Here is a 71,377-nt window from a genome sequence, read left to right on the forward strand (position 1 = left end):
TGTTGTTTCAAATTCATGCATTCTTTATTAATTAGTCACAGAAATAGGGGGATAACTGCCAAGGTAGCCCGGGAGGGGTGGTGGAGGAGGGAAGCACCGGGTGGGATGGTGGAGGAGGGAAGGACACGGCCACACTGCACTTCAAAACTTATTGAATGCCAGCCTTCTGTTGCTTGGGCAGTCCTCTGGGGTGGAGTGGTTGGGTGCCCGGAGCCCTCCCCCCACTTGCGTTCTTGGGCGTCTGGGTGAGGAGGCTATGGAACTTGGGGAGGAGGGCAGTTGGTTACACAGGGGCTGCAGCGGCAGTCTGTGCTCCTGCTGCCTTTCCTGCACCTCAACCATATGCCGGAGCATATCAGTTTGATCCTCCAGTAGCCTCAGCATTGCATCCTGCTTCCTCTCATCATGCTGCCGCCACCACTCCTCTTGCTCTCGCCACCTCTCCTCTTGCTCCTGACACCTCTCCTCTCACGCATCCCTCCTGTCCTCATGTTCATTTTATGCTTTCCTGGACTCTGACATTGTTTGCCTTCACGCATTCTGCTGAGCTCTTTCAGTGCGGGAGGACTGCATGAGCTCAGAGAACATTTCATCATGAGTGCATTTTTTTCGCCTTCTTATCTGCGTTAGCCTTTGGGACAGAGATGATAGGGGTAGCGTTGAAACATTTGCAGCTGTGGGAGGAAAAAAAGGGAGAGTTAGGTTGGCCATTTAAAATGGATTGGCCATTTAAAAGGAGGGGCTGCGGTTTTCAGGTTAACGTGCAGCACAAACCAACTAACCCCCCCCCACACACCCAATTCTCTGGGATGATCGCTTCACCCCTCCCCCCACTGCGTGGCTAACAGCAGGGATGATTTCTTTTCAGCCACAGGCAAACAGCCCAGCAGGAAGAGCCACCTCTGAATGTCTCCTTAATAAAATTCCCCTATTTCAACCAGGTGATCATGAATGATATCACTCTCCTGACGATAACACGGAAAGATAAAGAATGGATCTTGCTTGACTGCATTCCAGTAGCTTTACTGGCCGCGAATACATCCCAAGTCTTCAGGGAAAATTAATTATTAAACACGCTTGCCATGTATTATATTTACAATGTATTAAACCATGTATTATATTTACAAAGGTACACTCACCAGAGGTGCCTTCTCCTCCTTCAAGGTCCGGGAACCCGGGTTGGAAGGGTAATGTCTCCAGAGTGATAAACAGTTCCTGGCTGTTGGGGAGAACGGTTTCTCCGCTTGCCTGCTGTGCGCTATCTTCAACCTCCTCCTCATCATCATCTTCCTCGTCCCCAAAATCCTCATCCCTGTTGCGTGAAACTCCCTTGCAGGAGTCCACATACAGGGGTGGGGTAGTTGTAAGGCCATGAGAATCCAAGTCCCCAGTGGGGCAGGTCTAGCTGCACGGTGCCTTTGGGTCCCGTGGCAGGACAGGAAGTATCAGTGTCGGGGGGCTCTTGAAGCCTCTCTCAGGAGTAACAGGAGCTGGGCGACTTGCTGCAAGATCCGATAATCCTGCCACTAGAACACGCCCTGGTCACCCTAATGTCACCCCTTTCCCACAGCCTCCTGGCCCTGACCCCTTTTACTGTGCAGGCCTGAGGATGTCCCAGGGGAGGAGTTGCTGAGCCTCAGATCCCCCTACCTCAGCCCTGCAGGGGGCAGCATACATGGGGGACAGGGAGGGAAATAATTGTGATTCAAACATTTTTACCAGAGAGAGAACACTTTTTTACCAAGAGGAGGATCCCCAGGCTGCACACAAAGAGCCGCCAACGCGTCGCCATGGGGACACCCCGGGCAGGGACCTGTAAGGAGACAGCAGGGATGGTTAACAACTCCCCACACTGTGCGAGGGGGCCAGCAGTGCAGGGAACATGCCCCATCCATTGTCTGACCTGACCCACTCTGCTCCTAGACAGAGCAGCTCCCCAGGGACAGGAGAGGATTTCACCTCTCCCAGACTGCCCTGCTGCCTGCCCAAGCCTGGTACTAGGAATTTCCACGCCCGGGACATGCCGTGTATCCACCCCCATTTCCTCCCCTCATCGGTTCTCTGACCATCCATTGGTGTAGGTGCCCCCCAATTCCAGTTCAGGGGAAGCCTGCAGCAGAGCAGGGCCACTTCCAACGTAACCCCACTGGTACCCACATAGCTGTATCCCCTGCAGAAGGGGTCTGCTCAGTGCCTACCACCACCTTGGACAGCACAGCAGAGGCCTGACCCGGGGCTCTCCACAGTTCAAGGCATGAGGCTCTACAGTGTGAACTAAAGAGCCAGGCTGTGCAGCTGAGAGTGTGACAGACTCACGTGCTGTGTGGATCAGGCCCAGAGGGGACCCATCTCACACCCTGGTGATTGGGTGATATTTGGGCATCTTTCTACAGGGTCAGCTTGGCCAGAAGCCTCCAACTTCTGTAAGTGACACTGCCAAATGACAGAGCTGGGGCTGGCAGTGGCTATCACAGACACCGGGGGCACTGCTAGATACCCGCTCCTTCTCCCCTGACATCAATGGAAGATGATCACATCGGTAGACGTTATAGCAAGATACACGGGGGGGGGGGGAGGGTCAGCAGGGGCCGTCTCGGCACTCCTCAGAGCCTCAGGCATCCTGTCCTCAATTCTCTGGCCTGTGTACACAGGGTCAGCCTGGATGGACACAATGGGCTCTTCTGGCCTTCACATCTTTGGAGCTGTTTCTGTTTCGCTTCCAGCTCCCTCTAAGCCCGTCCATCATGTGCATGGTACATTGAAAACTGTATTGGAATTGTAAGCTGTCACTGTAAACAACAGGCAGGGGGTTCTGTAGGGAAGTGTGTGATCTGGGTCTAGCAGCAGGCAGATACGGAAAGCAGCCTAGAACAAGGTGGAGTCACCTGAGCCTCTCTGCCTTAGGGAGCAGCCTGCTTTGTCTCTTTCTGTTTTGGGTGCTTGTGTGTTATCGTTCTGAATTCTAAGCAATAAAGCCATGTTACACTGCAACTTTCCAGCCAGAGGATTTATGTTTATATCCAACTCCTCTTAGTGTGATGGGAGCATAACAATGGGGACCCACCAATGTCACTTAGGAATTAAATGAATTGCCAGAGGGCAGGATTAAGGCCTAGACCATATAAGACCGTGTCCGGGGCAGAGTTAAGGCCTAGGCACTATAGGCCCATGCCCAGGGCCCAGTTAAAGCCTAGGTGCTATAGGCCTGTGCCCAGTGCCCCAGCAGACTCTTATCTTGCATTTAGAAGAAAACAAGTTTCCAGGTTTCATGTTTGAGTAGAAAAGCTCAGAATCGTGCCATGGGTTTAACGATCCCAGCAACACCTGCCTGAGTATGCAGAGAGCCGGGAGACAGAGCTCTGAGAGGGGAACTGCCCCATGCAGCACAGTGGGAGGTTTACTGCCAACCCTACTTACTCTGGGGGCCTTGCCAACCGCACCCACCAGAGACTGAGTGTGTGAGAGGGGGAAAGAACCCTGGCCACTCAACCCCCCCATCCTCACCAAGCACTGATATAATGATCTTGGGCTTCATTAAACAACAAACCAGTGAATGGGAAAGGAATATCACTTTTATTAATAAAACAAACTAGAGTACATCTGTGGTGATCTGCTGTGCACAGTTCTGCACCCTGCTTCCAGAGACGGCTCAAAATTCCTATATTCATAATACCGACCCTATAGTGTGTTGGCGGTCGTCCCACACCCTCCAGCTCAGAGGGAGGCCACTCCGCCTCACTGGGCTACTGTGGGGACAGCCCAGTTGCAGAGAGGAGTTAGCAAATCAAGGGCTGCAGTCCAGGAGGCCCTGGCCCTCAAGCAGGGCAAGGCAGCAAACAGTCTAGGGGCTCTGACCCTCAGGCATTGCGGAGAAACAAACAGTCTTTCACGTGGCCTCCTGGCTCCAGCAGATGGCAGAGAAATGCAGGCCTCTTGGCCTAAGGTGGGTAGGCGGCCACCCCAGGGGTGGGTTGGCTGCAGGGATAGGGGGAACCGGTACTCACCCTACTCCTATCTGGCCAGGATCCAGGGTGGGTGTTCTGTTACCTGCGGAGACATGGTGAGCAGTGAGGAGTTTGTACACCTAGGGGGCTCCTGTTTATCCTCCCATCACTCGGGAGGCCCATTGCAGGTCAGCACTGAGTACTGATACTCCCCTGCCCCTGAATCTGCTCCCCACTCCCATCTCATCCTCTCACTTCCAATCTGCCCCTCCTGTCCCTGGCTGTGCCACACACAAAAAAACAGCAGCCCATGGGGTCAAAGGCACAAGGGGCTTGAACATGAGACAGGAGGATGGAAGATTCTACCTATCACCAGTGAGGACTTAAACATGGTGCACTCTAGGGCAGGTGGAAGATTTTTTTACCTGTGTAAAGCTTAGATGAATTTCCATTGAAGCTTTCAACAAGAAAATTTTAACTTTTCAACACACACACACACACACACACACAGAATCATTTAATCAAATATCTAGTCTTTTATTTAAAAAGTCTTAATGTAAAATTTTTGTCCGACCCTGATCAGGAGCTGGAAAGTTCTGGAAGTGGATTAGTTAACCCACATTAGACCCTTGTGTGGATGCTGTTAATCAGAATTAAACTTAATTTGATTTAGCTCCATCCAGGCGCTCCCATCACCCTCAGCCCCTGGAAATGGTTCAGGAACAAAAATTGGACATTTTGGTCTTCCCACTCCTGGGGGTCCCTGCTGCATGTCTCCCTCTTCCCTGCTGTCATCTGCCATTTTCCTTCCCTGCTAGCAGCTGATCCCACCGTTGTCCCCAGTGCTGCCCCCAGTGCTGTCCCCAGCGCTGTCCCCAGTGTTGCAGGACTGTGGGTTTCCTTCTTGGTGAGGCAGACCGAGCAGGCAGAGTGCCTGGAATGATGATGCAAAATATGAGCTCAGTTAGGGTTACCATATTTTGTGCCTCCCAAAGGAGGACACTCCACGGGGCCTCGGCACCGCCCCCAGCCCCGTCCCTGCCCCAACTCCGCCCCCTCCCCAAAGTCTCCGCCCCCTCCCCTGCTTCCCGCGAACATTTGAGTCGCGGGAAGCCTGAAGCAGGTAAGGGGGAGTGTGGGGGGAGGAGGCGCGGCCCAGGCTGGCCCCGGCCCTGGGGTGCCGGCCCCGGGCCCGGCCCCCAGCCGAGCACCCCCGGCCCCCGGCACCGCACCGCCGGTCCCCAGCCCGGCCCCCTGCACTGCCGGCCCGTCCCTCGAGCCCCCGGCCCGGCCTGGCACCGCCGGCCCGGCCCCCGAGTCCCCGGCCCGGCCCCGCCGTCGCCCCCGAGCCCCCGGCCCCGCCGGCCCGGCCCCGGCCAAGCCCCCGGCCGAGCCCCCGAGCCCCCGGCCCGGCCCCGGCGGAGCCCCCGAGTCCCCGGCCCGGCCCCGCCGGAGCCCCCGAGCCTCCGGCCCGGCCCTGGAGCCCCCGGCCAGGCACCGCACCGCCGGCCCGGCCCCGGAGCCCCCGTCCCAGCCCGGCCCCGCTCCGCCGGCCCGGCCCGGCCCCCAAGCCCCCGGCCCGACCCCTGAGCCCCGGCCCCCGGCCCAGCCCCCGAGCACCCGCACGGCCGGCCCGGCATGTCCCGATTTTCCCAGACATGTCCGGCTTTTTGGGCTTTCCCCCCGGACGGGGATTTGGAGCCCAAAAAGCCGGACATGTCCAGGAAAATCCGGACGTATGGTAACCCTAAGCTCAGTAACACCAGCACAGGTGTTCCTTGCTGGGGACATAGGCAGCTCCCCTCCTGCTGCTGACTCCAAAAACACTTTCACTTTCCCCAGGCAGGAAACGAAGCACCCTCTCCCCTGCCTGTCCAGTGTTACTTCCTGGATGGAGGGCCCTTCCCCTCTGGGAGAAGCAACACCCTTTAGGAACTATCACTGGATGTGCCCTCCCTCCTCCAATTCCTGCCAACACAGTAACTCGGTTACAGTATTTTGGTGATTCACACCATAATTTACAGATTATCATCATTTTTAAGTACAAAACCTGTTTTAAAATGGGCTCTTCACTGTGTGATTCCCATAAAGCCAGACAGCTCTTATTATTTGCATTGTAGTAGCACCTAGAACCCCAGTCATGGACCAGGACCCCATTCTGCTAGGCTCTGTACAAACCCAGAACATGAAGACACTCGACTCCCCCCCCCCCAATGGGGATCAGCAGCAGGGTTTGATCCCTTAAGTGTCAGATCTCCAGTTTAGGCTGGTGTTATCTGAACCACATGAGTAATTACCAGCCTTCTTTTAGACCAGCCAATGGAGAAGGACATGACAAACGCTCTTACACAAGCATTCACTTGTCAACAGTAGGATATTGGTGATTAGCAATTGTGGCTTCTACCTCTAGCTCTGGGAGAGGAGTGGGGCTTGTAGTGGTTAGAAATAGGTTAATGCAGTGGTTCTCAAACTGTGGGTCAGGACCCCAAAGTGGGTCGCAACTCCTTTTTAATGGGGTCACCAGGGCTAGCATTAGGCTTGCTAGGACCCAGGGCTGAAGCCTGAACTCCACCCGCTCCCAGGGCGGTGGAGCTTGAGCTGTGGCCCCCTCTTCCCATACCCAAGGCGGTGGGCTCGGTCTCCGCTAGGGTTGCCAACCCCCCCACTTTCACCAGAAGTCTCCTGGAATCATGCCCTATCTCCCAGAAGCTACTGGAGCCAATCCAGGAGGTTTTGGGTGCTAATAGTCCGGTAGCGCAGCGGGGCTAAGGCAGACTGCCTTGGCTCTGCGCCGCTCCTGGAAGCAGCTGGCACTGTCCCTGGGGCCCCGTTGGGGGGGCTGTCACCGCGCTCTGCCCCCACCCCGAGTGTTGATTCCACAGCTCCCATTGGCTGGGAGTGGTGCCTGCAGGCATCGGTGCATGGAGACCCCCTTGCGCTCCTGCCTAGGAGCCACTGCCAGAAGGCTGTGCTTTCGGGAGCTGCCCGAGGTAAGTGCCGACTCCCTTACGCCCTCCTGCACCCCAACCCCTTGCCCCAGCCCAGAGGCCAAACCCATTTTTCAATAGCATACCATAAACTTTCCAGAACTACAAATTGTACAATCAGTACACCAAACAGTCCATCACTGGCTAAAGATTTTAACTCAAGTTTTGTTTAATTAAAAGTCACTCAAAACACACAATATTCACCATTCTTTCCACTGTCAAAGCACAAATGTCTTTAACACAACCCTAGCTATGGTGTAACTTCCGCTGCACCCTAATCCAGACAGATTCCAGCCCCCATTTATGTTTTGTTTCTGTGCCCAGTAGTGTCAGTTCTGTGCACTGACATGACATGAGATTCCCCATTGAGGAGGGTGGGAAGAAGGCTCTTGAGGCTAACGCCCGGGGCTTGGGAGATTCCTCGATTCTGTTCCCAGCTGTGCCACTGACTCACAGTGTGAGCTTTGGTAGGTCTTCGCCTGTCTGGGTGTCTTCTAAAGCCAGGGCAAATAACATTTGTGTGCTTCATACAGGTGTTAACAACCAGCACAAATCTGAAAGCAGACATGGAAATGACAACAAAGCAGTCTGTGAGCAGAGCCAGTGTCTGACTCTACAACAACAAAGCAGCATGTGCAGCCTCAGCATCCACAAGACAACCCCAAAATAAACAAGCCTGTGTGCAGAATAAACAGCATTATTGCAAAAAAGCATTGTAAACCAACACTGACATTGCCAGACACACACAGGGTAAAAATCAATAGAAAAATTATTTTAAAATCCAGTGCACTCACCTCCCTGCTTCTGCTCCTGCTCGCTGCATCCTCCAGGGTCTGGGCCACTGCTCTCTGGCATTCTCTGACATCTCGGGTTCAAGGGCCTCTGCTCCAGGGCACAGACACAGGGATGGGGCGCTGCCCCCTTTCCTCCAGCAGCAGGTATGTCTGCTGCTGCGACTGTCCCCACTCCCCTCATCACATGATACAATGTAGTCCTGACATGAAGGGGCACCCAGTGAGATTGCCCCCGACCTGGCTATGGATGGGTTCAGTAGCTTAGTCTCTTTGGCCTAGGGGAAAGAGGGGGTCTTTGGGAAGCAGAGACCAAACCAACAGACCTGCCCTTATCCCAGCAGCGGGGTTTATAAAATAAACCAATCCCCCGAGGGATGAATTTGGGGGAGACAAGGAGTTTCTGCTCTGGGGCACATGCAGGGCCGGCTCCAGCATTTCGGCAGCAGTTCAGCGGCAGGTCCTTCGCTCCTAGAGGGAGTGAGGGACCTGCCGCCCCCGAATTGCCGCAGGTGCCGCCCCTCTCCATTGGCCGCCCCAAGCACCTGCTTGTTAAGCTGGTGCCTGGAGCCAGCCCTGGGCACCTGAGAGATCTCCTGCCACGACCACCTCTCCCCATCAGCAGATCCCTGCCCCACAATGAGGGGAGTTGGGAAAGATGAGGGCATTAATTATGCTCTAAGGAGCAGGGTTATGTGCATGTATGGGAGACTCCCGGGCGCCCAGAGACAAAAAGGGCGACTCCCCTGGGCCCTGTCTGGGCTCTCACCCACCCGCACCCTGTTTCTATCCTGCTCCTCTCCCCTCCCCTCATCCTGTTTCCATCCCCTGTTCTCCTCCCCCATCTCCACCCCTTTCCCTTCTCCTCCTCATCCCATTTCTACGCTCCCTTCCCTCTGCCCAATCCCCGTCCCCTCCCTCCCTCCCTCCCTCCCTCCAGCCCACTGTACCTCACTTATCTGAGGGCTTTTCCTGACCTCCCCTCCCCAGCCTATTGAGATTCTCCCTCAGGTGACTGTTGGGCTCCCCTCTCACCCTCCCTCTCCTATCCCATTCAGGTGACAGTTGGGTCCCCCCACCTCTCGCCTCTTAGCTTGACAGTTTGATTCCCCCCATCATCCCCCTCAGGTGACAGTTGGGCTCCCCCCATCCCCTCCAGGTGGCAGTTGGCCGTTCCCCCCCTTGATGGTCCCGTCGCTGACTCTGCTCGCCAGGCCCCTCCCCCCACAGGAGTTTCCCAAGTCGCTGCAGGCGGCTCTGGCCCATCCCCCGAGCTCGCCGCACCCAGGGCTGGAGGGTTCGGCCCATCCCAACAGGGCCCCACCAGGCTACAGCCAGTCTCCAGCCCACAGAGCAAAGGGCCCACGGAGCCTCTGACCGTTTGCTCCCCTATGTGATGGTGTTCTTGGGGAGCAACCTGGACTGTAGGACCTCTGAGCCCTCTGTCCCACCAACCTCGCCTCCCTCTCACAATGTGATGCTGTGACAAGCTGCAAACCTCTAGCAGGTGCTGCACTTATACAGCCATCCACAGGCAGGGACCCACCCAACTGAGATATGAATGATTTCCCAGGCACTCATGAACCAACAATAGAGAGGATCCAGCCAATTGCCCCCAGTTCCCCGCCTTGCAACCAAGACCTGTCCCATCTTGCCCTGATCAGAAGCCTGACCAGTGTAAGTTTATTACCCAGTCTGTACTCCTCACTATTCTGTCTGCCCGGCTAGTGGGGTAGACAAAAATCACTCTGGCTATGTATCCATTGCAAAAAGATGTGTTTTTTCTCAAACTGGGGGTTAGGACCCCTCAGGGGGTCACAAGGTTATTACCTCTGTGGTCGCAGCTGTCAGCTTACACCCCAAACCCGCTTCGCCTCCAGCATTTATAATAGAGTTAAATATATAAAAAAGTGTTTTTAATTTATAAGGGGGGCTTGCACTCAGAGGCTAGCCATGTTAAAGGCATCACCAGTACAAAAGTTTGAGAACCACTGTTTTACATGGAGATTGCTAACCTGAGATAGTGCGCTTGCTATAAAATCCTAGTGGAGACAAAGCGCTGTAGCTTTTACCTCCATATCTATGTAGCTAGTTGAGGTCAGCACCCTACATGTGGGGCATTGTGTTGACTTTTACTAGCTAGGGCATGTGTCTGATCCTTTGGTATTAGTCAGAACCTCACATATGGTGAACTAGGTTTCAATAACCCCTCACCATATTAGACCTGTTTTTCTGGATGGGAGCCGAGGGCTGGAATGCGTAAGGGGGACTGTGTTTGGCTTCTGATTAACCAGCGTGGTACTGCAGAAGCTATTTTGTTACTAGCTTGGTGAATCGAATTATAGAATAAACCACCAGTTTGGAGAATTGTCTGCCCTATTTCTTGCAATATGCCCTGAGTATGGCATTTTCAGTGTGATCCATCCCACATAGCCCCTCTGCCCAGGGCGGGTCACCTCCATGGTGAACTGCCAGCCACACTGGAGAGGGGCAACAGGGTCTGGGCTGCTGTGTCTATCACTGGTGTTTGTGGGGCCTTTGCACAGAGTCCCAGAGCAGCCTGAGCAAACCTGGGCAGTTCCCTGCTCCTCTGACCCCTCAGGGCTGTGCTGGGCAAAGGGAGGAGCCTCTGCAACAGCCTCCATCACTTAGGCCTCCTGTGAGGGTAACGTGCCCCCTTGCAGCATGATTCCCCCTTCAATATATGCCTCTGGGAGGTCAGACAGGGCCCTTGCTACACAGCAGCTGCTCTGTGTTTAGTGCTGGCGCTGTAGTCCCACACGTTGCTTTGCAGATAGCCGTCACCGTGTCCCTTTCCATGTTGCAGGGCCGGCCTTTTACCCTCCCACCCCCCAGTATAGGCTGTCCACTGCACCCTGGTCCTGCTCCTCCTGGTGTCTCTGGAGGATCCTGTTATATAAATAATAACAGGAAAATATAGTCGGGGGTCAGTGGCAAGGTGACAAATGAGGAGCCAGGGAACGAGGTCTCTGTTCCTCCTTCGCTATTCCATACCGGACCTGGGCATTCTTCTGTCTCCAGTGGAGCCTTAGGATTCAGATGTTAGACTGGGAATGTAACTCACGTGTCTAACAGGAAGACAGCTCTGTAAAAGATCTAGAAAGAAGAGGGGAAGAGGAATAAGTTGTGTCTGGGTCTTATTACTAGGCAGATGCACAATTAGCATCGCACACCCACAAGTTTTGAAATTGGGCATAGTAGGGCTAGGCAGGCTCAATAGGCTCCCTGTAGCTGGACTCACAAACTCCACTGAAAGCCAGTAGTCAGGGCAGCTGCTTTACTAAAAACCATGTGACCTGCATGGGCTGGGAGAAGCTCAGCCGCAGGATCAAAAAGCAAGTTGTTTTCCTGTAGCTCTGAATGATTTTGCAGCAGGTTAGTGCTAGTGTTAACTTCCCAACAAAGAAACATGAGCTGTGTTAGACATAAAAACAAAAAAGGGAGGGAAAACTAACTTCTTTCATTTTAATTGTATACCTTAAATGTTATTCAATATTCGTCAAATTCTCTTAACCGGTCTGGTTCACCAACTCTCATCTTATTTAAATGTAATAATAAAGAAAAAGTCATCTATATTTTGCTATTCTTGGTTTTTGTATTTGTTTGTAACAGGGTTTTTCAGTTTTATACTTAGTTAGCTAATTAACTAATTAATTAGTATTAATTAATTCCACAGTCCAGCAGAGGAGAAACAGTCTCCATGAATTTCTCTTATAAACTTCTGTAAGCAAGAGAAGAAAATATTTATACAGTGCTTTTCACTCAGCAAACCGTATAAAGTTTATTAATAATGACTCTACTAAAACTCAGGTGAATGCACTCTAAGATACTTCTCACTGTGAAAATTATCTGCTTTAAATTTAATTTTTCTTTTATTTATATTTATATGTAACTAAAGTAATATATGTAAATTATAAAGTAGTCTTGTAATTTAGTAAAAATTTGGCTATTATTTTTATCATGATAAAATTTTATAAAGTTAATTCCTAAAAAATTAAGTTCATTCCTTTTATTCTTTTTAATTTAATTGTAAAAAGGTCAACACTATGCCACCCTTGCTGAAAATCCTCAGATAACTAGATTGTGGCTCTCCACATGCTCTTGTATAAAAACTGTATTAAAGCACTAGGAGAGGGGCGGTAGTTTTGCCCACCCAAAAGTTACACAAGCTCTTTGGGGTAAGGGCTGTCATTTGTTCTCTGTTTGTACAGCTCCTGGCACAATGGGGCCCCGACCCCGTCGGTCTCTAGGTGCTACCACAATAGAAATGGTAAATCCTAGTAATGCAGAGTGTTTAAGTGAAAGGTCCCATTTACTGTTAATTATTTGGGTTTCTGTTGTTACTTTCCCTGGGTTTCACTCTCCCATCAGTGTAAGGCTCCAGTCAGGTGGATCACAGGATGACTGGCCAGAGAACAGCGACTGGGACTAATCTGCGTGGGGTACCGGAGTGTTTCCCAGCACTGGAAGGACACGCACCCCCTTGGATGTCTCACGTATACACAGGGCCTTCAGCAATACTCACTTTTGAGATTTTGGGGGGCCTGCCTCGTGATTTTTGTAAACTTTGAGTTGCAATGGAATCCCTGAACAGCACTGAGTGGACTCAGGTGTTGAGCTGTTGATACAAGGAGTCAGAAAGTAGGAATATCGAGTTTGGCTATTTTCCCCAATTTTATTGAGAAGAAACATTTTTTCCTGCACCACTTTGGGCACTGTGCATTGTCCAGCTGTGACTCCATTTCCTCGTTGAACAGCCCCCACAGTTGCCTCTGATTTTGGGGGGGTTCTGTGATGCGGCTGCACACTGACAAGTCCTGCATTTCATCAACTGAAGCATTAATGACATCTGTTCCACTGCAGAGCTATGTTCACGGGTATCTCTTCTCTCTGGGGCTGTAGATGCTTTAAGGTAAAACATAGTAATGTTACTTTTCTGCTAAGCCAATTTAAAGCCAGAGAAATGAAGCCAGAAAATGCCTGTTGTACGTACATCAGGAGCAGTTCTAATGGGCATCCAGACTGGGAAACACCAGTGGCCCCACTTCCTACATCAACCCCTCTGAGGCAGGCAGCTCAGATTTCCCCCTCCCCAGCCTTGGTCTGGCCCTTTTCTGCCTCCCAGGCAGCTGCGCTTTGCCAGCCAGTCCCATCAAGGTAGTGCCATATTCTCCCTGTGTTAGGGCATTATTGTTTGATATAAGGATTCTTCTGTGCTGCAGGCAGTGTAGTTTTTTCCTGTCCAGTTTCATATTTTAATCACTGATGTTGTTAATGGCGATATTTATAATGTTTATTTGCACTTGTTATTATAATATTGTTATGCTGGAGATTGGGTGGCTCCCAAGAAGCGTGTCTCTGATCTATGGGAAATCGCAGCGCATTGCTGAAGCTGGTGGCTGTGACAGTCACCTGCCATTCAAGCTAAATAAGGGAACCATTAAATGCCCCTTTGTTTAGTTTCTGCTGAAGCAATGGGCAACCACCACACAAGGACTGGACAGCAGGCAAGCCCTGGCATGGCAGGGCCATGTTCCTCGGGGTCCGCAAACAAATGCAGGGGTAGGGGTTGATTTGATTGCAGCTCTGTGACTGTGCGTGTGTGACACAATGAACAGAAACACCTCAGAAGGAATCAGAGAAAGCAACAAGAAAGCCAGACACAGCCAGAGGAGCACTTGGAGCAGGACCCTGAGAAAAAGCTGAGAGGGAGAGAGAGTTTTTGGGCAGAGTGCTGGCTGGAAAGAGACTTGGTGCTAGAATTAAAGAAAGTGCCTCCTGTTGTTTGGTTCCTGTTGTGTTCAGGGATACAGGACTTTGTAGATTCATTGTAAATAAATGAGGTTGCATCGACGCCCACACCTGACTCTGTCATCACTTTCTCCTCTCTACCGAACAACTCATAAAACTCCATTATAGGAGCACACAGCTCTTCCCTTTGTGACACTGCTTTAAATGCTCAATCAAATGGTATATATTAAAAGCAATAATAAAAAATAAGACTTGCATGACCCAAACTCCTCCCATGCAGCATAAGAAGAGGAAGAATAAAAATCCAGGATTATTGTTCATTGCCAATATCAGCTGGCATAGGACAAATAATTACCATAAGGAAGCAGTTGGAGGAAGGAAGCTCTGTGTTAGCAGCTTTCCCTGCCACTAACAAGGTACCTAGGGTGTGTGCACCACCACACACCCGCTGCTAGCAATGTGAGACCATGCACACCCCACTGACACCTACATCGCATGCAAACCCATTGGGGAAAATCGTGCCTCCCCTGGAATCAATGGGAACCTCCCAGGATTTCACCCCTTACCTGACTTCCTTCCCCTGTGGGAGGCCCGTGGTGGGGGGTTACCAGCGAGTGGTGCTGGGGCTTCACTAATAGAATCCATCTCACTGGAGCCAATTCCCACTTGGGTAACATTCTGAAGGAGGTTTTCAAACCCACCTGGGGGATTTGAATGTCCAGTTCCCAGGAGTTTTAATGGGAACTTTGAAACCTTGAACATCTCTGCCTTGGTTGTTTGTTTGACTGCAGAGGCTGGTGGGGGAAAGCCCCTCTGTAGCCAGATAGATTTTCAGGCCATGGGAGATTCTCCCCTATCACTGTGGTGTGGAATCAGGAAGGATGTTTTCCTCTTGCCTGCATATGTGTCTGGGTGTCCATGGGGGCAGGGCCTAACTGGCCAGGGTAACAGCAGATATGGGAGGCAGCTACCTGCTCCTGGGACCTGGGTAAAGATCTGTGGTCCCAGGAGTGAGACCAGGGTATCAGACACAACCTGAATCCTGGGAATTCTGAGTAAATCCATGTTCCAAGCCCATGGGTCACTGCCGAGCTGGAACAGGCCAACAAATGACTCTTTTCTATCACTTCACTTTGTTGTTAATAAAAGCTGTGACTCACCCTGGAGCATCCCAGCCAATCCACCGAGGCACCTGGGGAGAGAATGACAGTTACACATTGTCACGTGGGTGTAAATGCCCTTAAGGGAAGGCACCTTGCTGGGCACAAACTATAACCCCACTGCTCCTACTTCTCCCCCAGCCAGGGCGGGGCCTCCCAGTGGCACCACTGAGCACAATGGAGCCTGATCCTTAGCAGGTCGCTAGGGGATACCATAGGAGAAAGATTTAATATGGTTGTTGAGGATGTTTTATGTGGAAACTGTCTGTTTGGGTTTTAGACAAAGTTGGCTTTTGGCAGAAAATTTCAAGATTTTGTTAAAAAAACGAGTGCCCCAAAACTGAAATATTTTGTCCAGAACTAGAAATATTCTGCTTGAAAATACCACCATGCTGCTGCATGGGACTTGTAGTTCGGTTGCATCGTGCTCATATTGTCCCCTACAGAGTGGGCTGCCGGGCTGGGCTTCATCTCCCATGATGCACTGCAACCAGGGATTCCCATGATGTATTACTTCCTGTCACCAAGAGGGGAGAAAGTGGTGCATCATGGGAGAGTCAGAGAGCCCGGCTCAAAGAGACCAGGATCATGTGGCACATGAACTACAGCTCCCATGAGGCACTCTTGCACCCAGCTCCCAGTGAAGGGGGTGAAACACTTTCCAATGGGAGCTTTCCCCAGAATGTGTCCTTTCCATGAAGGACGAGAAGTGATAACACTTTGGCTCAGTCCCCTAAGTCATGGCAATGCAGAACTGGGTATTATGGGCAAGGGATGGGACAAAGGAACCTCAAGGACTCAGCTGCATGAACCCTGGGACCCCAAGAACTCTTTGTCCTCATCCACTTTGATCACAGATAGTTAATTTTTGTAACTCTTGGCCAGACAGTCTGATCTGGGATCTGTCCATCCCCTACCTTCACACATTTATCCCCAACCCCAGCATTTTCCCCTCATGTGCAGGTGAAGCCGTTAACCCTAATACTCTCCAAAAACTCTTACATTCAGTATGATCTTCATGACTGTTGCTGGTGTCATGCTGGACTCCTTCCCTGTGGGGAGTGATAAGGACAGGGGGTATTAGTGACACCGTGTTCTCTCTCTCTGTCACCTTGGCGACACTGATTCTGTTTTTAGAGGTCCAGCTGTGAGGAGATTTCTTCCCATGGCTGGTTCTCCTGCTTGGACCTTACATCTCCATTCAGCTCACACTCAGGGGAAAGGCAGCAAGCCCTACTTCTGGATAATCAGGGAACATGCTGGCTTCACCATTTATGGAGGGAAAGTCTAATAAAGATGAGACTTGAACATAGAATCATAGAATCGTAGAATATAAGGGTTGGAAGGGACCTCAGGAGGTCATCTAGTCCAACCCCCTGCTCAAAGCAGGACCAATTCCCAACTAAATCATCCCAGACATGGCTTTGACAAGCCGGGCCTTAAAAACCTCCAAGGAAGGAGATTCCACCACCTCCCTAGGTAACGCATTCCAGTGCTTCACCACCCTCCTAGTGAAATAGTGTTTCCTAATATCCAACCTAGACCTCCCCCACTGCAACTTGAGACCATTGCTCCTTGTTCTGTCATCTGCCACCACTGAGAACAGCCAAGCTCCATCCTCTTTGGAACCCCCCCTCAGGTAGTTGAAAGCAGCTATCAAATGCCCCCTCATTCTTCTCTTCTGGAGACTAAACAATCCCAGTTCCCTCAGCCTCTCCTCATAAGTCATGTGCTCCAGACCCCTAATCATTTTTGTTGCCCTCCGCTGGACTTTTTCCAATTTTTCCACATCCTTCTTGTAATGTGGGGCCCAAAACTGGACACAGTACTCCAGATGAGGCCTCACCAATGTCGAATAAAGGGGAACGATCATGTCCCTCGATCTGCTGGCAATATCCCTACTTATACAGCCCAAAATGCCATTAGCCTTCTTGGCAACAAGAGCACGCTGTTGACATCCTGTTCTACTTCAGCAAAATGGCCAAAAAACCAACCACCCAAAACTCCACTAGGTCAGGACAGAGTTAAGATTGGGGGGAAATGAAAATCCCTGACATCTTAGGGTAGAAGTTGAAGAGAACACTGTCATTTTCACATCTGGGTGACATTTTTCAACAGAGATTTTTTTCATGAACAATAATTTAACCAAAATCTAATGTTTGGCCAAACCATTAAATCCAATGAAATTTTCAATGGAAAAAATCTTCAAAAAAATGTTAATTTTGTTTTCTTTCAAATGGACATTTTGTTTTGTTTCACTTTGAATTTTTTTGTCAAAAAAACATTTTCTGTGAAGTATCAAAGGGGTAGCCGTGTTAGTCTGGATCTGTAAAAGCAGCAAGGAGTCCTGTGGCACCTTATAGACTAACAGACATATAGGAGCATGAGTTTTCGTGGGTGAAAGGACTCAGGACTCCTTGCTGCATTTTCTGTGAAAAATATTGAACAAAACTTTTTATTTGAAGTTTTTTACCCAAATAAAGCTGGATTTTTGGCCCAGGTCTGCTCACAGTATAGAAAGGCTGAATGTCCATCGTTAAGGCTCAACTCTAATGTCTTTGCACAATGTGGAAATGCAGATTCAGAGCCCATTTTTTGCCTAATCTGTTAACATGCTGTCATAACTATAAAGGGAAGGGTAACAGCCTTCCTGTGGACAATACTATAAAATCCCTCCTGGCCAGAGACTCCAAAATCCTTTTACCTGTAAAGGGTTAAGAAGCTCAGGTAACCTGGCTGACACCTGACCCAAAGGACCAATAAGGGGACAAGATACTTTCAAATCTTGGTGGAGGGAAGGCTTTTGTTTCTGCTCTTTGTTTTTGGGGGGAGTTCGCTCTTGGGACTAAGAGATACCAGACATCAATCCATGCTCTCCAAATCTTTCTGAACAAGTCTCTCATATTTCAAACTTGTAAGTACAGCCAGACAAGGTGTGTTAGTTTTATCTTTGTTTTCTCAACTTTTACTAGGGGGTTTACCTCTGTTTGCTGTAACTTTGAACCTAAGGCTAGAGGGGATTCCTCTGGGCTCTTTAAGTTTGATACCCTGTAAAGTTATTTTCCATCCTGATTTTACAGAGATGATTTTTACCTTTTTCTTTAATTAAAAGCCTTCTTTTAAAGAACCTGATTGATTTTCCTTGTTTTTAGATCCAAGGGGGTTGGATCTTGATCTACCAGGAGTTGGTGGGAGAGAGGAGGGGGGTGGTTAATTTCTCCTTGTTTTAAGATCCAAGGGGGTTGGATCTTGATCTACCAGGAGTTGGTGGGAGAGAGGAGGGGGGATGGTTAATTTCTCCTTGTTTTAAGATCCAAGGGGTTTGGATCTGTATTCACCAGGGAGTTGGTGAAGAGTCTCTCAAAGCTACCCGGGGAAGGGAATTAGCACATTGGGAGTGGTGGCAGCGGACCAGATCTAAGCTGGTAGTTAAGCTTAGAAGTTTTCATGCAGGCCCCCACATCTGTACCCTAAAGTTCAGAGTGGGAAGGAGCCTTGACATGGTGGCAGAGTGGTGGGATCATTTAAAAACAAAAGCCAGTAAGATTTTTTTCTCCTTTCTAGCTGCTTGGAAAGCAGAGCTGAATGTAGATGCATATCTGATCTCTCCTTGCCTGAAGACAGAGGTGTTACGTTTTTTTAACAAGGGTCTTTGTCAAGAGAAGGGTTCAAGCAGTGAGCAAACAGCTGTCAAAAGGAATTTACAAGCTGAATTGTTTTTTTTTTCTTTCTACCTCTCGGGGATAGCTAGTCTCTGTTAACTAAGCAGCCCTGAGCTGAGTGCATCCCAGTTTCAGTGAACTGCAGAGGGGGTGTGACCCAGCCCAACAAAGCAGGAAAATGAGTACCAGTGACACCGCTACTAAACTAGAGCTGGACAGACTAGAAGCAGAAGAAAATGAAAGGAAACATCAGAGACTGCTCCAATTAAAAAAACTTGAGAAAGAAGCTGATGAGAGAGCTATGAAGCAGAGAGAAAAAAAGATGGAGGAGAGAGAAAGAGAGAGGAAGCATGAACTGGAATTAGGAAGGGCTAGGCAGAATAATCCAGCCAACCCTAGCAAGCCCTCTTCAGGTACCGCTTCCCATCCCAGAAAATTCCCCACCTACAAGGCAGGCGATGATACTGAGGCCTTCTTAGAAAATTTTGAAAGGGCCTGCCTGGGGTACAGCATCACTACAGACCAGTACATGGCAGAGCTGAGGCCGCAGCTCAGTGGACCCTTAGCAGAGGTGGTGGCTGAAATGCCTAAGGAACACATGAACAGTTATGAACTTTTTAAAAACAAGGCCAGAATCAGAATGGGGTTAACACCAGAGCATGCCCGTCGGCGGTTCATGCCCTACGGTGGAAACCAGACATGTCATTTACCCGACATGCCTACCACATTGGGAAAAATTGTGATGCCTGGGTATCAGGAGCAAATGTTTTTCCTAGTGAAAATGGAGCAGTTCTTAGAGGGTGTTCCTGACGAAATAGAAAGGTACATCCTAGATGGGAAGCCCAAAACTGTAACCGAGGTGGGGGAGATTGGAGCCAAATGGGTGAAGATGGCAAAAAAGAAAAAAACTAGTAGCAGTTGGAGCGAATATCAGAAGGGACAACCCAAGGCCCCACCTACATCCCAAGGGAAACCCCAGACGCCTTCTCACCCCACCACACCAGTCTTCACCAACCAACATCGCCCCGGTGATACCTTAGCAGGGCGATGTTTTAAATGTAATGAACTGGGACATATAAAGGCCCACTGCCCCAAGAACCCCAACCAATTACAGTTCATTACACCACAATCACACCAAAGATCCCCAGGCCCAGATGCCTCTCAAATACCCTCGGAGAGAAGGGAAACCTTGAGAGTGGGCGGAAAGAAGGTTATCGCATGGAGGGACACTGGGGCACAAGTGTCGACTATCCACCAATCCCTAGTGGACCCCAAACTCATCAACCCGGAGGTTCCAGTGACAATTCAACCCTTCATGTCACACTCTGTAACCTTGCCTACAGCCAAGTTGCATGTCCAGTACAAGGGCTGGTCAGGAATGAGGACTTTTGCAGTCTATGACAATTATCCCATCCCCATGCTGCTGGGGGAAGACTTGGCCAACCATGTGAAGCTAGCCAAGAGGATGGGAATGGTCACCCACAGCCAGGCTAAGCAAGCTTTCACACCCATCCCTGTTCTTGAGCCGTCCACCAGGGCCCCGTCTGTGTTACCAGAGACCCAGACAGAGGTGGTGGAACCGGATCCCCTGCCAACGATTGCAACAGCCATAGTGGATCCAATCCCAGAGACCCAGCCAAAGCCAGTCCCAGAACCAGAACTGGCAACACAACCAGCACCAGAACCATTGCCAGCACTGAGCACAGCGTTTGCAAACGGTCTACAACTCCAACACCAGAGGGCACCAGCAAACCTGAACTGGCAGAAGCAGCAGATAACCCTACCAAAGAGGCTCAGCCAGAGCCTGAAATACAACCAGTGGACAGCGGTTCACAGTCAACAGAAACAGCCCCAGCACCTGCATCTCTTCCAGAGGGACCAAGCCCAAGTCCACAGTCCAAGGAGGAACTGATGTCTCCAGCATCAAGGGAACGGTTCCAGGCCGAGCAGGAAGCAGATGACAGCCTTCAGAAAGCTTGGGCGGCGGCACGGAGCACCCCACTGCCTCTCAGCTCCCGGTTTGTTGTAGAACTGATCCCGGTTTGTTGTAGAACAAGGACTTTTATACAAGGAGACTCTTTCTGGAGGGCACCAGGAAGACTGGCATCCTCAAAGACAGTTGGTAGTTCCCACTAAGTATCGGGTAAAGCTCTTGAGCTTAGCCCATGATCATCCCAGTGGCCATTCTGGGGTGAACAGAACCAAAGACCGGTTGGGGAAGTTCTTCCACTGGGAGGGAATGGGCAAGGACGTTGCTAATTATGCCTGGTCTTGTGAGGTGTGCCAACGAGTGGGAAAGCCCCAAGACCAGGTCAAAGCCCCTCTCCAGCCACTACCCATAATTGAGGTCTCATTTCAGCGAGTAGCTGTGGATATTCTGGGTCCTTTCCCAAAGAAGACACCCAGAGGAAAGCAGTACATACTGACTTTCATGGATTTTGCTACCCGATGGCCGAAAGCAGTACCCTTAAGCAACACCAGGGCTAAAAGTGTGTCCCAGGCATTAGCAGACATTTTTGCCAGGGTAGGTTGGCCCTCCGACATCCTTACAGATTTGGGAACTAATTTCCTGGCAGGGACCATGAAAAACCTGTGGGAAGCTCATGGGGTGAATCACTTGGTTGCCACCCCTTACCACCATGAAACCAATGGCCTGGTGGAGAGGTTTAATGGAACTTTGGGGGCCATGATACGTAAATTTGTAAATGAACACTCCAATGATTGGGACCTAGTGTTGCAGCAGTTGCTTTTTGCCTACAGGGCTGTACCACATCCCAGTTTAGGGTTTTCACCATTTGAACTTGTGTATGGCCGCGAGGTTAAGGGGCCATTACAGTTGGTGAAGCAGCAATGGAAGGGGTTTACGCCTTCTACAGGAATTAACATTCTAGACTTTGTAAGCAACCTACAAAGCACCCTCCGACACTCTTTAGCCCTTGCTAAAGAAAACCTAAAGGATGCTCAGGAAGAGCAAAAGGCCTGGTATGGTAAACATTCCAGAGAACGGTCCTTCAAAGTAGGAGACCTAGTCATGGTCTTAAAGGCGCTCCAGGCCCATAAAATGGAAGCATCGTGGGAAGGACCATTCATGGTCCAGGAGCGCCTAGGAGCTATTAACTATCTCATAGCCTCCCCCACCTCCAACATAAAGCCTAAGATATACCATGTTAATTCTCTTAAGTCCTTTTATTCCAGAGAATTAAAGGTTTTCCAGTTTACAGCCCAGGAAACAGATGACGCGGAGTGGCATGAAGATGTCTACTACGAAGGAAAAAGTGATGGTGGCGTGGAAGAGGCGAACCTCTCCGCGACCCTTAGACGTCTGCAGCAACAGCAGATCAAGGAGCTGTGCACTAGCTTTGCGCCAATGTTCTCAGCCACTCCAGGACAGACCGAACGGGCATACCACTCCATTGACACAGGTAATGCTCACCCAATTAGAACCCCACTCTACCAGGAGTCACGTCATGCCCAAACTGCTATAAAAAGGGAGATCCAGGACATGCTACAGATGGGTATAATCCGCCCCTCTAACAGTGCATGGGCATCTCCAGTGGTTCTAGTTCCCAAACCAGATGGGGAAATACGCTTTTGCGTGGACTACCGTAAGCTAAATGCTGTAACTCGTCCTGACAACTACCCAGTGCCACACACAGATGAGCTATTGGAGAAATTGGGACATGCCCAATTCATCTCTACTTTAGACTAAACCAAGGGGTACTGGCAAGTACCACTAGATGAACCCGCCAAGGAAAGGTCAGCCTTCATCACCCAGGCAGGGGTGTATGAATTTAATGTGCTCCCTTTCGGGCTGCGAAATGTACCCGCCACCTTCCAAAGACTTGTAGATGGTCTCCTAGCGGGATTGGGAGAATCTGCAGTTGCCTACCTCGATGATATGGCCATTTTTTCTGATTCATGGGCAGAACACCTGGAGCACCTGGAAAAAGTCTTTGAGAGCATCAGGCAGGCAGGACTAACTGTTAAGGCTAAAAAGTGTCAAATAGGCCAAAACAGAGTGACATACCTGGGGCACCAGGTGGGTCGAGGAACTATAAATCCCCTACAGGCCAAAGTGGATGCTACAGGCAAAAGTGGCCAGTTCCAAAGTCAAAGAAACAGGTCCAATCCTTCTTAGGCTTGGCCAGATATTATAGGCGATTTGTACCACACTACAGCCAAATCGCCGCCCCGCTGACAGACCTAACGAGAAAGAAACAGCCAAATGCAGTTCAGTAGACTGATGAGTGTCAAAAGGCCTTTAACCAGCTTAAGGCAATGCTCATGTCTGACCCTGTGCTAAGGGCCCCAGACTTTGATAAACCGTTCCTAGTAACCACAGATGCATCCGAGCGGGGTGTGGGAGCAGTTTTAATGCAGAAAGGACCAGATCAAGAAGTCCAGCCTGTCGTGTTTCTCAGCAAGAATCTGTCTGAGAGGGAAAGCCACTGGTCAATCAGTGAAAAGGAATGCTACATCATTGTGTACGCGCTGGAAAAGCTATGCCCATACGTTTGGGGACAGCGTTTCCAACTACAAACAGACCATGCTGCGCTACAGTGGCTTCATACCGCCAAGGGGAATAACAAAAAACTTCTTCATGGAGTTTAGCTCTCCAAGATTTTGATTTTGAAATACAACAAATTTCAGGAGCTTCTAACAAAGTGGCTGATGCACTCTCCCGGGAAAGTTTCCCAGAATCAACTGGTTAAAAATTGTTCTTGGAATGTGGAACATATTGTTAGTTTTTATATAATCAGTAGTATGTCTAAAGGTGCATGTGTCTTATTAACTCTGTTTTCTCCTAGAGCTCCAGGAAGAAATCACAGCCAGTGTGGAAACGACTGTCCAACACTAGCTGTGATTTGGGGGGCGTGTCGTAACTATAAAGGGAAGGGTAACAGCCTTCCTGTGGACAATACTATAAAATCCCTCCTGGCCAGAGACTCCAAAATCCTTTTACCTGTAAAGGGTTAAGAAGCTCAGGTAACCTGGCTGACACCTGACCCAAAGGACCAATAAGGGGACAAGATACTTTCAAATCTTGGTGGGGGGAAGGCTTTTGTTTGTGCTCTTTGTTTTTGGGGGGAGTTCGCTCTTGGGACTAAAAGATACCAGACATCAATCCATGCTCTCCAAATCTTTCTGAACAAGTCTCTCATATTTCAAACTTGTACGTACAGCCAGGCAAGGCATGCTAGTTTTATCTTTGTTTTCTCAACTTGTAAATGTACCTTTTACTAGGGGGTTTACCTCTGTTTGCTGTAACTTTGAACCTAAGGCTAGAGGGGATTCCTCTGGGCTCCTTAAGTTTGATACCCTGTAAAGTTATTTTCCATCCTGATTTTACAGAGATGATTTTTACCTTTTTCTTTAATTAAAAGCCTTCTTTTTAAGAACCTGATTGATTTTCCTTGTTTTTAGATCCAAGGGGGTTGGATCTTGATCCACCAGGGAGTTGGTGAAGAGTCTCTCAAAGCTACCCAGGGAAGGGAATTAGCACATTGGGAGTGGTGGCAGCGGACCAGATCTAAGCTGGTAGTTAAGCTTAGAAGTTTTCATGCAGGCCCCCACATCTGTACCCTAAAGTTCAGAGTGGGGAAGGAGCCTTGACACCAGCTTCTATGTCCCAGGAGGGCAGGGTGGGGGTGTTTGGGGGGAGAGACTGGTCATATGGCAAAAGGAAGGATGGAGAGAATATTTGGGGAAAGACAGCTACAGAGCCCAAAAGGTAGGGGCGCAGGAAGTAGGAAAAGACAATACACTGCTGGAAGTCGGGGTGGGAGCTCTCAGAACTGAGGGTCTGTGTGTCATGTCCCTCCTACCCCCACCAATTTTATTGGCAGAGTCACTGCACTGGGGACCCAGGCTAGGCCGGACACTGGCAGAACCTGGAAACTGCCTCTAGTCTCCCCATGCACCTTTCCCTCTCTGTGTCCAGCTGGTCACCCCATGGACTCCCTGGACTCTCACCTGGTTCACTCTGCCCCACCCCAGCCCAGTGCTGGCTGCTCCCCACATCATGGCCATCTGAGTTGGCACTGTGTCGATTTCCTGAAGTCCCTCTCAGGGCAATGCACAGCTGATGAATCTGCTCCAAGCTCCGGTGCTGTGAGGCCAGCATGGACCAGGCAGGGCTCAGAACAAGTGTATGGGCCCTGTGGCCCTCAGAAGGGCAACAGTGGATCCAGTGGGCTGAAGAAGGTGACTGGGAAGTCAGAGCGGGAGGGGAGCAGGAGTCAGGGGGAGCCCTGAGTGGAGGTGCTGGCTGCAGAGCAATGGGGAGCGACCCTTAGACACTGTATGAGGCGTTCCTGCAGGTTATCTGCGTGTGGTGGATGGGAGAGGTGTCCCTCAGAGCCCCCTGACTGGGTGATGGGCAGACAAAGAGCCAGCAGTACTTAGCAGCTCACCTGGCACTAGGGGCAGCCTGGGACCCAATGAGCTGGTCCCCCGGCTGTGCTGCAGAGGCAACCGACTCAGAGCCCCCTCAATACAGTGTGTTGTTCACACTTACGCGTTCTCTGAATCCCCATGGGCGTCCCTGCTGCCCGGCTCTCCCCAGCAGGCAGTGGAGCGTGACGGCCACCCCGTGCACACACCTGCACCGAAATCACAGCCGCTGTGAGGGAACCCACTGTGGGTGTTTTGGGGCGAGTCCGTGTGTGGACACACTGAGCCTGATACTAAACCAGCTGCAGCCGATGGAGCTAACGTTGGGTGTTACCCACAGCAGCTGGATGGACTGGAGACCCTTGGTTCCCAGCCAGGCCTGGCCACTCCCAGCCCTACCCCAAAACAGACCCAGTTCTAGGGAACTGGCTGAGTCGATCGGTGTCGCTTTGTGGCCAACCAGCCCTTGTCCCAGAGTATAAAAGAGGGTTACTCTTATTCTTTCAAATGCCTCGAGGCGATTTTCAAACATGCTCACTCTGCTGCAGGTGAATTCGATGGGAAAATGCCTCTTTGGCAAACCCCTTCCTTAAAGCATCTCCTCGTAACCCCCAGATCCCATCCTGACCAGGGAGTTCATCCTGCCCTGGCCTTTTCAAAAATTCCTGCACAATAACCAGACTGAACCCCCCCCACACACACAGCACAGAGGTGAGCTCCATGGTGAGGCTGGAGCAGCCGCTGGCCCTTCCATGAGGCAGAGAGAAGAGACCCAGGATGGAAACGAGACAGGAGAGGGAATAATCTCCTCCTACCTTTGATCCCTTGTCAGAGATGAAACTGGATGCAGTGAGACAATGGGATCAGTGATGTGGGCTCGATTTCTCGTGGGCAGAGAGAGAGAGAGAGGGAAACTGAGTGATACGGCCCCAATTCCTCATTGTTTTTTCCATCCCCACGGCCCAGCCCAGCGCCTTCCTCCACCAGCCCCACTGACTGCCCCTGGAAGTGGTGTGGCCAAGTCTGATTATTTAACTGCCAGTTTCATGGCATTTGATGTTCTACGTAAAGCCCCAGGTCTGAAAGTCAGGGGATTCAGTGAGAATCTTGGCTTTCATTAAAAAAAAAATTATAACCCTCATTTTGGGGGAGAAAAGCCAGAAAATGTGACCCAAAGGCCCCCAAAGATCAAATCCCCCAGGCAAATACAAAGACCCCACACTGGTGACTTGTTGAAAATCCCATGAGTTTTAGGCCAATCTCGAGATTGTTGGGGTGACTGGAGTGCTGTGAAAGCTGGAGCGCTGTGTGAGAAACTGGGGCGCTGTGTGAGAAAAGGTTGGCAGGGCAGAGCTGTGTCCAGAGCTCTATTTTCAGGATTGTTAGGTCCTGATTCAGGAAATCACTTACACATGGGTATAGGCGTAAGGCTCCTTCCTGACTAGGGGATGCCTTCCTGAACTGCAGCGTTAGTGATCTGCGTGTCAATATTCCATCCAGACACATGTCCCTGACTGAGTCCTAGATTGTGACCATCTCTGGGGTAGGGGCTGTCCCCTTCATTACTGATCTGTGCAATGCTGGATGCAGGGGGGTCCTGATCCCTGATTATGGCTCCAGGGCACTACAGTAACACACCTAATAAATAATGTACAGCACCTAGCCCAGTGGGGCTCTGATCCCTGACTGGGGCTCCAGGGTGCTACTGCAATACAAATAATTAATCACAATGATAATCCCTTTCATCATCTCTTTGATCTTTCTCCCCAGCAAGCCTCCCAAAAACACAATTTCACTGTGTCTTTGATCATCTCTCTCCCCCCATCCCACACACACTGGGTACAGGGGATTTAAGGGGTTGACTCTGCCATGTTTGCCTGTACATCTGATAACAGGGCTTGGCCTCACTCTCAGACCCACCTTTTTTTCCCCGCAGATAAAGCACCACAGCCAGAACCAGGACGGCAGGGATTGTAATTCCCAACAGGAGCTTTATTTCCTGCCCTAGGAAAGAACTTCGATGTGAATGGCCTCTCCAAGCAGCCACCGGCAAGTCCCCACTGGCTGGAGCAGGCTGAGCCCTGTGGTAAGTGACCCCTCATGTCCTCAGGAACATACCCGGGGAGCTCACCCCACGGTTATCTGCAGAGCGACGTTATTGGCTGTTCTTCGTGAGAAAAGTTGGTTGAACTTTTTTCACAAATTTTTTTTGACCCAACATTTTTTAATCCCAAATCAATTTAATTTAAATAAAATCTTTCCCCCAAAGAGTTCACATGCAAGGATCTTCTTCATCTTTTCACAAAAATAATTTTGAAATTAAAGACAATGTTTTGCTTAATTTTGAATGGAAATTTTTGTTTCATTTTGGTTTTCAAAATCCAGAAATGGAAGGAAAATGTCCATTTGAAAGGAAACAAAGCAAAAATCTCTGTGTTTCTAACTGACAGTTGTGTCTCATTTTGTTCTGAAAACCCAAAAAGAAAGACAATGTCTAGACCAAATGAAAAATTTTTGTTGAGTTTCATGGATATTTTTTCATTAAAATATTGAAATTTTCCATAACAAGTTTTGAATGAAATAGTTCACAATTTTTTGTTGGAATAACCCTGGATTTCCCCCCAACTCTAAAGGTGAGCTCCTCAAGGCAGGATACATCCCTGTGGGAACTGCCCTGCTTCAGGGAAGCATCACGATTCGGGACACTGCCCAGATACAAACTTAACTTCAAACAACCATTTTCGTTCCAGAAGTGGGATTGCAGCAGGAACTTAAAGTTAAGCAGATACATAGGTTAACTGGATAGGGCTGGACTTGCACACATGTTCAGAGATTTCGTGGGTTGGGGCCAGAGATCTGAATGGCGATTAGAGACGTGTACAGCGGTGGTCTACAAATATACAAGGGAAGAGTTTTCAGTCAGAAAATGCAATTTCCTCAAAATCAAAACCTTTCGACAAGGCTCTTAGATGCTTCTGAGTTGAAATGTTGCTGAATTTCTGTTTCATGAAATATCTGAAATTTTGACTTTCTCCTGATTCAGGATGAAAATAAAATGTGAAAGGTCAGAATTTCTCACAGGACAGAAATGCCGTGTTTCCACCAGCTCTTGAGGCACAGATAACATTAGAGTCATTCTGGCAGGAGTCACGAGGTGGTGCTGTTACCCAGAGTCTGACTATCTTTTCCTATCAGTTTGGAGGGGTGAACACAGCCTTTGCAGACATACTGTGTAGGGGTTGGTTTGATGATGCAGATGGTTTGGGGGGAACTGGCGCAAACAGCCATGTTTGAGCTCTGCTAAAGTCAGTTCCTGGGGCACGGTTGCTCCCAGGCTGAGATTCCTCAAAGAGGGGTTTGCCCACATGCTGTTTATGACATCTCTATTCCAGGACTGGAGCACAGAGCATAAATAAGTAATTACACAGAGAGAAAGAACTTGTGAGCCCAGGGGTGATGATGTGTCTGGTGCCTCCTGCCACAGCAACAATAATTCCCTAAATGCCGGTTTAGCAGAAGGGGTCAGTGAACTCCAGAGGAAACTCTTCCCCATCAGAAGGGTTTGGGATTCCCCCTTTAAAAGGGCCATTTTCCTACCCTGGAAGATGTTGCCCAGCTCAGCAATGCTGGTTAAAGCCTGGGAGAGCTGCAGGGGGAGAGAGAGCACCACACTGGACAGTGCATCAGCCTGTTGCCTCATCCTGTGTTTACTCTACATCCATCATCACGGCGATCACACTCAGACTGGGGGCTGCCTAGGCCAGGACTCACTTTTCCCCAAATAGAATCCCCTGAATAAAGAAATGGTTCAAAATCATTGACCTTGGAGGGGGAGGGGGAACCCCTGATACCACCACTGCTGGAGTCACTTCCTAGGCCATAAATGCATAAGAGACCAGAGCCAGACCATGGCCCCACCCCAGGCCCATAAAGAGGACGAGGATCAGTTGGTCTCAGTGCCCACTGAAGGTAGGACAGGAAGTAATTGGCTTAATCTGAAGCAAGGGAAATGTAGGTTAGATGTTGGGAAAAACTTTCTAGTGATAAAGGTAGTTAATCACTGGCACAGCTTCCAAGGCAGGTTGTTGAATCCCCTCACTGGAGGTTATTAAGAACAGGTTGGACAAATCCCTGTCAGGGACGGTCTAGGTTTACTTGGCCCTGCCTCAGCGCAGGGAGTTGGACTTAATGACATTTTGAGGTCCCTGCCAGTGAGACCTTGCTGTGACGTCCCCGACCCCCACCTGCCTGGGCTGGGCCGTCTGAGCTGAGAGGGGTGAAAATGGGGGGTGGAGGGTTCCCTGTGACAAATTTAGAACAAAGATGTTATGTTAGAAATTTTCATTTCAGATTTTGAAAACTGATGAATTTCAGTGTTTGGATTTTCAGGGGTTTGTTATTTAATTGTCTGTCAACTGCCCTTTGCCCTGATGCTGAGTTGCTGGGCAGCGCTGAGCTGGGATACGGACACACACACACATGGACACACACGCGCACCTTACCGGTGATGCTGAGGTGCTGGGCAGGGCTGAGCTGGGATCTGGTCACCTGGTTGTCTTTGTCCTTGATCTTGTACGCACAGGCGTAATTTCCGGAGCTGCCCCCGGACACCACATGGTCAAAGTCATAGGTGAGGTTCCCCAATAAGCTCCTCTGGGATGAAACCTCCTCCCCATCCTTAAAGAAGATGATGTGAGTGGCCAGGGCCCAGGAGAACACGGAGCACTGGAGTCGCACGGAGTCTCCCGGCTGGGCGGACGTCTGGTTCAGGTAGAGGGTGGGGGCAGGGAGAGCGCCTGGGAAGGGGAATGGGTCAGAGCAGTCAGTGGGGTGTTGGGTGGTGCCCAGCATTGTTGATGGGGCAGAAGGTAGCAGTGTGTGGGTCTGTGACACATCAGGGATGGAGGCTCTGATTCCGGCCCAGATGGGCAGACACGGGGATGAGCTCTCTCTGGTGCCCAGGAGCTTTATTACCTGGGGTCATTTGGGTTGCGTAAGAGCCTAAGGGCTCGGCTGGGCTGCGCTCCCATTGTCTGGTGCTATGCACTGTCCTAGGACAAGAGGCCCTGGCGCAGGCACCCTGCTGACCCAGCTGGGGTAGTATGGCCAGTAGAGAGGCGACCCCTCAGTGAGGGCAGCCACTGGCCATTGAGGGCTGTCTAGGTCCTGGCCAAAACCTTGGCCTGCCTGTGCAGCCCATGGCGAAGGCCAGTCACTGCACCATCGAGCTCACCAGCTGAGAGCCAAGGAGCTGCGTCCAGAGCCTAACTCCTCTGGTGTCTGCTCTACCATCCTCCTCGTCCTTGTGTCTCTCCCCCCTCCCAGGCTCCAAGCTGGCACAGGGGGCACTGGTAGTAATTCCAGGCCCAGGCTAAGGGAATGTCCTGGAGCAGCGACAGGGACCAGATCCCCCTTTCTTGCAAATCACCAGGGCGATGGGACCCAGTTCTGAAGTCGCAGGGCAATTGCTGCTGCCGCTGGGCAGGTCAATATCTGCCCCCTACCTTCCCCACCCCCGCGGGGCCCCCTGCTGGAGCCTTGGCTGGCAGCATCCCCTGTCCCTGCTGCTCAGACAGCCAGCAAAGAACCGTGGCCGTGACCAAAATCCACATCCTGGCTCCACCAGCCCCTGCAGGGCTAGACACAGGGTCACTGGGAGTGGCTCCCTGGCCCGGGTCATCCAGGAGCTCAACCTGGGTGATCTAATGGTCCCTTTTGGCCATTCCCTCTTGAAAGCCTTTGTCCTTGCTCTGCCATTAACCCCACTCACCTTCCCGGGATGCTGAATTGCTGGGCAGGGCTGAGCTGAGATATGGTCACACACACACAAACACACACGCACACATTGGCCTTACCGGTGGTGATAAGGCGCTGGGGAGGGCTGAGCTGGGACCTGTTCACCTGGTTGTTATTGTCCTTGATCTCGTACCCGCAGGAGTAATTCCCGGAGCTGTCCCCAGATACTGCATGGTCATAGTCGTAGGTGAGTTTCCCCAATACGCTCCTCTGGAACGAAACCTCCTCCCCATCCTGACAGAAGACGATGCGGGTGGCCAGGAGCTGGGAGATCATGGAGCACTGGAGCCGCACGGAGTCCCCCGGCTTCGTAGATGTCTGGCTCAGGTAGAGGGTGGGGGCAGGGAGAGCACCTGGGAAGGAGAATGGGTTACAGCCATCAATGGGACAGGAGGAAAATGGCAGGTGCAATGTGCCACCTCTTGGATGGAGGCTCTGATTCCAGCCCAGCTGGGGCAGGAAGGCCGGGAGGAGGCAACCCTTCTGCGAGGCCAGCCCCTGGCTGCTGGGGGCTGTCTAGGGCACGGACAACACCCAACACCCTGTGGCCTGCCCCTGCAGCCCATGCATTGAAGGACAGTCGCTGTCCCAGGGAGCTCCCCAGGTGACAGCCGAGGAGCTGTGTCCAGAGCCTAACCGCTCCGACATCTCCTCTAACATCCTCCCTGTCCTTGTGCCCCTCCCGCCCCACAGCCGACAGCTGGCACAGGGGGCAGCAGGGACAATTCCAGGCTAAGGGAAGGTCCTGGAGCAGTAGCATGGAGAGGATCCCCCTTTCCTGGGAATTGCCACGACAATGGGACCCAGCTCTGAACTTGCAGGGGAATTGCTGCTATCGCTGGGCAGGTAAATATCTGCCTGCCATTTTCCCTGCCCCGGTGGTGCCCCCTGCTGGTGCCTTGGCTGGCAGCATCCCCTACCCCTGCTGCCAGTCAGCCAGCAAAGAAACGCAGGCACAACCCAAAAACCACATCCCAGCTCAGCCAGCCCCTGCAGGGCTGGACACAGGGTCGCTGGGTGCGGTTCCCTGGCCCAGGTATTACGGGAGCTCAGCCTGGGTGACCTAATGATCCCTTCTGGCCATACTCTCTTGAAAGCCCCCGGTCTGGCCAGGCAGAGTGTTGACAGTGCTGCTGATATTTAAGAATGAGGTGCAGACTGCATCTGGGTGAGGGGCTTCAGAGACAGCCATGTGGCTGCGAGGGGCTGGGAGCTGGTGCCATGGGAAGGTAAATCCCTTGGGGTCAGAGCCGTGGTGTTCTCTGTTCCCAGGGCCGGTGGGGTGGCCTGTGGATGTGACTCTCTACCTGCATTTCACACTGGCCCCAGAGCACAGAAGTGAGGCATCGGGGCAGGGAGGGGTTGGCCGGGAGACCTGCGCGCTCAGCTCAGATCTCACACAGCCCCGTCCGTCTTCCCATGCCATTACTGCTGGCATCGCACTGAGCAGGGTGTGGCCCAAGGGGTGGTGGCTGGATGCCCTGGCAGGGGAGGGGTAAATGCCATGGGTAGGTTGGGGACAGACAGACAGACTCACCGGGAGCTGAGCAGATCTCCTGGCTGCTGGGACTCAGCGCTGGGAACAGAAAGTTGACGTGTGTTCAGTGCTGGGCTAGAATCTCCCCTGCTGTGAGATGCCCTGAATAGCTGATGGGGTCTGTGCACTCCCCATGAGCACAGGCCCCGGTGCCTGCCCCACCAGTCCCACCAGGGGCACCCCCTACTGCTCCATGAGTCTGTGCCAGGCATTGTGCAGAGCCCTGACCCCCCGAGGTTCCCTCTGGAGGGTTCCTATGCCCCCAGGAGATCAGTGCTGAGCATCTCTGTACAGGGCTCTGCTAACAGCCCAGCAGTGCCTACGTTCATCCCCAGACCCGTTAACTGAGCTCAGCCCCTTACCTCCTCAGCAAAGCCTGCAGCAGGAAACATCCTACGGACAGACAGAGGGTTGGGCCCAGGCCTGATAGGGACGTTTGAGAGTCAGGCCCAAAGCAGAACCCTCAATCCCAACCCCCTCTCGTCAGTAACAGAATCGGAGCACAGCCTGGATCCAGCTCAGTGTCACTGGCCTCTCAGTAACAGGGAGCCCTGGGGCTGGACCCCAATAATCCCCCACTTTCCGAAGGCAACAGCCCTCTCTGCTCTCTCTGCCTCCAGGCTGAGCTGACACCCCATGAGCATCCTGACCTGAGCCCAGCCCGTCCTGACTCCATGTGCCTGGCGTGGGGAGCTGAGCCCAGTGACAGGCCAGGTGTTTGAATACAGCCAAATGCCAGGTCACAGCTCCCAACAAGGAACGCCGGCCAGACCTGCAGCCTGGGGCCTGGGCCGGGACAGCAGGGACCCTGGGGAGGATTTAGGGGCCCCAGGGGACAAGTAACTCGACATGAGCTCCCAGGGCACCGTGGGGGAACAGGGCTGATGCACTCCTGGGCTATGTAACAAGGGGAGCAGGGAGCAAGAGCAGGGAGGAGATTTCCCCCGCGTGTGGCCTTGGTGAGGCCGATACTGGATCCTGCATCCAGTTCTGGGGCCCCCAGTTTAAAAGGCTGTTGGAAAAGTGCAGCGGGTGCAAAGCAGAGTCAGAAAATGCTGCGAGGGCTGGAGAAGAGGCCTCACAGGAGAGGCTGGCGGAGCTCTGTGTGTGGAGTTGGTCAGACAGCTGGGCTGGTCACAGTGTTCAAGCTCCTACCAAGGGAGAAACCCCAGGTGCTGACAGGCTCCTCAGTGCAGCAGAGACAGGCAGAACCAGACCTGAGGGCTGGACACTGAGTCTGGGCAAACTCCAGTGAGAAAGGAGGCAGCAGTTTCTCCCTATGTGGGGGATTAACCCCTGGCGCCAGCTCCCCAGGGAAGTGGGGGAGTCACAGCCAGGCCAGAGGCCTTTCTGGGGGATGCTTTAGTCAAACACAAGTGACTTGGCTCAGTGCAGGGGAGCTGGGGGAAGTTCTGTGCTCTGGGCTATCAGGGGGTCAGACTGGATGGGTGAATGGTCCCTCCTGGCCTTCAACTCTGTGAAGCTGTGACTGTAACCCCAGCCTGGGCCAACTGCTAGTCCCAGCCCATCCCCAGCACCAAGCGCTGGCCCTGTGCTGGTTTGGGACAGTCCCACTCCCTCAAACATTGCAACAGCGCAACCCTCTCTGCTGCTAATGAGGATTTGCCGACAGTCAGGGCCAGGGGTTTCTCTCAGTTATGTTTCCTCTCAACCTGCTACAAATTAGCACAGGGATCCCGGATACTCACCGGGCAGCAAGAGGCACAGAGACAGGATCATCGGGGTGGTAGGATGGGTAGAGCCCAGCAGCTTCTGCTGCTGAGGGGTAGGGAGGGGACAATTCGCAGCCGCTTCCTGCTTCCACCTGCTCAGGGCCGGCTCTGGCTTTTTTGCCGCCCCAGGCCCCAGCGCGGCAGGGGAGGGCGGCCAGAGCCCTGGGAGGAGGGCGGAGTGCCCGGCCGGGGCTCCGCTCTCCCCGGCGGCCAGAGCGTCGGGGGGAGGGCGGCGAGCCCGGACATGGCCCCGCTCTCCCTGGCGGCCGGAGCAGAGAAGGGAAACCTGTCAGGAGCACAAGGCAGAGCAGTTTTGCAGAGCTACTTTGCAGAGTAATTAATGCAGAAGTGGATTGTCGTGGGATGGTGGCTGGGCACATTTCACCCCTGGGATGAAGTCAGCTCAGCAGAGTAACTGGACAGGGGATGTTTGGGGGAGCTCAGATGCTCAGGTGAGGGTCAGAGGAGCACAGTGTGAAACTCCCTGTTAGAAGCAGTGCCCAGAAGACAGCAGGATGGAAAAGGGTAAATAGTTTTTGAAAAATTTGAAAAATAATGGTTTCACAACTTTTTGTTAAAAAATATTTGTATTGACATTCTCCTCCCTCCCCCCCTCCCCCGCCATTTTCCCCCTTCTCTTGGTGACAAAATGGTAAAAATGGAGGGGGGGGGATCTAAAACCTGAAAACTTTTTTTAAAATCTCTAACGAAGTGGGTTGTTTAAATGAAAATGTTCATTTTTTTTTTAATTTTCCACTTGTTTTTACACAACCCCCAAAACAGTTTTAATTTTGTCTTTGAAAAAAAATGGAAACTTTGGAAAAAAAGATAATGTTTGACAAAAGCTCTCACTTTAAAATCTGTCATTTTTAGATCACAGCATTGTGGTGGCTCTAGCCCTGAGTGATCATCTGCACAGAGCCTGTGATAGCTAGCTAGCTAGCTAGATAGATGGCTATGTATGGGGATAGAGACATAAACAGAGGATGTATATGGGGATAGATAGATATAATATTAATTTTAAATGCTGTGCTTGGTTAAGAACAGAAACCAAAACTTTCAGAAACTATTAGTGATTTTGGGATCCCAATTTAGGCCTCTGAAAGGGCTGATTTCTAGCAGGTGGGCCTCAGTGCAGTCTGTCTGTCACCCCTTAAGGTCTCCCAGCTTGGGCTGCCAAAATCGCTGGTCATTTTGGAAGACTTGGCCAGAAGTGCTTGTGCCAATTATGCATGTGCCAAATCTGTGTGTGAGACCAGCTGTAGGGGTGCAAGGGGCTGAAGTCAAGGGTGATCAGTGCCAGTTGTGATGAGGATTTTGTGATAAAGCTCCTCTGGCAGAATCACACCATGTGGACACTGAGCAGACAGTCCGGTTCTCAGCTGCCCCAGCATTCCCTGCAGGGTGAACATTTATAGTTTCCTGCTGAGGCAGTACAGAAAGCTGTGGGCACCCTGACATGTTCCCAAAGCAGATGGACTCGACCAAGCATCTGCCCCCACGAACCACACAACTCCCACTGCTATATTACTTCCCATTGGAAGTTAACTGGCAGGGCCGTCCTTAGGATTTATGAGTCCCTACACACTATTATTTAACTGGTGCCCCTATACTCTACTGCAGGTGGTCCCCAGCCGACACCACTGACCCCAGTGTGTCAAGGGTCACAGCCACCACCCCTGCCCGTGGACCCCCAGAACCTCCCCATTGCTGACACACACTGAGGTTCTTACGCAGCAGATGCTGCGACAGCGGCTCCAGGAAGGCTTTGAGCTGTCACATGGGGGCTGCATCTTGCCAGAGCCCATGGCCTCCTGTAGCTCCAGCCACTCCTGACTCACCACGAGCCTTTTGACACGAAGTATCAAGCAGTAATAACAACAACAATAATACAAGTGTGTGTGTGCACGTGTGTGTATGTGTGTGTGAGAGAGAGCCAGTGCGTGTGAGAGAGACCAAGAGAGAGCCAGTGTATGTGCGTGTGACTGTGTTGGGGGACTGTGTGACAGTGTATGTTGGGGAGTGTGAGACTGTGTATGTGTGTGTGACAATCTGTACTGGGGGACTGTGACTTGTGAGAGGCATAGTGTATGTGGGTGTGAGAGCCAGTCTGTGTGTGAGAGAGACAATGTGTGTGTGTGTGTGTGTGTGTGTGTGTGTGTGTGTGTGTGTGTGTGTGTGTGTGTGTGTGTGTGTGTTTTAGGGAAGCGTGAGAGACAGTGAGCACATTGTCACTTTAAGTGTCCCCCTCCCTCTCCCGCTTGGCCCGGCTCTCCCCACCTGCTGACTCACATGGAAGTTTCACTCCTCCTGTCCTGGCCCCAGCCCAGCCCCCACCGGAGACCAAGCGGCGCAGGCAGGCAGGGTCCAGGAAGGGACTCCGCTTGGGCGGCTGCGGGATCCCCTGGGCAGCGAATGAGGGAGATGTTAGGATATAGATATTCAGGCCTGTCTGTAAAGGCCTATACTTTAAGAATTTAGGTGTATTCTTATCACTTAGCTAGTTATAGAGGTATAAAAGAAAGAATTAAAATCACTGTCTGTCTGTGTAAGGGCCTTCTTTCACTGTGACAGTCTGAGGCTCTGTTCTTAGGCTAAGTAAGGCCTTTGGCTGAACAGCAAAGGCAGCCATGGGCTGAGAAGTAAACGGTCACATCCTCACATTCCAAACTAGTCATATGGAAATAAGGTGCTATTGGGCTGTTAGGAATACAATCCTGTCCTGATATTCCTATCACCTCCAGAGAAAGGGAAGAGCCTAGAACATGTAAAAGGAAACTTAGTTTGATAGCATCCTGTCTGGCAAGAACTCACTTATCAATAGCTGGGATGTGAAATCCTCGCTTCTGTATTGTTTTGCATGTTTATTTGCATGGTCTCTGTCTGGTTCTGTAATTGTTTCTGTCTACTGTATAATTAATTTTGTTAGGTGTAAACCAATTAAGGTGGTGGAATATAATTGGTTAAATAACCATGTTACAGTATGTTAGGATTGGTTAGTTAAATTTCAGTAAAATGATTGGTTAAGGTATAGCTAAGCAGAACTCAAGTTTTACTATATAGTCTGCAGTCAATCAGGAAATAAGGGGGGGAATGGGAACAGGGAATGGGGGTGGGGAAATTGGAATCATGTTTTGCTAAGGGGGGAATGGGAACAGGGCATGGGAACAGGGATGGCTCTGTGGTGTCAGAGCTGGGAAGGGGGACACTGAGGAAGGAAACTGGAATCATGCTTGCTGAAAGTTTACCCCAATAAACATCGAATTGTTTGTGCCTTTGGACTTCAGGTATTGTTGCTTTCTGTTCATGCGAGGACCAGGGAAGTGAGAGGGTGAAGGAATAAGCCCCCTAACAGGAGAGGGCGGGGTTGAGGGTGGGGAGAAGCTCGCCAGCCCAGCTCGGTGGAGGGGCCAGAGAAGAGAGGATTCCAGCTGCAGCCAGCGATGGGAATGGTGCACCAAATTTCTGGGTGCCCTATGCAGCCGTGTATGCTGCGTGTGCTGCGTATGCCTAAGGATGGCCCTGCTAACTGGTATCAGCAAAGGGGTGAATTTATGCCGCTCCAGTTATATCAGTGTAAGTCCCAGTGCACACCCGGATTGTGGTATAAGAGAACCTTTTTCTGGTTTATCTTATCTGGTTTTGAAAGTGATATAAACTATAGGGCATAATTTTTTAACAGTGAGGATAATTAACCATGGGAAAATCTTACCATGGGCTGTGGTGGATTCTCCATTACTGGCAATTTTTAAATCAAGGGTAAATGTTTTTGTCAAAGAGACTCTCTACTTCCAACTGGAATTATTTTGGGGGAGTGTGACACTCTGTACCTCAAAGCAGCCCTTGGAACACCCATATTCATCCCATCATATAATTATGCTAAGTTTTGTACAAAGTTTGCCTTGTGAGGTGTCATTTTAAAAGGCTTGATTTGTTGAACATTAATATCCTGTTGGATTGTATGTGCTATCATTGTATGTGAGGTTATGGGGTTGGGAGATTCCCAAAGCCAGCCTTTCAGTAGGGATAGAGGAGCAGCCATCATTGATCAGACAGGCAATAATGGCTCTTCAAGACCCAATCGACTATCTCAGAGACTTCTCAGAGAAGGCACGTAGGCCATCAGGGTGAACTAACCCAGATCACAGCAAGGATCTTTCTAGCAGCTGGAGGAAAGTATAAAAGAGGGAGAGTGACATCATCACTTGTCCTCTCCCTGCCCCACCATCTGCACACCTGGAAGAACATCTGGAAGACAAAGACTTTGAACTGGGGAAGTTTGGGCCATGGTGTACTGAGGAACTGAAACCTGCTTGTACCATCTGTTAAGGTGTGGCAGCAGGGCCCGGGGTTATTGGGAGGAGGGGTGGTGAGCCCAGGGCCCTGTGGCTGAAGGACAGAGCTCTCCTCCGCATGGCTGAAGCCTGGGACAGCAGGCAGCAGGGGCCAGAGGTGACTGGGGTGCGTGGGGTGAGCCCGGGACCAGCACCACTGCCGCATAGCTGGGGCCAGATCCCCAAACCCTGCATCCAGATCGTGGGGCCCGAAGCTCTGCAGCCGGGAGACACAGCATGCAGCTGAAGCCCGGTGCCGGAAGAGGTGCAGGGGTCAAGGGGTAGGACTATGATGGGGGTGAGCCCGAGACCAGAGAAGGCAGCGTTGACCAGGGGCGATGGTGTGGGGAAGGGGGAGTCCAAGGCCAGAGCCTGCCGCCATGCAGCCTGAAGCCCTGCAGTTGGATCCCGGGCCAGATCCCAAAGCCCTGTGGTTGGAGTCTGGGTCCCGCTGCTGGAGCCAGGAGCCCCCAAATTGGCTGGGGCCCCTAGGCATGCGCCCCATGGGCCTGTGTATTAATTCTCCACTTCCTGCCACCCCAGGAACGCTTCACCGATTAAGCGTTATAGGGCAGGAACAGTCACTGCCAGACCCAGGAGGTCTGTCTTTCCGTCTGTCCATGCTGCTTCTGTGGCACCCATCACCACAGTGTCTGGGCTCCTCCAAGGCCTCATCCCTGGTCCTATCCCACTGCACAGGGGGTGACCCTGCTTGGAGCCCTGCTGCCCAGGCCCCAGCCCCCAGCCCCCAGCCTGTACGGACAGCCTACACCCCCAAGCCCCACTGCACAGGCCGTCCCCGCAGGCTGGGGGCCGAGGCCTGCACAGCAGGGGCTCCGGGCAGGGCCCAGGGATCAGCGCAAAGCAGCCAGACAACGGGAGCCGCTGGCACAATGCCAGCACCAGCAGGGCCAATGAGACTGGTGTGTCTGCCCCAGAGCATGGCCGTGCTGGGCACTCACCTCTACCCCTGCTGGTGAAGTGCAGCCCAGCCTGGCCGCAGGGCCGCCAGAGGCTGCCCCACGATGGTGCTCTCTGCCGCCACCTCCTGGTGAGCTGGGAGCATGGCATGGCTGGGTCAGGCCTGATTTGCATCCCTGTTCGGGGACCCTTTGGGGCATTTTGGTCCCAATTCAGCTGAGTTTTACCCTGGGGACCAGGAACCGATGTGATCCCTGTGGGGCGGGAGGGGGAAGGAGAACAGCCCCCCCATGCCTGGGGCCTGGGGTCACCCTTGGCTGAGACAGGTGGTGGTAGTGGTGGTGTGGGGCCCGGTGACACATGGGAGGTAGGTGACGGGGGAAGGATTTGTTGGTGTTCACTAGGCATAGCTACCAGGTAACTCAGGAGGGTGGAAGACCATAAGTGTTGATGAAGCTCTCCTGCTCTGGGTCTAGGTGAGCCAAAGTAACTCTGTCTTGTGAACTTTAACCAGCCTAATGCTAACAGCCTAAAAGCAAAATATGTAAGTCAGCTTTTCTAGCAGACAGCTGCAGTTTCGCTCACACTAGCACAAGCGGCAGTGATAAGGACGGGGGAGAAAAATGGGGGGGGGAAGTTTGCCTGCGTCTAAACCAGCAAGGCCACAGATAAACAGGCGGACGAGAACTTTTCTCACATGCCACAATGTAATGCCTGCTATTAATGCTGTTGGGAAGAAAGGGGTGGAGGAAAGTAGAACAAAAGACTTATACAAAACAGCTTGGAATATAAAAAGGAAAACTTGCTTGTACTTGTTGCGCTTCTGATTTGAGACATGCTGGTCTCTGGAGTGCCTTTTCGAGATCTCAAATAAACTTGGATTGCTTCTCCACCCTGGTGTGTTCATTGGTGCGAAGCACACCGGGCAATGAACCCTGCTGTTGCCCCCTCGGGCCCTTTGGGCCGGCAACAGTTTTGGCATCCCTGGGTGGGCTCGAGGCTGAAATTTAGCCTTGCCCGGATCCCTCCTGGTGGGCCGACGGATTACAGAGATGACCGACTCCCAGCACGCACTGGTGATTTCATCGGGGGCCTCGGCGGAGACATGGTTTGGTCGACCCCGGAGGGCACAACGGTGCAATGCACACGGACAGTGGAGAAGCAGCTGTGGGTGACAGTGAGGAACCAGACCCTTGGATAAGGTAGGAACAGTCCAGTGGGGACTTTACCTATTTTGACCTGGGGACACCCAGTGTCTCCCTAGAGTATGGGGCAGGGACAGAGTACAGCCGGCAGGGTACAGTGTACGCCCTTAGAATGCATTCTAGCAAATTGGGGCGTGTTTGGATTGGATCAGTTGATTAAAAGTAAACTGAAAAGGTTCTGTACAGTTGACTGGCCTCAATATCAGCTAGAGGACCAGGAAAGGGGGCCACCGGAAGGATCACTTAATTACAACACGATCCTTCAGTTGCTTTTGTTTTGTCAGCGAACAGGTAAATGGAAAGAACATCTCTATGCGTATATGTTTATGATATTAAGAAATAGGACTGATATTTTGCTCAAGTGCCATGTGACTCCGACAAACTCTGTAGTAACTGCTGCTAAACCCCAGAACCCTCCCACAGTTGTAATGGCAGAATCGGTATCCCCTTCGGCTCCAACACCCCCACAGGCTCCAGAGAGTACTCCCTCGGTGGGATTGTATCCGTTGATTACTGAGAATGTGGTAGCCCGTCCAGGAACACAGGATCGTGTGGCCCAGATTGTGCCAGTGTACTCTCATGTGCCTTTTAACCCAGTACACCGAGCTGCCTTTAAGGCAGAAGCAGGGGAATTTTCAACGAATCCAAGCAAGTTCATTTCAATCTTTGAAGGGTGTCTAGCTAGGCATAAGCCTGACTGGGATGATTGCAATATACTTATGAGAACCCTGTTGTCTGAGGTGGAGCGGAATCAGGTTATAGCTAAAGCTAAGGAGGAGGCACAGAAAAGGTATAATGAGGATAGAGAAGGAAAGCCACTGCCTGAGGTCGCTGTTCCCACAGTGGACCCCTAGTGGAATCTGAATGAGGAGGGGGATTTGAAGCTGCTTAACTCCTATAAGGAACTGCTTATGCTTATGCATGGCCTCCAGCACTCAGCTGTCAGACATAACAATTGGGCCAAGCCGTATGAATTAATACAGGACTCAAAAGAAAGTCCAGTGGCTTTCCTGCAGCGTATTCAGGATACCATCAGGCAAATTACTAGTGCAAACCCAGATGATCAGGCAACTGAGGCAATTATAAAGGGTATCTTCACCAGCCGTGCGGCCCCTGATATTAAAAGGAAATTGCAGAAGAAGGAGGATTTAATGGGAATGTCTATGGCTCAGATTTTGGAGACTGCAAATAGGGCTTATACCCTTAGAGAGGGAGAGAAGGAAAAAAGGCAAGTGAAAATGATGGTAGCAGCGGTGCAGGCCAGCAGCAGAGGAAGGCCACAGAAAGGTGGAAGGGGCCAGGGAGTGAGAGGTCGTGGATGTGGGCGCCCCGGTCCCCAGGAAAGGTGCTTGGGTCGCAACCAGTGTGCCATATGCCGAAAGGAGGGACATTGGAAAAATGAGTGCCCTGAAAGGGAAGGTACCCCTATGATGGCAGCGGAGGATCAAGAATAGGGGTGTCAGGGGAGACGGACCATCCTACCCCTGGAACCCCGAGTAAAAGTGCGGGTGGGAGATTCGGACGTAGACTTTTTAATAGACTCTGGAGCTGCACAAACCGCCGTAAACCAACCCCTGCAGCTGCCTTTGGCAGGCTCCCTCACTGTGATGGGTGCCACAGGGAAAGGAACCAAGTGCCCAGTGTATGCCCCATCGGAATGTGCCTTGGGAAACAGAACTGCATCACACAAGCTGGTTTACCTCCCTGATTGTCCAACACCACTACTAGGACGGGACCTGCTTTGTCGCTTAGGTGCCACCCTGCATTTCACTCAAGATGATATAACCCTTACCTTACCCCCTGAGAATGCTTGGATAATGACTCTTGCAGTTGAACCCTCAGCTATGCAAGCCCCAGAGTGGAGTCAGTGGGAGGCCAGGTGTATCCCCTTGTCTGGGCATCAGGGGTCCCAGGGAAAGCAACCCATCAAACCCCTGTTCATATTCAGCTCCTCCAAGGAAAAAGCCCAGTGCGAATCAAACAGTATCTGATTAAGAGGGAAGCCAGAGAGGGACTACAAGAGACTATAGATCGGTTCCTAGAGTACGGTGTACTACGAGAATGCCAGTCAGCTTTGAACACCCCCATTTTGCCCGTACAAAAGCCCAATGGGCCCAGGGGTCGGCGCACAGCCTTTTCTGCTGGATACCCCGGTTCACTCCTTGCAGCCAGGCGATTCTGTACTCGTGCAGACCTGGAAGGACGAGCCTCTCCAAGAGAAGTGGAAGGGACCCCACACCGTCCTGCTTGTTTCCCACACGGCAGCAAAGGTCGAAGGGCACAAGAACTGGATTCATCACTCTCGACTGAAAGCAGTACCTACTCCTGAACAGTGGACTGTCCAACCTGCTGAGAAAGCTTCTAGCGATGATTTGGGGAGGGATAGCTCAGTGGTTTGAGCATTGGTCTGCTAAACCCAGGGTTGTGAGTTCAATCCTTGAGGGGGCCATTTAGGGATTTAGGGATCTGGGGCAAAATCAGTACTTGGTCCTGCTAGTGAAGGCAGGGGGCTGGACTCGATGACCTTTCAAGGTCCCTTCCAGTTCTAGGAGATGGGATATCTCCATATATTTGGGGGGGGGGGGGGATAGCTCAGTGGTTTGAGCATTGGCCTGCTAAACCCAGGGTTGTGAGTTCAATCCTTGAGGGGGCCACTTGGGGATCTGGGGCAAAATCAGTACTTGGTCCTGCTAGTGAAGGCAGGGGGCTGGACTCAATGACCTTTCAAGGTCCCTTCCAGTTCTAGGAGATGGGATATCTCCATTAATTTTTTTTTTTTTTTTTTTTTTAAGCCGTTATTCAAAAGACAGTAAGGGTCACTGGGAATGCTTTGTGATCTCTCTGAACAGCCACAGCACACTCCCCGCGAGAACCCTGGGCATTGGTTTTATCTATTCACAGAAGGCCGACCTAACCTATGGTCCTGGTCCTTTTATTTTTTTGATTTGTTTGGTATCACTAATTCTTATCTTCTGGGCAATTGGGTTGTTGTAATCACAATATGGGTTCAGGTTTAGGGTCTCTCACAACATTCCTTTTTGTCACAGAAGCACTCCTTCTGTTACCTACTGTTTCACCCACATCGCATGCAGGATGGGGAGCCATCCCTGCAGACATGGCTACCAACACATACGAGGCCCTAAAAATTGCCTTTGCCCGTGAGTTCAATCTCTCCAACTGTTGGATAGTGCCCAGACTCCCCACCATTCAGCTGGATTGCCCTGGAGAGTAGTTCCCCAAAATTGGTCAGACCTTTGTCAAAGATGGATGGTTACCGAAAACAGCGCCTCTGATAATTTAAGTTTGCGATCTAACTGTACCGCAGAAGCTCCTTATGGCCTACACAATGGCTCTTGGAATCCCCACTTTAGTAGCACTCTTATGCCTCTGGGAGCCTGCCCTGCCCCCGGTGCGCGTCGGGCCGGAGCCCGCCCCCCAAACCCTCCTGCAGCCGAACCCCTTGCCCTGAGCCCCCTGCCGCACCCCGCACCCCTCCTGCACCCTGACCCCCTGCCCTGCACCCCCGCTGCACCCCACACCCCTCCTGCACCCCGACCCCTGCTGCAACCCGCACCCCAACCCACTGCCCTGAGCCCCCTGCTGGACCCCGACCCCCTGTCCTGAGCCCCCTGCACCCTGAACCCCTACCCTGAACCCCCGCTGTACCCCGCACTCCTCCTGCACCCCAACCCCCTGCCCTGAGCCCCCTGCCACACCCTGCACCCTGACCCCTGCCCTGAACTCCCCGCTGCACCCCACACCGCTCCTGCACCCCGACCCCCTACCCTGAGCCCCCTGCACCCTGAACCCCTACCCTGAACCCCTGCCACACCCTGCACCCCTCCTGCACCCCAACCCCCTGCCCTGAGCCCCCTGCCACACCCTGCACCCTGACCCCTGCCCTGCACCCCCGCCGCACCCCACACCCCTCCTGCACCCTGCACCCCAACCCACTGCCCTGAGCCCCCTCCTGCACCCCAATCCCCTGCCCTGAGCCCCCTGCCACACCCTGCACCCTCACCCCCTGCCCTGAACCCCCCACTGCACCCCTCACCCCTCCTGCACCCCACACCCCAACTCCCTGCCCTGAGCCCCCACCACAGCCTTCCTGCACCCCCGGGGGCAGGGAGGGGGTGGAGTTGGGGTGGGTATTTCAGGGAAGGGGTTGGAATGGGGGCAGGGAAGGGGTGGGAAGAGGCGGGGCAGGGGCGGGGCCTCATGGAAGGGGTGGTGTGGAGGCAGGGCCGAGGGTGGCGGGGGGGAGGTGTCAGTAAATGTGGCCCTCGGGCCAATGTACTAGTCCTCATGTGGCCCTCATGGTCATTTGAGTTTGAGACCCCTGATCTGGACCCATGGGAACGAGAATCTGGAAGAATTCCACCACGATTTCAACAGCTTCCACCCTGCCATCAACCTCAGCCTGGACCAATCTACACAGGAGGTCCACTTCCTTGACACCACAGTACAAATAAGTGACAGTCACGTTAACACCACCCTATAGCGAAAACCCACAAACCACTATGCCTACCTTCATGCCTCCAGCTTCCATTCCGGACACAGCACACGATCCATCGTCTACAGTCAAGCGCTGAGGTACAACCGCATCTGCTCCAACCCCTCAGACAGAGACCAACACCTACAAGATCTTCACCAAGCATTCTCGAAACTATGATACCCACACGAGGAAATAAGGAAACAAATCAACAGAGCCAGATGTGTATCCAGAAGCCTCCTGCTGCAAGACAAGCCCAAGAAACAAACCAATAGAACTCCACTGGCTATCACCTACAGTCCTCTCCAACTCATCATCAGTGATCTACAACCCATCCTGGACAATGATCCCTCGCTTTCACAGACCTTGGGTGGCAGGCCAGTCCTCGCCCACAGACAACCTGCCAACCTTAAGCATATTCTCACCAGCAACCACACACCGCACCATAGCAACTCTAACTCAGGAACCAATCCATGTAACAAACCTCGATGCCAACTCTGCCCACATATCTACACCAGCAACACCATCACAGGACCTAACCTGATCAGCTACAACATCACCAGTTCATTCACCTGCACCTCCACCAATGTTATATATGCCATCATGTGCCAGCAATGCCCCTCTGCTATGTACATCGGCCAAACTGGACAGTCCCTACGTAAAAGGATAAATGGACACAAGTCAGATATTAGGAATGGTAATATACAAAAACCTGTAGGAGAGCACTTCAACCTTCCTGGCCACGCAATAGCAGATTTTAAGGTAGCCATCCTACAGCAAAATAACTTCAGGACCAGTCTTCAAAGAGAAACTGCTGAGCTTCAGTTCATTTGCAAATTTGACACCATTAGCTCAGGATTAAACAAAGACTGTGAATGGCTAGCCAACTACAAAAGCAGTTTCTCCTCCCTTAGTGTTCACACCTCAACTGCTAGAAGAGGGCCTCACCCTCCCTGATTGAACTAACCTTGTTATCTACAAACTGATTCTTGCCTGCATATTTATACCTGCCTCTGGAAATTTCCATTACATGCGTCTGACGAAGTGGGTATTCACCCACGAAAGCTTATGCTCCAATACATCTGCCAGTCTATAAGGTGCCACAGGACTCTTTGTTGCTTTTTACAGATCCAGACTAACATGGCTACCCCTCTGATACTTGACATATAAAGTTAATTAACAGAGACTCTACTAAAACTCAGGTGAATGCACTCTAAGATACTTCTCACTGTGAAAACTATCTGCTTTAAATTTAAATTTTTTTATTTATATTTATATGTAACTAAAGTAATATGTAAATTATAAAATAGTCTTGTAATTTAGTAAAAATTTGGCTATTATTTTAGATTTATAAAATTTTATAAAGTTAATTCCTAAAAAATTAAGTTCATTCCTTTTATTCTTTTTAAAATTTAATTGTAAAAAGGTCAACCCTACGCCACCCTTGCTGAAAGAACTTCAGATAACTAGATTGTGGCTCTCCACATGCTCTTGTATAAAAACTGTGTTAAAGCGCTAGGAGAGGGGCGGTAGTTTTGCCCACCCAAAAGTTACACAAGCTCTTTGGGGTAAGGGCTGTCATTTGCTCTCTGTTTGTACAGCTCCTGGCACAATGGGGCCCCGACCCCGTCAGTCTCTAGGTGCTACCACAATAGAAATGGTAAATCCTAGTAATGCAGAGTGTTTAAGTGAAAGGTCCCATCTACTGTTAATTATTTGGGTTTCTGTTGCTAGTTTCCCTGGGTTTCACTCTCCCATCAGTGTAAGGCTCCAGTCAGGTGGGTCACAGGATGACTGGCCAGAGAACAGCGACTGGGACTAATCTGCGTGGGGTGCCGGGGTGTTTCCCCAGCACTGGAAGGACACGCACCCCCTTGGATGTCTCACGTATACACAGGTCCTTCAGTAACTCATGTTGGGGATTTTGGCGGGCCTGCCTTGTGATTTTTGTAAACTTTGAGTTGGCATTGGAATCCCTGAACAGCACTGAGTGGATTCAGGAGTTGAGCTGTCGATACAAAGAGTCAGAGGGTAGGAATACCGAGTTTAACTATTTTCCCCAATTTTATTTTTTCCTGCACTACTTTGGGCACTGTGCATTGTCCAGCTTTGGCCTCAGAGACAGTCCCCAATTTCCTTGCAGCACGGCCCTAATGGTTGCCTCTGGTTTTGGGAGGTTCTGTGATGCGGCTGTGCACTGACGAGTCCTGCATTTCAGCAACTGGAGCATTAATGACATCTGTCCCGCTGCAGACCGATGGTCGCGTATGTCGGTGTCTCTTCTCTCTGGGGCCGTGGATGCTTTAAAGTAAATCACAGTAATGTTACTATTCTGCTAAGCCAGCCTAAAGCCAGAGAAATGAAGCCAGAAAATGCCCCTCTGACATCACTGCTGTACAAACATCAGGAGCAGTTCTAATGGGAATCTAGGCTGGGAAACCCCAACCACTCAACTTCCTGTGTAAACCCCTCTGAGGCAGGCAGCTCAGATTTCCCCCTCCCCAGCCTTGGTTTGGCCTTTTTCTGTACCCTGGTTAGGACAGCTGGGCTTTGCCCCGACACCTGTCAGTTGGACAGTGGAACCCTTCTTCCTCTCTCCATGCCAGCCCCATCGAGGTAGTGCCAGGTTCTCCCTACAGTGGGGTGTTATTATCTGAAATAAGAATTCTTCTTTGCTGCAGGCAGTGTAGTATTTTTCCCTGTCTAGTTTCATATTTTAATCACTGATGTTATTAATGGTGATATTTATAATGGTTATTTGTACTAGTTATTATAATATTGTTATGCTGGAGATTAGGTGGCTCCCAACAAGCGTGTCTCTGATCTATGGGCAATCGCGGCACATTCAGGCTAAATAAGGGAACCATTAAATGTCCCTTTGTTTAGTTTCTGTTGAAGCAATGGGCAACCACCACCCAAGGACTGTACCACAGTAAGCCTGGGCATGGCAGGGCCATGTTCCTCGGGGTCTGCTAACAAATGCAGGGGCAGCGGTTGATTTGATTGCAGCTGTGTGTCTGTGTGTGTGTGACACAATGAACAGAAACACCTCAGAAGGAACAAGAGAAAGCAACAAGAAAGCCAGACACAGCCAGAGGAGCACTTGGAGCAGGACCCTGAGAAAAAGCTGAGAGGGAGAGAGAGTTTTTGGGCAGAGTGCTGGCTGGAAAGAGATTTGGCGCTAGGATCAAAGAAAGTGCCTCCTGTTGTTTGGTTCCTCTTGTGTTCAGGGATACAGGACTTTGTAGATTGATTGTAAATAAATGGGGTTGCATCAACGCCCACATCTGACTCTGTCATCACTTTCTCCTCTACAGAACAATCCACAACACTCCAAATATTGGCTAACTGCTTGGATCAAAAGGGAGACCAATATGTATAATTTTAATAGTATTTAACCAACTTGTGAATTCATATGGGTCATCAATATCTCTGTAACTAGTACCCTGTCCTAGAGCAATTTATGAAAAGCTCTAAAGGATAAATCAGTTTTTGATAATATAAGAGCAGCCACAGCAATACTAGGAGAATCTCTGGAAAGTGAATGAGACTCCATCTCTCTGAGATCCTTTATGTTCTTTGCCCCAAACATTTAGGACAAGACCTCTCCAGTGGTGAGATCTGGCAATGAAAATTTCATATTTACTGGATTGGTTTTGTAGAAGGTGAGGGAGGGTATGAAAATCAGGCTGATAACGGGATGCTAACTGTAACCTTAACTCTGAGGAGACCCTATACCCCTCCATGATAGCAGCGCAGAGCTCTTCCCTTTGTGATACTGCTTTAAACGCTCAATCAAATGGTATATATTAAAAGTAATAACAAAAAATAAGACTTGCATGACCCAAACTCCTCCCATGCAGCATAATAAGAGGAGGAATAAAAATCCAGGGTTATTGTTCATTGCCAATGACAGCTGGAGTGTGGACAAATAATTATCATACGGAAGCAATTGGTGGAAGGAAGCTCGGTGTTAGCAGCTTTCCCTGCCACTAACATGATACCCAGGGTGTGTGCACCACCGCACAGCCACTGCTAACAGTGTGAGACCGTGCATGCCCCACTGACACCTACATCGCATGGAGACCCATTGGAGGAAATCCTGCCCCCAATGACGTCAATGGGAACCTCCCAGGATTTCACCCCTTGCCTGTCTTCCTTCCCTTGTGGTAGGCCCGTAGTGGGGAGGGTTTCCAGCGAGTGGTGCTGGGGCTTCTCATGAGCACCGATTCCCAGATGGATAATATTGTGGAGGAGGTTTTCAAACCTGCCGGGGGGGATTTGAATGTCCAGTTCCCAGGAGTTTTAATGGGAACTTTTAAACCTTGAACATCTCTGCCTTGGTTGTTTGTCTGACTGCAGAGGCTGGTGGGAACGTCTCTGTAGCTGAATAGATTTTGAGGCCATGGGGGTGTGACGAACTGGGACTGTTCTTACTGTGGTCTGTGAATGCTGACAGGGGAGTGTGGCTAGGATAGTCTGCATTGGGGGATGGGAGACTGCCCAAAGGAGAATACCTGAGCATGTAACATGAGAACCCAGGAAGGGGTTGGAGGCCAGGTGACACTTTGGCCCGGGAAACTGAACAAAGGCTGTGGGAGGGGTTGCTGAAGGCAGAGTGTTGGAAGCTGGCTGGTGAGATGGCTGGGAGGCAGAGATTGCTCTGACCTCCCAAGGGGGGCTGGGATGCCCTGGGACCCCAAGATGGACCTAACTGAGGGGGGCCCTGTTGTCTGTGCCTGCAAGACCTGTCTTGGATTGTATTCCTGTCATCCAAATAAACCTTCTGCTTTACTGGCTGGCTGAGAGTCATGGTGAATCGCAGGAAGCTGGGGGTGCAGGGCCCTGAGTCCCCCAATACTCCGTGACAACTGGTGGCAGCGGCGGGATCTACTGCACCCCGTGGACGGTGCTTCCTGCAGTAAGTGACTGGGGAGCAGTAAAACAAAGGGGGATTGACGGGGACCAGGCGTGCTGAAGAGTGAGAGAGAGACGGTTATTACCCCTGGGAGTGTGTGACCAGCGAGAAGGACTTTTGCAGTAACAGGGTCCCCTGGGGGGATCGCAGCGAGTGGTCCCAGGGGCGGAAGGGTCTGCAGCTCGACTCTGGCAGAGAGGTGGTGACCTCGAGAAGGGCTGGCACACTAGGGGTCTCCCTGGGAACTGTGGGGAGCTGTGAGCACACAGGCCGGTGAGTGGCCAGCAGGAAGATGTATGCCAAGCGGCTTAAGAGCGACCTGGTGGAGCTGTGCAAGCAGAGGGGGCTGCGCAGTGGGAGGCTCACCAAAGAACAGCTCATTGCCCAGCTGGAGGCGGGAGATCGCGCGAATGAACTGATCCCTGTGTCTCAGGGAAGCAGCCTGGCAAATGCAGCGCAGGCACCAGTGTCTGTCCCAGCTGGGAGTGGTCGGCCGGCTGCTGAGGGCTTCCCAAGACCCCTCCTTCCTATGCCTAGGGGAAGGGTGGGGAGGAGCCCAGCAAATACCGAGGGCGCCGTGACCCCCCCGGCCAGCAGGGGATCCTCCCGGCAAAGCTCGCCGGCCAGCAGAGGATCCTCCCGGCGACGTTCGGCATCCGTGGAGCGGAATTGGCTGGAATGAGAGAAAGAGCTAAAACTGAGAGAGCTGGAGGATCATGAACGACAGAGACAGCATGAAGAGAGACAGACAGCATGAAGAGAGACAGCGTCAGCATGAACTGGAACTGGCGAGACTGAAGGGCAGCGAACCCCCGGCTGCGGTGAGTGAGGGGGGACCCAGGACTGCACGGAGCTTTGATAAGTGCATCCTGGCCCCACGCAAGGAGGGGGAGGACATGGATGACTTCCTGGATGCCTTTGAGACGGCCTGCGAGCTGCACCGGGTTGATCCCGCGGACAGACTCCGGGTCCTTACCCCCTTACTGGACCCCAAAGCCGTGGCATTGTACCGCCAACTGGAAGAGGCAGAGAAAGAGGACTATGAACTATTCAAAAAGGCCCTGCTACGTGAGTTTGGGCTGACTCGTGAGATGTACCGGGAAAGGTTCCGGAGTCAGGATAAAACCCCTGAGATCTCATATCTGCAACTAGCCGTCCGCATGTAAGGATACGCCAGCAAGTGGGCTGATGGGGCCCAGACGAAGGAGGACCTGGTCAAACTGCTGGTACTGGAGCAACTGTATGAGCTGTGCCCATCTGACCTGAGGCTGTGGTTGGTGGACAGAAAGCCAGAGAACCCGCGACATGCAGGCCGGCTGGCCGATGAGTTTGTAAAGAGCCAGTCAGGGGATAACAGGGAGGAGTCCCAAAGGAACAGTCCCACCACAATGCAGAGAGAGAGTCACCATGGGACCTCCCCGTGGGAAAATACAGAAAAACCCCATCAAAGGAGAACATCCGGCGTCAGGACCATCCGACCCACTCAAGGGGACCCATGGGACATGGGCTGCTACCACTGTGGCCAGAAAGGCCACATACGGGCCCAATGCCCCAGGCTCAGGGACAGACTGAGCAGACCGAACCCACAGAGGGTTGACTGGGTAGAGACCCAGCCCGGCGAGAGGCAGCATACCCAGGGAAGGGGGGCTGGCAGAGTACCACCTGCTAAGGAGGGAGGAGAGCTCCAGGCCAGCTCCTCTGGGGTGCTGGATGCTCCAGACTCAGGGTTTTTGGTTTATACTGTAGGCACGGGGCTGTCCCTCCGGAGAGAGTACCTTGTTCCCCTGGAAGTGGATGGGAGGAAGGTCAATGGATACTGGGATATGGGCGCAGAGGTGACGCTGGCCCGGCCCGAGGTGGTGGCCCCAGATCAGGTGGTGCCCAACACCTACCTGACCCTGACGGGGGTGGGCGGGACACCAGTCAAAGTGCCCGTGGCAAGGGTACACCTGAAGTGGGGGGCCAAGGAGGGCCCCAAGGATGTGGGGGTACACCCGTATTTGCCCACTGAGGTGTTGATGGGGGGGACCTGGAGGACTGGCCAAGCAACCCCCAAAGGACACTGGTTGTGACCCGCAGTCAGAGCCGGCGAGGGGCACTGCGCCCTGGCCTTGGGGAGGGTGCCTTGCCCGAGGTGCAGGACCCTAACCTGGTGGGGAGGGAACGCCCAGGGACACGGCTCAGGGAGGCTGCAGCTTCAGACCCAGCCGGCGAGAAAGAGCAGGTGGCCATCCCTGTCCCAGCTGCTGAGTTCCAGGACGAGTTGCAGAGAGACCCCTCCTTGCGGAAGATAAGGGACCTGGCCGACCTCAATGCGGTACAGACCATGGGACGAGGTGGCTGGAAAAGGTTCCTGTGGGAGAAGGGGTTCCTGTACCGAGAATGGGCTCCCCCAGGGAAAATGGAGTCAGGGGGGATCAGGAGGCAGCTGGTGGTACCCCAGAAGTATCGCCGCCAGCTGCTGTGCCGGGCCCATGACATTCCCCTCTCAGGGCACCAGGGAACCTGGCGTACCCAGCAGAGGCTGCTACGGAGCTTTTACTGGCCTGGGGTCTTTGTTACTGTCCGACAGTACTGCGGATCCTGTGACCCCTGTCAGAGGGGGAGGAAGGCCCGGGACAAGGGGAAAACAGCTTTAGGACCCTTGCCCAGCATAGAGGATCCTTTCCGGAGGGTGGCCAAGGTTAAAAGGGCGGCTCTGAACCAAGAGAGCCCAAAGCACAGACCTCCAGACTGGAGCGCTGGGAGAAGACCACAGCCCAGTTGGAACCCCAGGGGTATTGGGGTGGGAAAAGGGCACAGGCCGCATAAACCTTCCCACATGCGAACTGCGAGTGCCATCAAGCACCCCCGACCTAAGGGGGGGCGTGAAACTGGAGGGGCCTGGTGTAATTCTCACCAAGGAATGGGAGGGATGCGGGGGCATCCATGGGAACTGGGGTAGGTTCGAACTTCCCTGGGTCACTGGCTAAAGTGACCCTGCTCAGTTCGGTCTCGAAGGGGGGAGAGATGTGACGAACTGGGACTGTTCTTACTGTGGTCTGTGAATGCTGACAGGGGAGTGTGGCTAGGATAGTCTGCATTGGGGGATGGGAGACTGCCCGAAGGAGAATACCTGAGCATGTAACATGAGAACCCAGGAAGGGGTTGGAGGCCAGGTGACACTTTGGCCCGGGAAACTGAACAAAGGCTGTGGGAGGGGTCGCTGAAGGCAGAGTGTTGGAAGCTGGCTGGTGAGATGGCTGGGAGGCAGAGATTGCTCTGACCTCCCAAGGGGGGCTGGGATGCCCTGGGACCCCAAGATGGACCTAACTGAGGGGGGCCCTGTTGTCTGTGCCTGCAAGACCTGTCTTGGATTGTATTCCTGTCATCCAAATAAACCTTCTGCTTTACTGGCTGGCTGAGAGTCATGGTGAATCGCAGGAAGCCGGGGGTGCAGGGCCCTGAGTCCCCCAATACTCCGTGACAGGGGGAGTCTCCCCTATCACTGTGGTGTGGAATCAGGAAGGATGTTTTCCTCTTGCCTGCATATGTGTCTGTGTGTCCATGGAGGCAGGGCCTGACTGGCCAGGGTAACAGCAGATATGGGAGGCAGCTACCTGCTCCTGGGACCTGGGTGGAGATCTGTGGCCCCAACAGTGAGACCAGGGTATCAGACACAACCTGAAGCCTGGGAATCCTGAGTAAATCCATGTTCCAAGCCCACGGGTCACTGCCGAGCTGGAACAGGCCAACAAATGACTCTTTTCTATCACTTCACTTTGTTGTTAATAAAAGCTGTGACTCACCCTGGAGCTTCCCAGCCAATTCACGGAGGCATCTGGGGAGAGAATGACAGTTACACATGGTCACTTGGGTGTAAATGCCTTTAAGAGAAGGCACCTCGCTGAGCACGAATTATAACCCCACTGCTCCCACCTCTCCCCCAGTCAGGGCAGGGCTCCCCCGTGGGCAGCACTGAGCACAATGGAGCCTGATCCTGAGCAGGGTTGCTAGGGGATACCGTAGGAGAAAGATTTAATACAGTTGTTGAGCATGTTCTGTGGAAACTGTCTGGGTTTTCAAGAAAGTCAGCTTTTGGCAGAAAATTTCAAGATTTTGTTAAAAAAACGAGTGCCCCAAAACTGAAATATTTTGTCCAGAACTAGAAATATTCTGATTGAAAATACCACCATGCTGCTGCATGGGACTTGTAGTTCAGTTGCATTGTGCTCATATTGTCCTCTACAGGCTAGGCTGCCGGGCTGGGCTTCATCTCCCATGATGCACGGCAACCAGGGATTCCCGTGATGTACTACTTCCTGTCACCAAGAAGGGAGAAAGTGGTACATCATGGGAGAGACCGTCTCAAAGAGGAGACCAGGATCATGTGACACCTGAACTACAGCTCCCATGAGGCACTCTTGCACCCAGCTCCCAGTGAAGGGGGTGGAACACTTTCCAATGGGAGCTTTCCCCAGGATGTGCCCTTTCCATGAAGGACGGTAAGTGGTAACATTTTGACTCAGTCCCCTAAGCCAATGCAATGCCGGACTGGGTATTACGGGCAAAGGGTGGGACAAAGGAACCTCAGGGACTCAGATGCATGAGCCCCGGGAGCCCGAGAACTCTGTCTCCTCATTCACTTTGATCACAGGCAGTTTGTTGTTCTAACTGTTGGCCAGACAGTCTGACCTGGGATCTGTCCATCCCCCACCAATTAACACATTTACTTCCAGTCCCCGCCTTTCTCCCTCATGTTCAGGTGACCTCAGTAACCCCAATACTCTCCAAAAGCTCTTACATTCAATATGATCTTCAGGAGTGTTGCTGGTGTCACGCTGGGCTCGTTCCCTGCGGGGAGTAATATGGACAGGGGTTATCAGTGATGCTGTGTGCTCTCTCTCTGTCACCTTGGTGACACTGAGTCTGTTTTCAGAGATCCAGCTGTGAGGGGATTTTTTCCCATGGCTGTTCTGCTGCTAGGACCTTACATCTCCATTCAGCTCGCACTCAGGGAAAGGCAGCAAGCCCTACTTCTGGATAATCAGGGAACATGGCAGCTTCATCATTTATGGAGGGAAGTCTAATAAAGATGAGACTTGAACATCCTGTTCCACTTCAGCAAAATGGCCAAACAAACAACCACCCAAAACCCCACTGTGTCAGTATGGAGTTAAGATTGGGGGAACCGAAAATCCTTGACATCGCAGGACAGAAGTTGAAGAGAAAACGCTTGTTTCACAACTGGGTGACATTTTTCAACAGAGATATTTTTCCTGAACAATAGTTTAATGAAAATCTAATGTTTGGCAAAACTGTTTGATTTAATGAAATTTTCAATGAAAAATATCTTAAAGAAATTGTTCTTTTTGTTTTCTTTCAAATGGATGTTTTGTTTTGTTTCACTTTGAATTTTTTATCCAAAAATATTTGTCTATGCAAAACTTTGGGGAAAAAAATTTTATTTGAAGTTTTTTACTCAAATAAAACTGCATTTTTGGCCCAGGTCTGCTCACAATGTAAAAAGGCTGAATGTTCATCCTTAAGGCTCGATTTCCATGTCTTTGCACAGTGTGGAAATACTGCTACAGACCACACTTCTGGCCCGGTCTGCTAACCAACTCCCAGGGTCCCCAGGAAGGGAGGGTGAGTGTGTTTTGGGGGAGAGACTGGTCATATGGCAGGAGGAGGGACAGAGGGAATATTTGGAGACAGGCAGCTACAGAGCCCAAAGGCTGGGGGACCCAGGAAGCAGGCAGAGACCACACACTGCTGGAAGTCAGGGAGGGGGATCTCAGCACAAAGGGTTTATGTGTCATGTCCCCCCTACCCACACCAGTTTTATTGGCAGAGTCACTGCACTGGGAACCCAGGCTGGGCTGGACACTGGTAGAGCCTGGAAACTGCCTCTAGTCTCCCCACGTGCCTTTCCCGCTCTGTGTCCAGCTGGTCACCCCATGGACTCCCTGGACACCCACCTGCTCTCTCTGCCCCACCCCAGCCCAGTGGTGGCTGCCCCCATATCACGCCTGTCTGGATAGGGGCCATGTAGATTTCCTGGAGTTCCTCTCAGGGCAACACACAGCTGATGAATCTGCTCCAAGCTCTGGTGCTGTGAGGCAGGCATGGGCCCGGCAGGGCTCAGAACAAGTGTATGGGGCCCATAGCCCTCAGAAGGGCAGCAGCGGGCCCAGCGGACTGAAGAAGGTGACTGGGAAGTCATAGGGAGATGGGAGTCGAGGGGAGCCCTGAGTGGCAGGTTCTGGCTGCAGAGCAATGGGGAGCGACACTTAGACACTGTCTGAGGGGTCCCTGCAGGGTCTCTGTGTGTGGTGGGCACTGGCAGGGGTCCCTCAGAGCCCCCTGACAGGGTGATGGGCAGACAGCGAGCCAGCAGCACTTAGCAGCTCTGCCAGCACTGGGTGCGGCCTGGGGCCCAATGAGTTGGTTCCCCGGCTGTGCTGCAGAGGCGATTGGCTCAGAGCCCCCTCTGCACAGCGAGTTGTTCACATGTACAGCACACTCTGAATCCCCAGCAGGCAGGGGAGCGCTACAGCCGCCGCATGCACAGACCTACACCGAAATCACAGCCACTGTGAGTGAATCGACTGTGGGTGTTTCAGGGCGAGTCCGTGTGTGGACGTGCCGAGCCTGGCACTAAACCAGCTGCAGCCGATGGAGCTAACGGGTGTTACCCACAGCAGCTGGATGGACTGGAGACCCTTGGTTCCCAGCCAGGCCTGCCCCAGAAGGACAGACCCGGTTCTAGGGAACTGGCTGGGTCAGTCGGTGTTGCTTTCTGGCCAACCAGCCTCAACACCCCTTGAGTGTAAAACAGGGTCACTTTCATTCTTTCAAACACCTCGGGGCGATTTTCAAACACACTCACTCTGCTGCTGGTGAATTCGATGGGAACACAGCACTTTGTCAAACCCTTTCCTTAAAGTGTCTCCTCATAACCCCCAGATCCCATCCCCACCAGGGAGTTCATTCTGCCCTGGCCTTTCAAAAACTCCTCCAGAACAAACAGACTGAAACCCCCCTCACAGCAGGAGGGCTGAGTTCTGTGGTGAGGCTGGAATGCCTACCAGTCCTTCCATGAGAGAAGAGACCCAGAATGGAAACGAAACAGGAGAGGAAATAATCTCCTCCTACCTTTGATCCCTTGCCAGAGATGCAACTGGAAGCAGTGAGACAATGTAATCAGAGATGTGGGCACGATTTCTCATGTGCAGAGAGAGAGAGAGAGAGAGAGAGAGACTGAAACTGAGTGACACGGCCCCAATTCATTATTGTATTGACACAGAACCCCATCCCCACGGCCCAGCCCAGCACTCTCCTCCACCAGCCCCACTGACTGCCCCTGGAAGCGCTGTCCCAAGTATCACAATTTAAGTTCCAGTCTCATGGCATTTCATGTTCTACATAAAGCCCCAGGTCTGAGAGTCAGGGGGTTCAGTGAGAATCTCGACTTTTGTTAAAAAATACAATAAATTTATAACCCTCATTTTGGGGGAGAAAAGCTGGAAAATGTGACCCAAAGGACCCCTCCAAAATCAAATCCCCCAGGCAAATACAAAGACCCCACACTGGTGACTTGTTGGAAATCCCATGAGTTTTAAGCCAATCTTGAGATTGTTGGGGTGACTGGAGTGCTGTGAAAGCTTGGGGCTGGGGACGCTGTGTGAGGAAAGGTTGGCAAGGCAGAGCTGTGTCCAGAGCTCTATTTTCAGAGTTGTTAGATCCTGATTCATGAAATCACTTACACATGAGCACAGGCATATGGGCCCTTCCTGACTAGGGGATGCCTTCCTGAACTGCAGCGATAGTGATCTGTGTGTCGATATTCCATCCATACACACGCCCCTGGCTGAGCCCTAGATTGTGACCATCTCTGGGGCAGGGGCTGTCCCCTTCATTACTGATCTGTGCAACACTGGATGCAGTGGGTTCCTGATCCCTGATTATGGCTCCAGGGCACTACAGTAGCATGCCTAATAAATAATGTACAGCACCTAGCCCAGTGGGGCTCTGATCCCTGACTGGGGCTCCAGGGTGCTACTGCAATACAAATAATTAATCACAATGATAATTCATTTCATCATCTCTGATCTTTGCTCCCAACCAGCCTCCCAAAAACACAATTTCACTGTGTCTTTGATCATCTCTCTCCCCCCACCCCACACACACTGGGTACAGGGGATCTAAGGGGTTGACTCTGCCACGTTTGCCTGTACATCTGATAACAAGGCTTGACCTCACTCTCAGACCCACCTTTCTTTCCCAGCAGATAAAGCACCACAGTGAGAACCAGGATGGCAGGAATTGTAATTCCCAACAGGAGCTTCAGATCCGGCCCTAGGAAAGAACCTCGCTGTGAATGGCCTCTCCAAGCAGCCACCGGCAAGTCCCCACTGGCTGGAGCTGGCTGAGTCCCGTGGTAAGTGACCCCTCATGTCCTCATGAACATACCCAGGGAGCTCACCCCACGCTTATCTGCAGAGCGACATTATTGGCTGTTCTTTGTGAGTGAAGTTGGTTGAACTTTTTCCACAAATTTATTTTGACCCAACATTTTTTTAATTCCAAACCAATTTAATTTAAATAAAATCCTCCCCCCCCCCCCCCAAACAATTCATATGCAAGGACCTTCTTTGACTTTTCACAAAAATAAATTTGAAATTAAAGACAATGTTTTGTTTAATTTTGAATTGAAATTTTTGTTTCATTTTGGTTTTCAAAATCCAGAAATGGAAGGAAAATGTCCATTTGAAAGGAAACAAAGCAAAACTCTCTCTGTTTGTAACTGACAGTTGTGTCTCATTGTGTTCTGAAAACCCAAAAGCAGGAAAATGTCTAGGCAAAATAAGGCCAAATGAAATTTGTTTCTTGAGTTCCATGAATATTTTTCATGAAAACATTGACAAGTTAGACAAATTAGAGGACTGGGCCGAAAAAAACCTGATGAGGTTCAACAAGGACAAGTGCAGAGTCCTGCACTTAGGACGGAAGAATCCCATGCACTGCTACAGACTAGGGACCGAATGGCTAGGTAGCGGTTCTGCAGAAAAGGACCTAGGTGTCACAGTGGACGAGAAGCTGGATATGAGTCAACAGTGTGCTCTTGTTGCCAAGAAGGCTAACGGCATTTTGGGCTGTATAAGTAGGGGCATTGCCAGCAGATCGAGGAACGTGATCGTTCCCCTTTATTCGACATTGGTGAGGCCTCATCTGGAATACTGTGTCCAGTTTTGGGCCCCACACTACAAGAAGGATGTGGAAAAATTGGAAAGAGTCCAGCGGAGGGCAACAAAAATGATTAGGGGTCTGGAGCACATGACTTATGAGGAGAGGCTGAGGGAACTGGGATTGTTTAGTCTCCAGAAGAGAAGAATGAGGGGGGATTTGATAGCAGCCTTCAACTACCTGAAGGGGGGTTCCAAAGAGGATGGAGCTCGGCTGTTCTCAGTGGTGGCAGATGACAGAACAAGGAGCAATGGTCTCAAGTTGCAGTGGGGGAGGTCCAGGTTGGATATCAGGAAAAACTATTTCACTAGGAGGGTGGTGAAACACTGGAATGCGTTACCTAGGGAGGTGGTGGAGTCTCCTTCCTTGGAGGTTTTTAAGGCCCGGCTTGACAAAGCCCTGGCTGGGATGATTTAGCTGGGAATTGGTCCTGCTTTGAGCAGGGGGTTGGACTAGATGACCTCTTGAGGTCCCTTCCAACTCTGATATTCTATGATTCTATGAAATAGTTCACATTTTTTGTGGCAATAACTCTGGATTTCCCCCCAGCTCTAAGGGTGAGCTGCTCAAGGCAGGAAACATCTCTATGGGAACTGCCCTGCTTCAGGGAAACGTCATGATTCGGGCCAGCGCCCATGTCATAACTATAAAGGGAAGGGTAACAGCCCTCCTGTGTACAATACTATAAAATCCCTCCTGGCCAGAGACTCCAAAATCCTTTTACCTGTAAAGGGTTAAGAAGCTCAGGTAACCTGGCTGACATCTGACCCAAAGGACCAATAAGGGGACAAGATACTTTCAAATCTTGGGGGGGGGAAGGCTTTTGTTTGTGCTCTTTGTTTTGGGGGTTGTTCGCTCTTGGGACTGAGAGGAACCAGACATCAATCCAGGTTCTCCAAATCTTTCTGAACAAGTCTCTCATATTTCCAACTTGTAAGTAAACAGCCAGGCAAGGCGTGTTAGTTTTTATCTTTGTTTTCTCAACTTGTAAATGTCCCTTTTTGCTAGAGTGTTTATCTCTGTTTGCTGTAACTTTGAACCTAAGGCTAGAGGGGATTCCTCTGGGCTCTTTAAGTTTGATTACCCTGTAAAGTTATTTTCCCATCCTGATTTTACAGAGATGATTTTTACCTTTTTCTTTAATTAAAAGCCTTCTTTTTAAGAACCTGATTGATTTTTCCTTGTTTTTAGATCCAAGGGGGTTGGATCTTGATCCACCAGGAGTTGGTGGGAGAAAGGATGGGGATGGTTAATTTCTCCTTGTTTTAAGATCCAAGGGGTTTGGATCTGTATTCACCAGGGAATTGGTGAAGAGTCTCTCAAGGCTACCCAGGGAAGGGAATTAGCACATTTGGGAGTGGTGGCAGTGGACCAGATCTAAGTTGGTAGTTAAGCTTAGAAGTTTCAGGCAGGCCCCCACATTTGTACCCTAAAGTTCAGAGTGGGGAAACAGCCTTGACAGCCCAGATACAAACTTACCTACAAACAACCATTTTAGTTCCAGAAATGGGATTGAAGCAGGAACTTAAAGTTCATAGAATCATAGAATATCAGGGTTGGAAGGGACCTCAGGAGTTAAGTTAAGCTGATATATAGGTTAACTGGATAGGGTTGGACTTGCACACATGTTCAGAGATTTCCTGGGTTGGGGGCAGAGATCTGTGCAGCATGTAGAAATGTGTACAGTGCTGGTCTACAAATACCCAGTGGAAGAGTTTTCCATCAGAAAATGCAGTTTCGTCAAAATCAAAACCTTTCGACAAGGCTCTTTGATGCTTCTGAATCAAAATGTTGCTGAATTTCTGTTTCATGAAATATCTGACATTTTTCCCCTGATTCAGGATGAAAATAAAATGTGAAAGGTCAGAATTTCTCACAGGACAGAAATGCCATGTTTCCACCAGCTCTTGAGGCACAGATGACATTAGTTTCAGAGTGGTAGCCGTGTTAGTCTGTGTCAGCAAAAACAACGAGGAGTCCTTGTGGCACCTTAGAGACTAACAATTTTATTTGGGCATAAGCGTGGGCTAAAACTCACTTCATCAGATGCATGGAGTGAAAAAAACAGTAAGCAGAATATATAGTATAGCACATTGAAAAATGGAAGTTGCCTTACCAAATGTGGGGGGTCAGTGCTAACAAGCCAATTCAATTAAGGTGGAAGTGGCCTATTCTCAACAGTTGACAAGAAGGGGTGAATACCAACGGAGGGAAAATTACTTGTGTAGTGCTAACAAGGCCAATGCAAACAAGGTGGCCCAAGGTAATTTTCCCTCTGCTGATACTCATGCCTTCTTGTCAACTGTTGGAAATGGGCCACCTTGATTGCATTGGCCTCATTAGCACTACAAAAGTAATTTTCCCTCCCTTGGTATTCACCCCTTGTCAACTGTTGAGAATAGGCCACTTCCACCTTAATTGAATTGGTTCGTTAGCACAGACCCCACACACACTTGGTAAGGCAAATCTCATCTTTTCATGTGCTATAATATATATTCTGCTTACAGGTTTTTTTCACTCCATGCATCTGATGAAGTGGGTTTTAGCTCACGAAAGCTTATGCCCAAATAAATGTGTTAGTCTCTAAGGTGCTACAAGGACTCCTCGTTGGTTTTGCAGATAATATTGGTATCATTCTGGCAGGAGTCACTAGGTGGCACTGTTACACAAAGTCTGACTATATTTTCCTTGTGGTGGGAGGGGTGCACACAGCCTTTGCAGACATTCTGTGTAGGGTTGGTTTGCTGATGCAGACACTTTGGGGGCAGCTGCGGCAAACAGCCAGGTTTGGGCTCTGCTAAAGTCAGTTCCTGGGGCATGGTTGCTGCCTGGGAACTGGGCACTGGTGCTTGGTTGAGATTCCTGAAAGAGGGGTTTGCCTGCATGCTGTTTGTGACACCTCTGTTCCAGGACTGGAGCACAGAACATAAATAACTAATTACACAGAGAGAAAGAATTGTGAGCCCAGGCATGATGATGCGTCTGGTGCCTCCTGCCACAGCAACAACAAATACAGTGAGTGGAGAGGGAGGAAATAATTCACTGACTGCCAGTTTAGCAGAGGGGGTCTGTGAACTCCAGAGGAAATTCCCACCCATCAGAAGGGTTTGGGATTCGCCCTTTGAAAGGGCCATTTTCCTGCCCTTGAAGATGTTGCCCAGCTCAGCAATGCTGGTTAAAGCCTGGGAGAGCTGTAGGGAGAGAGAGAGCACCACATTGGATGAGTGCATCAGCCTGTTGCGTCATCGTGTGTTTCCTCTACATCCATCATCACGGCAATCACACTCAGACTGGGGGCTGCCCAGCCCAGGACCCACTTTTCCCCAAATAGAATCCCCTGAATAAAAAAACGCTTCAAAATCATTGTCCTTGGGTAGGGGGGACCCCTAATACCACCACTGCTGGAGTCACTTCCTAGGCAATAAATGCATAAGAGACCAGAACAGACCATGGCTCCACTCCAGGCCCATAAAGAGGGCAGGGATCAATGCCCACAGGGATCAGTGCCCATTGAAGGAAGGACAATAAGTAATGGGCTTAATCTGCCGCAAGGGAAATTTAGGTTAGATGGTGGGGAAAACTTTCTAGCGATAATGGTAGTTAATCACTGGCACAGCTTCCAAGGCAGGTTGTAACCCTCACTGGAGGTTATTAAGAACAGGTTGGGCAAACCCCTGTCAGGGACAGTCTAGGTTTACTTGGCCCTGCCTCAGTGCAGGGGGTTGGACTTAATGACATCTCGAGGTCCCTTCCGGTGAGACATTTCTATGATGTCCCCATCCCCCACGTGCCTGGGCTGGGCCATCTGAGCTGAGAGGGTGAAAATGGGGGGTGGAAGGTTCCCTGTGACAAATTTAGAACAAAGATGTTATGTTAGAAATTTTTCATTTTAGATTTTGAAAACTGATTAATTTTAGTGTTTGGATTTTCAGGGGCTTGTTTTTTAATTGTCTGTTCACCCCCCTGTCCCGTGATGCTGAGTTGCTGGGCAGGGCTGAGATGGGATATGGACACACACACACATGGACACACACACACGGACACACACACCCCTTACCGGTGACACTGAGGTGCTTGGCAGGGCTGAGCTGGGATCTGGTCACCTGGTTCTTGCTGTCCTTGATCTCATACCCACAGGAGTAATTCCCAGAGCTGCCCCCAGACACCACATGGTCATAGTCATAGGTGAGTTTCCCCAATAAGCTCCTCTTGGACGAAACTTCCTCCCCATCCTTAAAGAATACGATGTGAGTGGCCAGGGCCCAGGAGAACACGGAGCACTGGAGTCGCACGCAGTCTCCTGGCCGGGCGGACGTCTGGCTCAGGTTGAGGGTGGGGGCAGGGAGAGCCCCTGGGAAGGGGAATAGGTCAGAGCTGTCAGTGGGGCGTTGATGGTGCCGTGTTCTTGATGGGGCAGAAGGTAAACAGCGGGTGTGTCTGTGCCACGTCTGGGATGGAGGTTCTGATTCCAGCCCAGCTGGGCAGACGGGGGTACGAGCTCTGTCCAGGGCCCAGGCACTTTATTACCTGGGATCATTGGGGTTGCATAAGAGCCTAAGGGCTCAGCCGGGCTGGGCTCCCATTGTCGGGTGCTGTGCACTCTCCTAGAACAAGGGGCCCTGGCGCGGGCACCCCGCTGACCCAGCTGGGACAGTATGGCCGGGAGAGAAGCGACCCCTCAGTGAGAGCAGCCACTGGCCATTGAGGGCTGTCTAGGGCCTGGCCAACACCTTGGCCTGCTGGCACAGCCCATGCAGTGAAGGCCACTCACCACCCAAGGCAGCTCACCAGCCAACAGCCAAGGAGCTGTGTCCAGTCCCTAAGCCCTCCGGCATCTGCTCTACCATCCTCCTTGTCCTTGTGTCCCTCCCAGCCCCAAGGCCCCAAGCTGGCACAGGGGTAGCAGGAGCAATTCCAGGCCCAGGCTAAGAGAAGTTCCTGGAGCAGCAGCAGGGAGAAGATCCCCCTTTCTTGAGAATCACCAGGGTGATGGGACCCAGCTCTCAACTCACACGCGAATTGCTGCTGCCGCTGGGTAGGTCAATATCTGCCTGTCACCTTCCCCTCCCCAGCTGTGCCCCGTGCTGGTGCCTTGGCCGGCAGCATCCCCTGCCCCTGCTGCTCAGACAGCCAGCAAACAACTGTGGCCATGACCAAAAGCCACAACCTGGTTCCACCAGCCCCTGCTGGACTGGACACAGGATCGCTGGGCATGGCTCCCTGGCCCGGGTCATACGGGAGCTTAGCCTGGGTGATCTAATGGTCCCTTTTGGCCATTCCCTCTCAAAAGCCCTTGTCTGCCATTCACACACCCCCACCACCACCTTTCCGGGATGCTGAGTTGCTGGGCACGGCTGAGCTGGGATACGGTCACAAACACACATGCACACATTGGCCTTACCGGTGATGATGAGGCGCTGGGGAGGGCTGAGCTGGGATCTGATCACTTGGTTGTCACTGTCCTTGATCTCGTACCCGCAGGAGTAATTCCCGGAGCTGACCCCGGATACTGTGTGGTCAGAGTTGTAGGTGAGTTTCCCCAATAAGCCCCTCTGGGATGAAACCTCCTCCCCGTCCTGACAGAAGACGATGCGGGTGGCCAGGAGCTGGGAGATCACAGAGCACTGGAGCTGCACGGAGTCCCCCGGCTTCGTAGATGTCTGGCTCAGGTAGAGGGTGGGGGCAGGGAGAGCACCTGGGAAGGAGAATGGGTCACAGCCGTCAATAGGATAGGAGGAAAATGGCAGGTGCAATGTGCCACCTCTTGGATGGAGGCTCTGATTCCAGCCCAGGTGGGGCTGTATGGCCGGGAGAGAGGTGACTCTTTTGCGAGGCCAGCCCCTGGCTGCTGGGGGCTGTCTAGGGCACGGACAACATCCAACACCCTGCAGTCTGCCCCCGCAGCACATGCAGTGAAGGACAGTAGCTGCCCCAGTGAGCTCACCAGGCGACAGCCAAGGAGCTGTGTCCAGAGCCTAACTGCTCCGACATCTCCTCTAACTTCCTTCCTGTCCTTGTGCCCCTTGCGCCCCGCAGCCACCAGCTGGCACAGGGGAAAACGGGGTCTATTCCAGGCCCAGGCTAAGGGAAGGTCCTGGAGCATCCCCCTTTCCTGGGAATTGCCAGGACAATGGGACCCAGCTCTGAATGCGCAGGGAATTGCTGCTATCGCTGGGTAGGTCAGTATCTGCCTGCCACCTTCCCCACCCCAGTGGTGCCTCCTGCTGGTGTCTGGCTGGCAGCATCCCCTGCCTCGGCTGCTCAGACAGTGAGCAAAGAAACGCGGCCACGACCAAAAAACCACATCCCAGCTCAGCCAGCCCCTGCTGGGCTGGACACAGGGCCGTTGGGCACAGCTCCCTTGCCTGGGTCATACGGGAGCTCAATCTGGGTGAGCTAATGGTCCCTTCTGGCTGTACCCTCTTGAAAGCCCCCTGCCCGGCCAGGTTGAGTGTTGACTGTGCTGCTGATATTTAAGGACAAGGTGCAGGCTGCATCTGGGGGGGCAGAGCTCCAGAGACAGCCCTGTGGCAGCAAGGGGCTGGGAGCTGGTGCCATGGGAAGGTAAATCCCTTGGGGTCAGAGCCGTGGCATTCTCTGCTTCCCAGGGCCAGTGCCCCGGGGGTGGGATGGGCCATAGATGTGACTCTCTATCGCATTTCACACTGGCCCCAGGTCACAGGAGAGAGGCATCGGGGCAGGGAGGGATCAGACAGACAGATGTACTCACCGGGAGCTGAGCAGATCTCCTGGCTGCTGGGACTCAGCGCTGGGAACAGAAGGGTGACATGTTCAGTGCCAGGCTAGAATCTCGCCTGCTGTGAGATACCCTGAATAGCTGATGGGGTCTGTGCTCCCCCCATGGTCCCTGCTCCTGAGGTAACAAAGCACTCTCTGCAGTGATGGGTGGGCTCTGGGTCTGTTACATGCCCCATCGCCTTCCCCAGCCCCATGCACTGAATGGGATTCACACGCAGGTCTCCCCTCTGTCTTCAACACAGAGGAGCCTGGGGCCTGGTTCCAGCCCCACCCATCCCACCAGGGACACCCCGCCTGCCCCCTGAGGCTGTGCCAGGCACTGTGCAGAGCACTGACCCCCAGGTTCCCTCTGGGCCGGTGAGGCCCATGTGGGCGGCCTAGAGGGTTCCCATGCCCCCAGGGGATCAGCACTGAGCGTCTCTGAACAGGGCTCTGCTAACAGCCCAGCAGCGCCTACGCTCATCCCCAGCCCCATTAACTGAGCTGAGTCCCTCACTTCCCCAGCAGAGCCTGCAGCAGGGAACATGCTACGGCCAGACCGAGGGTCAGGCCCAGACCTGATAGGGACGTTTGAGAGAAAGGCCCAAAGCAGAACCCTCGATCCCAACCCCCTGTCATTAGTAACAGAACCAGAGCCCAGCCAGGATCCCAGCTCAGTGTCTCTGGCCCCTCGGTAACACTGAGTCTCAGCAAACTCCAGTGAGAAAGGAGGCAGAAGTTTCTCCCCGTGCGGGGGATTAACCCCCGGTGCCAGCTCCCCAGGGAAGAGGGGGAGTCACAGCCAGGCCAGAGGCCTTTCCGGGAGATGCTTTAGTCACACACAAGTGACTGGGCTCAGTGCAGGGGAGCTGGGGGAAGTTCTCTGCTCTGGGCTATCAGGCGGTCAGACGGGATGGGCTAATGGTCCCTCCTGGCTTTAAACTCTATGAAACTGTGACTGTAACCCCAGCCTGGGCTGACTGCTAGCCCGGCCCATCCACAGCACCGAGCGCTGGCCCTGTGCTGGTTTGGGACAGTCCCACTCCCTCGAACATCACAACAGTGATTCTCACCCTGCTATGAATTAGCATAGGGTTCCCAGATACTCACAGGACAGCAAGAGGCACAGAGACAGGATCATCAAGGCGGTCGGATGGATAGAGCCCTGCGGCTTCTACTGCTGACGAGGTCGGGAGGGGACAATGCACAGTCACTCCCTGCTTCCACCTGCCCCCTCTGCCCTGTCTGACTTCAGGAGAAGGGAAGCTCCGGTTTCTCTCTCTGCTCTGATCTGCCCCCCTCTGCTCCCCAGGGTTGGATACTCCAGCCAATCGCTCTCCCTGCTCCCAGTCTCCTGGGGTCTTTAGGGCTCAGGCAGCAGAGATGCTGCAGCCTCTCTCTGACCTGTTCTGTCACCTCCTCAGGTCTGATATTCGTCATTGCTCCCCGTTTCCTGCCCCACACCGCCCCCTTTCCCCGTCCCGACCGCAGCATCTCTATTTAGGGCTGTAAGATTTAGAACTGAAGGAGCCTGGTTTGCTTGTTTGAGTTTAAACATATCACTGAGGAAACACCTCCCATCCCATCTCACTGCCTGGGGACCGAGACCCCCTGCGGGAAGCCAAACAGCTGAGGGCCTCGAGGGAAATCTGTCAGGAGCACGGAGCAGAGCAGTTTTTCAGAGAAACTTTCCATAGTCATTGATGCAAAAACTGATTGTCGTGGGATGGTGGCTGGGCACATTTCACCCCTGGGATGGAGTCAGCTCTGCAGAGCAGCTGGACAGGGGATGTTTGGGGGAGCTCAGATGCTCAGGTGAGGATCAGAGGAGCCCAATGTGAGACTCCCTGTTAGAAGCAGTGCCCAGCAGTCAGCAGGATGGAAAAGAGTAAATATTTTTTGAATTTTTTTTTAAATAATTGTTTTACATCTTTTTGTTAAAAAAATATTTGTATTGACATTTTTTCCCTGTTTACCCCTTTCTCTTGGTGGCAAAATGGTAAAAATGTAGGAAGGAGAAATCAAAACCCTGAAAACTTTTTTAAAATCTCTAAAAAATGGGTTGTTTAAATAAAAATGTTCACTGTTTTTTAATTTTGTTTTTACAAACCCGCCAAAGCTGTTTTAATTTCATCTTTGAAAAAAATGGGAACTTTGGAAAAAAGAAAATGTTTGACAAAAACTCTCACTTAAAAATCTGTCCTTTTTAGATCACAGCATTGTGGTGGCTCAGCCCAGAGTGATCCCCGGGGCTATAGTTCAGGCTGAGCTGCTGGCACCCTTGGATGGCAGCCGGGCCCTGCTTGTAGCTCAGACAATGCTGCCCAGAAAGGCCCTGATCCGAAGCCCCTTGGTGTCTATGGAAAGACTCCACTGACTTCACTGGCCTGGGGATCAGGCCCCTGTGTAAGAGGGTCGGTTCTCTTGTGACAGAGAAATGGCTCCGAAGTTTTCAGTTGGAGAGACCCCAACCCAGACCAGCCACAAGAACAGGAACAGGGAACTTCTCCACTATGGGAGGGTGAAGGGGAGGTTAATGACAGGATCATGAACAGTGCATAGCAGGATGTAAAGAAGGGGAATTTACCCCCTGCCTCTCCAGTCAGAGCTGCAAATGCAGTTGAGAAGCAGGAGCATCTGCAGAGTGAGTTCCTCCTGCTGCACAGACCCTGCAGCTGCCTCACTGCACAGACCCTAAAAGATGCAGAGAGACGGCTGCATACAGGGAAGAAATGACCAGGGCTCCTCTCTACACTAGTGCTTTAACAGAGACTTGAAAGGAGTCAGCTGCACAGAGCCTGTGATAGAGAGATAGATCAACTGTCGATAGATAGATGGCTATGTATGGGGATAGAGACATAAACAGAGGAAGCAGAGGGGATAGATAGATATAATATTAATTTTAAATTCCGTGCTTGGTTTATCACATGGTTAAGCACAAAGACCAAGACTTTCAGAAACTATTAGTGATTTGGGAATCCCAATTTAGGCCTCTTAAAGGGCTGATTTCCAGCAGTTGGGGCCTCAGTACAGTGTGTCTGTCACCCCTTAAGGTCTCCCAGTGGTTATTTCGGAAAGCTTGACCAGAAGTGCTTGTGCCAATTATGCATGTGCCAAATATGTGGTGAGAGCAGCTGCAGGGGTGTGAGGGGCTGCGTCCCCATGTCCCATTCTATCCTTGGCCCTTGGGTGAGACTGCAATCAAAGGCGATCAGTGCCCGTTGTGATGGGGATTTTGTGATAAAGCTCTTCTAGAACAACCACACTGCGCGGATGCTGAGCGGCCAGTCCAGTTCTCAGCTGGGGTGAACATTTATCATTTCCTGCTGAGGTAACAGAGGCAGCTGTGTGAAAGCTGTGGGCACCCTGACATGTTCCCAAAGCAGATGGACTTGACCCAGCACCTGCCCCCATGAACCATACAACTCCTGCCTCTGTAGTACTTCCTGGGAAGTTAACTGGTATCAGGCAAGGGGTGAATTTATGCCGCTCCAGTTATACCAGTGTAAGTCCCAGTGCACACCTGGATTGTGGTGTAAGATAACTTTTTTTCTGGTTTATCTTAGCTTGTTTTGAAACTGGTATAAACTACAAGGCATAATTTTTTAATGATGAGGATAATTAACCATTGGGAAAAACTTACCATGGGGTCTCGTGGATTCTCCATACTGGCAGTTTTTAAATCAAGTGTGGATGTTTTTCTAAAAGACCTGCTCTACTTCAAACTGGAATTATTTTGGCTGAGTGTGACATTCTATACCGCAAAGCAGCCCCTGGAACCCCAATATTCACCACTATCATATAACTATGCTATGTTTTGTACAAAGTATGCCTTGTGGGGTGTAATTTTAAAAGGCTTGATTTGTTGAACATTAACATCCTGTTCAATTGTATGTGCTATCACTGTATGTGAAGTTATGAGGTATTTCTATATGTTCTATTGAAATATGTTATGAGCTTGGGAGATGCCCAAAGCCAGCCTTTCAGTAGGGACAGAAGAGCAGCCATCTTTGACCAGACAGGCATTAATGGCTCATCAAGACCCAATCCACTATCTCAGAGACTTCTCGGAGAAGGCACGTAGGCCATCAGGGTGAACTAACCCACATCACAACAAGGATCTTTCTAGCAGCTGGAAGAAAGTATAAAAGAGGGAGAGTGACATCATCATTTGTCCTCTCCCCACCCCACCATCTCAACACCTGGAAGAACATCTGGAAGACAAAGACTTTGAACTGGGGAAGTTTGGGCCCATGTATTGAGGCACTGTCACCTGCTTGTACCATCTGTTAGGGTAGGGCACTGCTTGAGTCAAATCTTGATTAATCTGTTTAAGTTAAAATTTAGACCTCAACTTTATTTTTGTTTCTTAAGTAACCTACTTTGATCTCTATGACTTCTACTTACAATCACTTAAAATCTATCTTTCTGTAGTTAATAAATCTGTTTTATATTTTACCTAAAACAGTGTGTTTTGGTTGAAGTACTTGGGAAATCTCATCTAAGACTACAAAGGCTGGTGTGTGTCCTCTCCACATCAAGGGGGGGCGAGCTAGGTAATGAACTTACACTGGCCAGGCTTCTGACCAGGGCAAGAGGGTACGGTTCTGGGGTGCAAGACTGGGGAGATGGGGGGAGTTGGCTGGAGCCTGCCTATTGATGGTTCATGAGTGGCTGGGAGATCATTCATGTAACACAGCTGGGTGTTTCCCTGCCTGCGGATGGCTGTGTAAGTGAAGCGCCTGTCAGAGGCTTGGGCTTTGGCTACACTTGCAAGTTACAGTGCTGTAAAGCCGCCCCCAGCGCTGTAACTAACTCCCCGTCCACACTGGCAAGGTTGCAGCGCTGCATGTACTCCACATCCCCGAGAGGAATAGCGTGTATTGTGCTGGCGCTGCAGCACTGCAGCGCCAGTGTGGCTGCCCAATGCACTGGGACTGGCCTCCAGAAGAATTCGGCAGTATCCCACAATGCCTGTTTCTAGCCATTCTGGTCATCAGTTCAAATTCTACTGCCCTGGCTTCAGGTAACTAACCATGTGACCGACCCTTTACATTCCCCGGGAATTTCAAAAATCCCCTTCCTGTTTGCTCAGTGGAGTGCTATCAGCGAATCTTTCCAGGTGACCATGCCTCCACACACCAAGCGAGCCCCAGCATGGAGCAATGGTGAGTTGCTGGACCTTATCAGTGTTTGGGGGGGAGGAAGCTGTCCAGTCACAGCTGCGCTCCAGCCGTAGGAATTATGATACCTTCAGGAAGGTATCAAAGGACATGATGGAAAGGGGCCATGACTGGGACGCCCTGCAGTGAAGGTGAAGGAGCTGCGGAGCGCCTACCGCAAAGCCCGCGAAGAAAACAGCCGCTTGGGTGCCACCCTCCCCCCACCTCCCCGCAACCTGCCGATTCTACAAAGAGCTGGATGAACCCCACCTCCACTCCGAGCACCACCATGAACACTTCAGAGCCGGTGTGGGGGGGTGAGGAGGAGGAGGAGCAGGAAAACGGGAGTGAGGGTGTTGGGCCGGATGGAGACACCCCGGAATCCCTGGAGCCATGCAGCCAGGAGCTCTTCTTGAGCCAGGAGGAAAGTAGCCAGTCGCAGCGGCCGGTACTTGGTGGAGGACAAACAGAAGAGCAGGTTCCCGGTAAGCGTTTATTTTTTCGGGAAGGAATTTTTTTGGTGCGGGCTCTTTTGGGAGAGGAGGGTTGGGCATGCATGCCTAGAAGCGGAATAGTGCATTGATGTGGTTTATCACGTCACGGT

The 71,377-nt window shown here is 51.6% G+C and overlaps 2 long non-coding RNA genes across 2 annotated transcripts; both read right to left on the reverse strand.

The window, feature by feature from the left end:
* Window positions 1–12,322: 12,322 nt before the first annotated feature.
* On the reverse strand, window positions 12,323–15,723 carry LOC135976247 (uncharacterized). Its single transcript, XR_010593415.1, has 3 exons — window positions 15,657–15,723; window positions 14,655–14,686; window positions 12,323–12,648 (listed from the first exon to the last, which is right to left on the reverse strand). It is a non-coding gene; the product is annotated as an uncharacterized LOC135976247 (long non-coding RNA).
* A 31,124-nt stretch (window positions 15,724–46,847) lies between these two features.
* On the reverse strand, window positions 46,848–54,569 carry LOC135976294 (uncharacterized). The gene is made up of 3 exons (XR_010593456.1): window positions 54,429–54,569; window positions 53,434–53,465; window positions 46,848–47,028 (listed from the first exon to the last, which is right to left on the reverse strand). It is a non-coding gene; the product is annotated as an uncharacterized LOC135976294 (long non-coding RNA).
* Between the last annotated feature and the right edge of the window lie 16,808 nt (window positions 54,570–71,377).

The sequence above is a fragment of the Chrysemys picta genome, chromosome 17 (genome assembly GCF_011386835.1).
Source record: "Chrysemys picta bellii isolate R12L10 chromosome 17, ASM1138683v2, whole genome shotgun sequence".
NCBI classification, from domain to species: domain Eukaryota; kingdom Metazoa; phylum Chordata; order Testudines; family Emydidae; genus Chrysemys; species Chrysemys picta.